The sequence below is a fragment of the Micromys minutus genome, assembly GCF_963924665.1.
Source record: "Micromys minutus genome assembly, chromosome: 2".
Classification (NCBI taxonomy): domain Eukaryota; kingdom Metazoa; phylum Chordata; class Mammalia; order Rodentia; family Muridae; genus Micromys; species Micromys minutus.
The window spans coordinates 26,506,108-26,567,055 of NC_137971.1; the positions used below are offsets into that span (position 1 = coordinate 26,506,108).

A 60,948-nucleotide genomic window follows, 5' to 3' on the forward strand; every position below is an offset into this window, starting at 1 on the left:
GGATTCTCTGGAGTAAAGCTCCAGGGATGACTACATTCCCCCCAAATAATAAGAGGAATCTGTGAAGAATCTTAGGGGGATGCCAATAGTATAGGAGCGCTGGGAAGATGAGTAGCTTATGTAAGTGTAGGGCAGGGGAAAGCCCAGAGTACCAGATTATAGAAGTTTAGGACAAGGGGAATGTTTCAAAGAGACACAAAGAACTTCAAAAGGTGATAATAGAAAAGTAAGTTTTCTAATTAAAAGCCACGAGTAACTGTAAGCTGAAAGTGAATAACAGAAAAAGCCCCCAAATAGATTTTTTCCCCCAAAAGTTAGGAAAGAGCTGAGGGGAAAATATGCCGTTTCTATTTCTGTCTTTAAAAACATTGGAATAAATAGCAACAGAATGAAGATTTCAAAACATTGATGAATTGAAGGGAGGTTGGCGAGTTTGCTTATATTTTCTCAAGGATGAAGGCTCTTATAAGGTAAAAACAGTGACTGGAACCAGAAGCACTTTATAGACTCAAAGCAACCCCAACAGAATTCTAATGGCTGTCCTTATGAAAATGCCATAAAACTGTTATGGAAACCAAGCAGCACATAAATAACCAAAACGATTCCAAGCAGAAAAACAATGTTTGAGATACCACAATTTCTGTATCTCAAATGTTAGAGTGGGACAATTTCCTTCCTACTGGGATGCCTCATCCGGCTTGGATATGGGCACACATGCTTAGTCTTACTATATCTTGTCATGCTGAGTTCACTGGATATCAATTGGAGTTCTTCTGTTTTCTGAAATAAAATGGAGGAGCAGTGGGCCTGAGGAAGAGGGAGGGGGATGGAGAGAGGAGGCTACGGTTGAAATGTACTGAATGAATAAAATAATATAAAAAACTTTAAAAAATAGTTCGTGCTAAATTTACAAAGGACCTGGGTTTACAGCACCCAGATGGGAACTTCCAAGTGTTTGTAATTCAGTTCCCAGGAATCAAATACCCTCTTTTGACCTCCACTGTTCACAGTTAGAAGTTACACTCATGGTATACATATCATGGTGGCAATATATATATTACATAAAATATATGATATGTGTGTGTGTGTCAAACAAAGATAAATAATTAAAACATCATGTAAGAGAATTATTTTGTCAATATTATTACACACTTATCAAGTACTAAGTATATGATTCTATATGTATATTTGATTGCATTTTTCTTGTTTGTTACAATAAAATATTTTAGAAAGTTAAGAAAGAAACATAGACATGAAGAGCATTTAATACAACAGAAGACCAAGAAATTAAAGACACAGTTAAAAGGGTGTAAAACCCATGCACTGGAGAAAAGACAAGCTTTGTAACAAATGGTGCTGTGGAAACTGGAGGCTGTGACATTTAAAAATGAAAGAAAAACTCAGTGGCTTAAACTGTAGAAAATGTCAATTCAAAATTTAAGTTCAATGTGATTATTTAACATTTAGAAGTCCAGTTCCAATCCAAAGAAGAGAAACTCGACTAAGGGCGCAGAAAAAGCCCGTGATAAACGAGTCTACAACTCTATGCTTGTTTCTGTCACAACTTCGTATTTATTTAACCAGGTGTGAGTAAAGATTGTAGTGAAACAATTACCATCATTATTCAACCTTCTTTTTAATTTCTTTTTAAAAACCTTTCTGTACCATTGGTTATTTCTTACTGTAATTTGAAATAAAGATGCAAGAGTAACAGTTATGTAAAGCTAATATAAGTGCTAAAAATTGAGACAAACAGAATGTTTATATATCTATCTAACACCTCTAGGTAGAGTGAATGCAAGTGATTTATCCTCCTTTGTGTCTGTTCCTTCATTTCTAAAATGTCTGCGAATTACAAAGATTCATAATCATAATAAAAAACTCTATCGGTACAAACGTCAGAAGTTGTCAGATAAGAATGTTTCCACTCAGCTAATTTCTCATCAAAACTCCTCCAAAGCCCACACTGCGGTTGATCTCTGAGTGTCTCACCTTGTTGTAGTGATTCATATTTTCAGCCTCACTCCCCCAGTCGTAAGCTGTGAATTCATCAGATTGGTAAAGCTGAAATCAATGTTTTAGAGAGAGAATGTTAGTGTAGGAATCGTGAGAATGACAGCAAGTCATAGAGGAAATATCAGGTGTGGAGGGAAAAGGGTGCTGGGTTCCTGGAAGGAAACCAATGTCTCATCAATGTGGGGAATGCTGTCCAACACAGAAAGATGAAGATTGTTTTTCTGGACTTGAAGGAAGAACCTCACAGACAAGTAAGCCTGGTTAGAAAGTCAAACACCTCTTCCTTGGAGGAAGCCTCACCGTACCCTTTACTTCACCTGAGGGCATATTTTACCAGCTCTCCCTTAAAATGGGACTGATTTGTGCCACACACTTGTCTACCTCAAAACTCTTTCTCTTGAAGTGCAGAAAAATCAAAGCCTGAAGAGGCAGTAAGGACAACTCGGAGATGATGCGCTCATCTTTCAGAAACAGGCTTGTTGAGAGGGTGGGTTATGACCTTTTGCATTCACTGAGACAAGTACAGGGCTGACTTTCTGTGACAAAGATGGTACCTGTTTTATGTGCAGAATGTTCTGGATTGACGATCCAGTGGGAGCATGCGACATGTACACATCCAGCCGACTCTGGGAAGATAAAAGCAGTCGTCTAAGAAAATGAACTACATCTCTCAGAAACAGAACAAGTAAAAGTCCATAACAAAGACCGGTGCTTTGCTAAGGGCATCAAAACCTGCTCTATGAATATGTGTGTATGTGAGGCATTCGATGTGAGTAGACTCAGGGCCATTCGGTGATGCGTTTCCTGAAGATAAAAATCTACACTAAGTCTGAATCTTGGTGCAGAGGAAAACAACCAGCAGAAGGGCTGTGTGCAAACACAGGGACTGTGTATTCAGGTACAGGGTTGGTGTGTGCGAAGCCGGCATGTAGGCTGCCAAAGAGAGACTTCAGGTCTTCGTGTTGCTATTTATCATCTTTAGACCTTTGCTCAATTTTTTTAAACAAATTTGAGGTTTACATTTTTTGATCTACAAAATAAACATATTAGCCTAGTAGATGTGGCAGGGCGCACCTCTAATCCTAGCACTAGGGTTAGGAACAAAAGCAAAGGAATCCTGAGTTCAAGGCCATCTACGCTACAGTGTGAGACTATGTTTCAGAAAACCACAAAAATAAGTAAGCAAGTAAGTAAGTAAATAAATTCACTATAACCCACTCTCTTAACCTGTTAGGTTCTTGTGGTAAGATAGCATACTGTAGGAGTGTAAGAATAAAATAGGAAATCAGTTTCTTTGAAAGACTATTTTAATCTTCATGGAGATCACAGGGGTAAAAATAATGGGGGTCAAGTAATACTCATACTTGTACTTTAGATTTTAATGGCTCATGTTTGGGGAACTCATTAAATGTCTTAACATCTGAACAAGTTAACTTCTTGATCAGTTCCTCATGGGTGTAACCTGTGAAAGCACAGGGGAAAAGATAGGGTGGTGAACGGCTCCTTTGGAATTGGGTTTCTGTTAACTGTGGTGTATTCTTTCTAATTTGTAATTGGCAATTTTTCAGGGGAATCTAGCAGGGGGAGCTATGCAGCCATTCTACTCCTCCAAATGCAACTTCCTTCTCCTTGTATTCTCAACAGGAAATGAGTTCCTAATAAAACAGAAGTGCAATTTCTTCCTAAGTGGGGGATTCCATTTCCTTCCCTTCTGTACTAATCTTTCCACATTAAGCAATGGATTTTATTCAAATTCAGATGCACATATTAATGTAGTAAATGTACCACTTACTCAAATGTCTCCTTTCCTAGAATTTTATTTTTTAATTAATATTCCAAAATGAAGTAAACTGAAATTTCTGTAAGTTGTGCTGCTGCTTGCAAACATGTGAGAATTAACACCCATTAGGGAGCATTCAGTCTCCTAACTTTGACAGAGGATGGAGCCTTTTCTTCTCCAGTCTGATGCTCATGGTCTGTTGAGATACCTCATCCTTCATGCACATCAAATACCTGCCTTTAAAGGCTTGCAACACCTATGCATTTGTATAGTACATATACTATATTTCTCTATATATTTATATAATATAAGAGATTTAACAGAAATCAAAGGAAACCTAGAAATTCTTCAAGAATAAAATGCACATATAGTTATTATACATACCATATTCATATTTTTTTTGTTGAACCCAGCCCACAAGGACATAAATTCACTACAGAGTGGTCGGAGAAGCTTTTTCTTGCAGACTGTGATATAAGATTTCTTTGCTTTCTTATCTTCTAAAAAGAAACCTTTGGTACCAAACATAAGCTGTGAAGAAAAAGGAAAAAAATATAACTTTTAAAGATGTCTCCTTAAGTACCGTGTATTTCCTTCACTTTAAGAGAGAACCAATTTAGGAGTTTATTTTAGTTTGCACGTATTTTCCTTAGCTGAGGAGCAGTAAGCATCTGTTTCCAAATACAGAAGGTCATACATTGTGACCCCAAGTTTACTTCTCCAAAGTACAGGGGGCTCCACTATGGAGAAGCAGTATGTCTGAACAGAGATTGCCACATTCTCCCTCTGTAGTAAAAAAGATGAAAGATGTTTTCCCTTTAAGATGAAATGCTACACTGAACAGAAAGGAAACCTGGGTTCTATCTGTATTTCTTATGTCCACAGTGGCTGTGTGCTTCTGTCCTAAACTAATCACTCTTCATGGCCCGAAGTAGAGAATAAAATACCAAAGAGAAGTTAGTCCTGGACATCAAATCCATGATGACATGGCAAGGACAGCATGTTAGAATATCTAGGGCTTGTGAGTGGGAGCTTGGGCAGATCGTTGGTGGAGTCCAGGAACTGTAAAGAAAGCCAGTGGTGAGTAAATCAAAGAGCTAGGTCTTAAGGAGGCAGGACACTTTCCACATAAAAGAATGCACACAGTGACGAGACAGAAGCGTTATTGGGTTAACATCCGATATTTGAAAAAAGAGCAACCCATTTTTACAAAGCTGATGTCTTTATAGATGGATGTGTCTATTCCAAATTTTGTTTAGGAAACTCATTTGATCTGCTGAATGCATGGCAGAGGAGTTAGAAACAGGATGATTACTGTAGGTTCAATGATTGTAGTGCTAATTTACTGGGGTTCTCAAAAGACCACAAGAGAAAGAAAAATAAAGAAGAATGAAAGAACAAAGGAAAGAAAGAAGGAAGGAGGGAAGGAAGGCAGGCAGATAAACAGACACAAGAAACAAATTAATACAATCAACCCTGCCCAGATGTAGATAGAAGTCAAAGCTAACCGATAACAACATATTTTGAAATAGATAGTTGTTACATTACCTCTGATCAAAGTAAACAAGGCAATGAGACCTGTGTGTAACCTGTCATTTGGCTATAGGAAAATATCTTCCTTGTGTGGCTCACTAATATTTCCTTTCATTCCCTCAACTCTTTCACAGAGCAGGGCCTTGTCTTCTTTTTATAAGAATTATTGTGATTGTCTGGGCTCATTTCTGTACAAAGTCATTCCATACTCACAGGAAAATAGTAATAAGTTATTCATGTTATGCTTCAAGATATGCTATTTGCTGCTACACAAAACTGAAACCAATGGAAGATAAAACCAAAAACAACTCTTGGGTAAAAAGAATTCTAAATCCACAATTGTTTAATGTACTTTAACAGAGTAAACTCTGATAGGGATAAGATGTAAATTAGTGAGGGTTTTCTAATGTGAAACCAAGAGCGTACTTATTCATGAATTCATGATCATATGTAATTTGAAGAATGCCTTGTGAGCTCATTGACTTGTCCAACTAAACAGACCATTAAAATGCATGAGTAAATAATATACTGGCAAAGAACTCACCTCAGCTCAAGTCTACACATGCCCCTCTGTAAGTGACTGAACTTAGTAAATTTCATATAATACCTCAAGTTGCTACGACACAGATATACACACATGTACACACATTCATGTACACCCTCATGGACTCTGATTTCTATGGATTTTATCTAAAATTCCTGTTTCTATCTTACACAGATTAAAAAATAATGAGGATTTATAACACAAGATGAGATCCTGAGATAAGATTTGGCAAAGCAAGGATCCTACCTTGATTATGGATTTTGGAAGTAGGAAAAAACTGCTAAAAATGCTTGTGGGATATCTGAACGAGATCACAGGTCCCAAGGCAAAATTCATTTTGATTCTTTGTGCCAGTTCAGGCATGGTAGAAAAGGCTACAAACCCTGGGAGAATAGGAGACAAGACAATCTCGTAAAAATTTGATATGCGTATGCAAAATTTTAATCAATGGGAGCAGATGAATTTCTGCATCATTGCACTTCAGTTTTCTACTGCAGAGATTGAGGGGAGGAATTGGAAAGATGTTCTCTGAGATGTTCTTCCAAGTCTATCATTTTCTCTATACCATTGCTGGACAACTTAACTCTTTAAGAGGAAATGGTAGAAGCTGACTGGTGAGGAATGATCTGGTAAAGCAGCTGCTGCTTGGTGAACTGTAGAAACCTTATTTCCTGAGCATGCAAGCATGCCGCTCACCCACAATTCCAAGATGCTTGGTGAGTCACCATCCTTCTAGAAGTAAACAGTCAGTTCACAAGACCCAAACAAAGCAGTTCTTTCTACGGCTGTTTTCAAGTATTCCACAAGTTTTCTTGTATATTATGGAGTAATATTTCATAGTTAGGGTCCTTGGTGCCTTCCTGGATATTCAGACCCTATCCACATGGTTTCTAGCTTCCCAAAGTGAAGCTGTTGTTCGTGGATCCACAGTAATACCAGAAAGGCTTAGGTGGTTCCATTTGTGCTCTCTTGCTCTAGCCCCCTCCCTCTTCCCTTCCCTTTACCCCTCCCCCTCCCCTTCCCCCCCTTTCTCTCCAGCAGCAGCATGGTTCCATTTATACCTAAGGATGGGGATCAGCATTGCACCTGAGGAAGATAGAGTGGGTATCTGGGTAGTTTACTTTCCCAAGATGCACTGTTTGGTCTCTGCTGGAGACACACTCACAAACATACATGGAAATACTTACTGAACTGTTAACACTGTTTAGATCATGCAAATTAACTGAGGAACTGATTCTACCAGGTAGACAACTCGTCTTCAGAGGATGTTGAGAAATGTGTGGGAATGAGTGTTTTGGTTGTCACGACAGTGTGTACACCTTATGGACATGGACATGCTAAAGTCAGGGTTAGTAAACAACCTCCAAACAATGAACCCTTCCCCCCATTTAAAAAAGTTCCTGCACCAAAAGCAAGAAGCCTTTAACTAAGCGTGTTCACAACAAGTTATAACAAGATGGTCTCATCTCTTCATTTCTCTTTGAATATCTGTAGGAACGTAAGTCCTGTCCACCTACCCAGACATAAGTCACGGCTCCTTCTCCCTTTGTTTTGCCTCCCCAGTGTCTCTGCTTCCCACTGCTGGGGTCTAACCAATCTGCTCTGAATCTATATTCTTCATCAGTGGGGCAGTTTGGGAGATCAAAGGAAAAGTACTGAACACAGACCCCCAAACATAGCAAATGTTCAGAAAGTACTGGATCTGATATAATTATGATGTAATTGGCTTCCTTTGGTTCTCTTTTGGGTATGTTGATAATCTTTTTATCTGTGTTCTCTTCTGCTTACTTTCTGTCCCAGGCTTGTAAAATGCCTATAAGCATACAGAATGGGCCAGCATCTCTTTTTGGGGATTCATAGCAATAGCAATAATTGATATACTAACGCAATATGAAACTATAAGACTCATATTTTCTTACTGGTTTACCTAACATAAAATATCACAGTGTAGCATGACTAGGTCTCCTAAAGACACTTCAGGAAGATAAGCAATGAATTCAAAAGTCTGTCTTTATTTATTCATCTGTATTTTTTTTTTAAAACTTCTACTTGGAACAAGAGCTTTGATTTCTTCTCAAAATGTCTGTGGAAAGCTAGGGGTGGGTGTGTGACTCAGTTACCGCTGAACCCTTGCCTGGGATGTCTGAGTCCCTGGATTCTGGGCCCAGTGTCACAGATAAGAAACAACCAGGAAATCATAGTATGGACACTTGAAAATAGAGAACAAGTTAAACTGTTTTTAATTTTTATTGATCTAAAAGCTACTTTGTAAATGTTAAGTCAGGCCATAAGACTGGTTGATTTATTAGAGCAGGCCTTGGTGTTTCAACTCACAAACAGATGTGACCAATGAGTTCCTATCTGCTCAGTTTACATTTGAGCCTCTCCCCTTTAATTTATTTAAGTTGCACCCTGGTTGTGGGGCAGGTGTGACGGACAGGACTTCTAATCTTTTTCTGATTTGTCCTTTTGCCTTAGGCTTTGTCCTCTCAGCTTAAAAGGGCACCTGGAAACCTTATCTTTAGAATTATCTCACTGAATGTTGGACATAAACTACTTCTGGAAACTTATGTCACCATGACATATGTGTCTGTGACCCAAAACAAGGGTTGGGTTGGTCCTTTATACTCATAGCCCCTGGACTACAGGTACCCAAATACACAGAATAGGAAGGTGTTTCTTAGCACAGGACAGAGAATGAAGGGCATTCATTATAAATAACTATCAATTACTTCTATCCAAATTTAAATGTCTGACAATGTTCACCCTTGTAAACATACCTATTGTAGTGCCGAGTGAATGTCCAATGAAGTATAACTTCTCTTGCCCTGTTTTATTCACAATAAAGTCTACTATCCCGGGGAGGTCGTATTTGGCCATTTCATCAAAGCTGCAAAATAAAACAATGTATGAATACATACAATTACATTTTTAAAGTGCATGCTGACAGGAGCCTCATATAGCTGTCTCCCGAGAGGCCCTTCCAGAGCCTGACAAATATAGAGGTGGATGCTCTCGGCCAACCATTGGACTGAGAACTGGGTCCCCAATGAAGGAGTTAGAGAAAGGACTGAAGGAGCTGAAGGGATTTGCAATCCCATAGGAAAAAACAATATCAACCATCCAGACCCTTCACAGCTCCCAGAGAGTAAACCAAACAGTACACATGGAGGGACCCATGGCTCCAGCTGCATATGTAGCTGACCGTATCAGCATCAGAGGGAAGAATGGCCGTTGGTCTTGTGAAAGCTTGATGCCCCAGTGTAGGAGAATGCCAGGGCAGGGAGAAGAGAGGGAGTGGGTGGGTGGGTGGGGGAACACCCCCATAAAGGCAGGGATAGGGGACATGGGATAGGGGAATGCAGTAGGGGGAACCAGGAAAGTGGCTAACATTTGAAATATAAGTAAAGAGCATATATATATATATATATATATATATATAAATTCAGGCACTTGCTTGATTCTTTTTCGTGTAGAAACTCTACACCATCCTCTTATTTGGAGTGTATATTATTAAACACCCAGTGAAGACAATTGCAACTTTGTATGCGTTTATTCTCTACTTCCTGACAGCAGCAAAGGCTGCAGGGCTAAGCATATCCTCTTGCCTTCTCCCTCCTCACACTCCCCTTTGTCCCTTTCTTGTTATCATTCTCCTTTGTACTTATGGTAGACCCGTGGCATTGATGACTGTAATTCAATACCCATATCTGTTGACATTTGCTAGCTGAGTAACAAAGAAGTTGTTTAGATGTCCACTTGAGGAAAAAACTGCAATGGGGCTTAGATTGTGTGGGAAAAAAAGATGACGCTTAGGTACTTAGCCTGATGTTCTCTCTCTTTCTCTTTCTGTCTGTCTTTGTCTCTGTCTCTCTGTCTCTGTCTCTGTCTCTGTCTCCGTCTGTCTGTCTGTCTGTCTGTCTGTCTGTCTGTCTCTCTCCCTCTCTCTCTCTCTCTCTCTCTGTGTGTGTGTGTATGTGTGTGTGTATTCTATATCCTATAATACCAATATTGAAATTAGAACAAAAAGTCCTTATTATATTCAGTAGGATTAAGTACCCTTAAAACTTATAAAATTCATATAGGAGGAGATCAAGAAACTCATTTGACAAAATGTGAGAGAATTGTGGTAGTACCTCGCAGGAAAATAGCTCCAAGCTTCTTCCCAAAGATTAGAGATACAGTATGTATCCCTAATTGTTCAGTCATTTCGTTTTAACAAAGACCTAACTATGACCAGTCTGGAATTCACAATATAACACAGGTTAGCCTCTAACTCATGGAAATCCATCTTCCTCCCCAGTACTAACATTGAAAGTATGGGTAACTACACTGAAACTAATAGAACAGAAAGTGGGGAAGATCTTAGAACACATAGGCTCCGGGAAAATTTTCCTGAACAGAACAACAGTGGCTTGTGCTCTAAGATCAAGAATCGACAAATGGGACCTCATAAAATTGCAAAGCTTCTGTAAGGCAAAGGACACTGTCAAAAATAAAAATCAGCAACCAACAGATTGGGAAAATATCTTTACCAATCCTACATCTGATAGAGGGCTAGTATCCAATATATACAAAGAACTCAAGAAATTAGACTCTAGAAAATCAAATAATCCTATTTAAAAATGGGGTGCAGAGCTAAACAAAGAATTCTCAAATGAAGAATATTGAATGGCTCAGAAGCACCTAAAAAATGTCAACATCCCTAGTTGTCAGCCAAATGCAACTCAAAACAACCCTGAGATTTCATCTCACACCAATTAGAATGGCTAAGATGAAAAACTCAGGTGACAGCAGATGTTGGTGTGGATGTGGAGAAGGAGGAACACTCCTCCACTGCTTGAGAGACTGTAAACTGGTACAACCACTCTGGAAATCAGTTCCTCAGAAAACTGAACATAGGACCCAGCTATACCACTCCTGGGCATATACCCAAAAGAAGCTCCAACATCTAACAAGGACACATGCACAAACATGTTCATAGTCTTATTTATAGTAGCCAGAAGTTGAAAAAAACTCAGATGTTCTTCAACAGAGTAATGGATACAGAAATTGTGGTACATATACACAATGGAGTACTATTCAGCTATCAAAAGCAATGACTTCATAAAATTTCTAGGCAAATGGATGGAACTTGAATCTATCATCTTGAGTGAAGTAACCCAGTCACAAAAGAACACTCATAGTGTTTACTCACTTATAAGTGGATACTAGCTCAAAAAGCTTGGAATACTCAAGGAATCTTCCACAGAACTTATGAAGCTCAAAGAGAAGGAAGGACAGAAAGTAGATGCCTTTCAGTCTTTCTTTGAAGGAAGAACAAAATGTTCATGTCAGGAAATAAAGAGAAAAATAGAGGAGCAGGGATTGCTGAAAGGGTCTGCAACTCCATAGGAAGAACAAAATGATCAACTATTCAAATCCACTACATCTCCTGGGGACTAAAACACCAACCAATGAATTTGCATAGAAAGACCCATGGTCTGAGGTACATATGCAACAGAGGATGGCATTTTCTGACATCAATGGGAGGAGAGGTCTTTGGTCCAGTGAAGACTTGTTTTTCCAGTGTAGGTGAACACCAAGGTGCTGAGGTGGGAGTGGGTGGTTGGGAGAAGGAGCACCTTCATGAAGGCAATGGGAGGGGGAGGGAGATAGGATTGAGAGAAAGGGATAACATCTAAAATGTAAACGCAGAGAGTTTTCAATAATTTTTTTTGGGGGGGGAAGGTGTGAGCTACTGCCAATATGGAATATAATCTCAGTTACAATTTTTAAAAAATAAATATAACATGTGTGCCATTTTTGCAAAATGGGTTGTCTAAGAGAAAAGATGTGAGAAAGATTCCAGTAGAATTAATTTTTCTTTCTGCTTTCTACTTCATTAAATACTAGAAATCATGGTGATTTTATGACCTGAAACATTATACATTAGCCACAAGTTAATATTTAAATAATTCCCCCTCTAATTTTCCAGAAAATTTACTTAGATGAAATGTACCTAAAAGCCCAGAATTTCTCTTCATTTACTGAGAGAGTTTTGTGTCTTCTTGACCAAGTGTTTCCCCGACTGTTTCCCATCCACACATCATAACCTGCATCTGCTAGAAGGAAGCCCAGACTTCCATTGGCGAAGTTCTCAACCCAGTAGGCGTTGTCTGCAAACAAGGCATGCTGCATATATACTACTGGCCGGGGACCTGGGTGTGAGGAAAGAAAGCAAGAGAAATGTTTATCCAGGAATATCATAAACACACACACACACACACACACACACACACACACACACAGAGCACTTCTTCCCCTCTTGTATCTTGTCACTGGTATTGTGCATGCATATGCTTCTTGACTTCTTAGGGAAATTTAAAATAGCTTGTATTTTGAGGAACATTTTACAGATTTTGAGCCAACCAAGCTCTTAAATAATTAACTTTTCTAAATGGTCTCCTTGGTAACAAGTTTCAGAGCAGAAACTTAAGCCTGATTGTGTCACAAGTCCAAGCACACACCTGTGACTGTTTTTCTCTATGTGTGCATTTACAATTGTCACTTGAGGATGGCTTGGCTTGCAGTTTCCCAGCTGTACTATAGGTCCAAATTAATATGTGTTCAATATAAGCCAGACTTCAAATTGTGATTGTAATTTTTTCTAGGGCTAGCTGGAGTGATACTTTTTCTACATGTCACACAGGGACAGGGAGACCTGACCCTTTCCTCTTAGACAGCCATGACATCACAAGTACAGAGCGCTACAGTGCACTGTGATTTTGAATTATATTTAGTTAATGAGGTGCACTAAACGTTTTTTTTCTCCTGGTATTTTCACTTTACATTGGATTTATTAGTACATAATCCCATTCTTTGCTGATTAGCATCTGCATACATATCTTGGAAGAGGCATAGACCTATGCAAACTTTTTGATGGCTAATACAGTTCTTCATTAGATTTATGGAGAAAGCGGAGGCTCATGTAAGCAGGCACAGATTAGGTCCTTGCTGTATTTTCACCCTGTTCCTCAGCTTTTGCTCATGGGAGCATTTGCAAACTCTGAAAGCAGAATAAACCCGCCATCCTTCTGCCCAGTCCCAAGTTTCTGAAGGAGAGACTGCTCTGCAGAACAGGAGGAAGCATGGCTGTTGATTAAAACACGACAAAATGACAACAGCAAAACTAGCAATCTAATGACGACAAGTACTGTCCAGGCTTCTCAGGCTGCCCACACTTAAATTCCGTTTTTGTCACCTGTTGTTTAAGTGACGCTGAGCCTGCTTCAGAAGCTGTATAGTCCCATCATCTTTAAATGGAGACTTTAAGATGATTAAAAATGTGCACAGTAACGCAGCTAGCTACCAAGTGGTTTTGAAGTTCGTATCTTCTCAAAATTTTCTCTCCTGAAAGCTACTTCTATAAAATTCTTCTCTCCATAGATTTTTCTCCCTCAAGTTTATTGCCTGAATTTAATAAAGACAAAACTAAAATCAGTCAATCAATCAATCAATCAATCAATCAATCAATCAAACAAAACAAGAAAGATCCAGGATGCTTTTTCAATTTGAAATGAAAGTAACAGTGCGTTATTTTTAGTATGATCATCGCTTAGAGTAGACATCCTGTTATTTCGTTCCAATGTGACTGTTGGTTACTTGACATTTAAATCTAACTTGAAAAGCTATATTTTGTCCACATACCACCCCGAGTTTTCAGTTGGGAGGCCTTGATTCAAGTATTTCTTTTCTAGAGGGGCAGAATGTAGCACACTATGATTCCGGTGGTTTGGGCTACCCTGCGAACGGTCGGGAGGAGGGAGGCTGCAGGACTAACATGGTGAGCAGAGGCCAATGGTAACGGGGTATCCAGGGTCCTTTGCAAATCTTTTGTTTACACTTGTTTCACCCTCAGCTTAGGCTGGGTGCACATAGCTTTCCCTTTTAGAGTGTAATTTCCATGCTTTTGCATGTTTGATTCTTCCTTCTAGAGTCTGGACCTTTTCAATAGCCACACTCTTTCATTTTACAAACAGTCCCTTTGATGATGGCTGCCTGAAATATGCTGTCATCCAACTCCTTGGTAAGATAAGAGACCCAGTGATTCTGAAGGAACAGAAGGGGCACCAGTTGGGCATTCTACTGGAGTCAACTTTATCCCATCTAGCAAGTCTTCTTCTAATAGTGAAGAGGGTTTTTTTTTTTTTTTTTTTTTTTTTTTTTTTTTTTTTTTTACCAAGAAGCCAGTAAAAGTAGACTCTACTTTGGCCTTCACACCTAAGAATCAAGCACAATTTTCCTCAGAAAAATCTTTCTTGTCCCTTGAGTCTTTAGAGAAGGGGGAGGGGATGAGCTTCCTCATTAGTCATTAAAAGGCTACTGAAGTAACTTAAATCGATTTGGACAACCTTGACTCCCGTCTGGTGAATAGGGAGCAATGCATTCAGTCATGTGTCTTCCTCCCCAAAGGACACATCTCCTGTACCTGTCTGCCCAGTCTGTGCTCTCCCATGGGGAATCCTGTTGATGGCGAGGATGTAGCCGTCTGCAGTGGTGACATCATACTCTTCACTGGGGTAGCCATTGTACATGATTATTTCACTCTGTAGTGGACATAGAGTTATGGGTAACTCCTCCTCTCAGGAGACACCAGAATGAAACTAGACAAAGTGACAAGTTAATGGGAGTAGATTATACAAAATATATAGCTGGGGGTAGTTTTAAAATTAAAATTTTTACATAAGTCATTCTAAAAATAAACAAGTGCTGGAAGGTATATACTAAAATCTTGGGGTGTGTATTTAGTGTTCATTTTTCTGACACGATTATATTTTCTTGCTACTTGTCTTCTGATTCTCCTCTAGGCTTTAGAGAAGAAAAACTCCGTGCCAATAGAATTCTCTTACGAAATATCCAAATGACTTTAAAAGTATGAGTTTAAAAGGTACAAACACACACACACACACACACACACACACACACACACACACACGACATAATACGTTTGCCTTTTATGGCTACAAAAAAATCACTTATTCATTCAAAAGAGCAGATTAACCAGCTTGACACAAAAATATTACAAACTGTCTCTCTTATCTAAGAGTTTGCCACGGCAGGGCTGGACCTTTTGGAATCTTACCACCCACTAAGTCATTTTCTCCCAAGTGCTTTGTAGGAGACTTACGGCATTCATCCACACTTCGGGATTCACTTCGTTCACTTTATTTTCAAACTCCAAGGATCCACCAGCGCTCAAAGTTCCACGTATCAAACAAGCTGTTGCTAAAAATAGCCACATCACAGGCAGGCCTGGTGTAAAACATTTAATGTTCCTGGGTTAATATTATCCATCTATGTTGATGACTCGAATTAAGATTGAGAAGGGGAGTGACAGCAGAGAAAGCTAATGCTTTGTGGAACAACCAAGTACAGGGGAAGTTACTTGGAGTCTTAGTCTTCTAACACAGAGAACTTGGCCCTTTCAAATCATGTTTTACTTGAGTTCTTTTCTGATGACCTTGCTTTGTTCAGCTGTTAGTTTAGAGAAGACAAGTTTTGACATCAAGGCAAATTAAACAGTATAGTTGTCTGTATCCTTGCCTTTCATCCCAGAGAGCAGGCAGAGACAATAAATAGTTTCTAGGGATGTGACCCTTTCCTGTGCACACTTCCCGAAGTATCCACATGCAGTCACACTCCATTGTTAAAGTTTCAAAGATCACATCTTTAAAGACACTGTCAGAAGAATCAAACTCATCTCCTGGCTGCTACTAAAGTCAGCCAGCCTGAATATTTCTGCTTCTCTGCAAACACACTTACTGACTGTGGGTAAGAATGCTAATTGCTTTATTAGTAGCAGTAAGATAACAACATTGTGACTTTTCTCACAGTGTGACCTTGAGGATGAAGGGACACAACATACACAATATTGCAGGGTAAATCCCTTAGAAAGGCATTGGTTATCTATCTATCTATCTATCATCTATCTATCTATCCATCTATCATCTATCTATCTATCCATCTATCATCTATCTATCTATCTATCATCTATCTATCTATCTATCTATCTATCTATCTATCTATCTATCTATCTATCTATCATCTATCTATCTATTGCTGTTAGAATAAGACACTGATACCAGCAATCCATTACTATATCCACTTAATCTCTACCTTTTAGAAGCATACTTTTCTTTTTATGCATATAGGTTCGCACATGGTGCTATGTCTACTCTAAAATTTTATCTGAGGATTTTATATATCATTTAAAAACTGGAACTAATAATAGTGTCTATTGGGAAAAAATACAAGACATACTTCAAAGTCTAAGTTACATTACTTAAACATAGAAAAGTTCCATCAATTTATTACTCATAGTATCCCCATTTACACGCAACAAAGCAAAGGCTTCAAGACACTTACGATTTGCCCAAGGTCACAGAACCAACAGGTGACAGGTCTAGGATGGGTGTGCAGACAGCCCCACTGCAGAACCCTTTCACCAAATGGCTGCTCTCACCTGTCTCCAGGTTGGGATGAATCTCCATTCTTAACTAGTTAGGTGAGCGTCGCCTGTCCAGAGGACTTCCGAACTTTTGCTTTTGACATCAGGCTGAAGAGTGAGCTATGGCTTCAGTGACAGTTAGAAGCTAGAGAAGTGACAAACAGGAAGCTTGTGGAAATGAGGAAACCTTGGAAAATGACACGCCCAAGGCGTCTCCCTAGCGCACCAAATGCATGATGCACTTGTAGGTTGGGAAACAGTGGTCTACACAGTGCCAAATAATCAGTTTGGCTGACTCACTAATGTTTGCAGCTCCCATCTGTCGTTGGGAGGAATCAGCAACATTTTCACATGAGAGCTTCAAGTGGGGAAGCAGAATGTGTGCAGAATCCCATTGGACAAAAGTTAGAGATAACATCATCTCCTTTCCTAACCTGACAGCATCACAATGAGAACCCGCAGACAATGTATGAAAGTGTTGGTGTGGGCCATGCAGTGTGCAGGAAAGCACGTGACTGTGAGTCAGCCCAGGTGCAATCCAATTCTTGACATTAGAGTGGGGGGGGGGGAATGTGATGGAGCAAATTCACCTACATGTCAAAAACTTTGACCTAGAGTACACTCTGGCAGCAATCAATCTGATTGTGACTCCAGATACCATTTAAGTTTGTCCTTAAAATAGGTAGAGATAGATGCCTCCAAAGCTGAGGACACTTTAGCAACATACAATGGAGGTATATGTACTGTACCCTTCTCTTTAGGGAAATCTACAGGAGCTAAGTGGCCAGCACCATACAGACATTTCTGATTTTTACCCCAAAATCCTTTCAGAAATGAAACTATTCTCTATATTTGTCCAACTCCTAGGATCCATTTCAGTTAATAGGACATTTCATGCCAATTGCACAAATGTGCAATGAAAGGTGAGTCTCAAGCTTGTTGGAACAAGAAGAACTTAATCACTACTCCATTTAGGCTTTGTTGAAAGATTCAGACGTGTTTTCTTCTGATTGACAGGCAGCATGATGGCAGACATGGGCACCTGTGTGTGAAATGGCTCATATTAACCAATCCTTTTGACAACTATTTATGGACTTTGTGGAAAGTTCTAGAGTGCACAATGTTGTTTTACTGTTCATTTGTGGTCATGACTTCGAACAACAAAGCAACACGAATAAGAACAACATGGACCTTCCCAAAACTTGCGAAAAAATTCCATGAAAAGTTTGAACTAGTCTCCCAGGTATTTTCCACTTTGACTTATATCTTAGAAATCTGAGGAATTCTTCTTCTTGTTTTGCTTGTAGAGAAACAGTGTTATGCCAAATGAATGCACATGATGTTTTTGGTTATAACTTATCACCCTTCTTATATATGCTTGCTATTTTAATAAGCATTCAATATATAATCAATTTAATAGTTTATATGCTTTGTAGTAGTGTTTATGGTATTTTTATAAGTATTTAATGGAATCGAGTACTGGGTAATATTAAATATAGTTATATAACTCAATCATCATATTGCTTTTGATTAAAATGAACTGCATTGAAACATCTTCTTTTCCTATAAAATATAATACAGTAGCTAGCCTCTTGTCTTTAGAAGTTTAATTATTTCTTTTGTTCTCCATAGCTAGATGATATTAGAGCTGAATGTGATTATGTATAAAAATGTAAATTAAGAGGAAATAATTAGGAAGAAATATTTCTGATATATCCATAAAAGAATCCTATCACAGATCAGAAAATTGTTTAGGAGCACTGCAAATTCACTGGTGCAAACATATACATCTTGGACCAAAAATGACATTCATCCTGAGTAGGTTTGACTCTTTTTTGTTTGATTGCTTTTTTGACAACAAAGCCTTTGTTTCTTTTTCCCTTTTTGAGTGGGGAATCCTGTTAGCCTCAAATTCATGTTGTCTTACTTTGGGCTCAAGCCTTTTTTTTTTTAATATATTACTTTCTGTTGAAGGGTCATAATGGTATCTTTATAATTATAATTCAAAGTTAAAGTCATTTGTCTCATTCACATAACACAATAGAAAGTAATGGGAATTTTGAAAAACTAAATATGAAATATGATAATTTTTGAGATAGTTTTTTTCTAACGTCAGAACTCACAAGATCATGTTCTGTTTTGGGAATTGGATTTGGTTAATATACATAACTTATTTTTATCCTTAAAAGTCAGATAGGGCTCAATGGTAGCATCAACATGTAGAAATGTGAATTTGTATGCACATTAAATGCTTACACTTAGGTTAGTGAAAAAATAGTATAAATTACATGCTAACATTTTATTTCTCCATTGTTCATATAAAGCAAAACCGGTAATGCTCGTGGTTTATAAAATAATTTTCTTGAGATATCCTAACAAAGTGACACTTTCAAAAATGCTAGTGACAATGAATCTGTTTTTTCACCACTAAATTATATACATCTTCAAAACTAGTACAGCTATGATAAAGAGAGAGAGAAGAAATAAATTCACAAGGATAGGTTAATCATAAATAATAAAATCATTAAGGCTTTTTGAAGAGGCTGTAGCATCAACTAGCAGAGCACATCTCCATCTCTATATGAAAGCTCCCAGGGAAAAACTCACATTCAAAGAGCAGTTAGGGCCAAAAGTTCGGTGACATACCTTGGTAGCAATCATGACCTAGTGCTATGGCAAAAGCCAGATATCCTCCTCCACCTCCCAGCAGGCTCACCTACCCACCTTGCTTAATGCACACATTTATGTATGCCATTCTCTACAGCTCATTTGCATTGGAATTCTTGTAGGTGGTGCTTTCAAATGGAGGTGCTCCCCCCAATCCAAGCACACAGAATACTTAGCCAAGAATTTTGTTCCTAGTGTCACCCTTTTCAAGTGCTGAATAAAATTGTAATGATATATACAGAGAGATGACACTAATTTCTTCCTTAGATGTTTCTCTCCTTTTTAAGTTCATATTTTATTCTGTAAAATCCTGAGAGGCCACCTTGAATGGTCTTTAGTGTTCCCAGAAATAAGCATTTTTGGGGTCAGATTACCTATTTTATTCCTTCCCACCCACCAGCACTGTCAAAACTCTGTTGAGTAAGGGAATGAATGACTGAGCCAGAAAAGGAGGCTTAATGGCTATCACTAAAAATAGATTTATTGAGTACTTACTATGAGTCAGGCATCTTACTTTGATACTCTACCAACTTGGCCACAAATGCCCCTGACTCATCTTGCTTTTAAACACTTCAGTGAAAAATTTTTTTAACATTATCTAGTATTTAACCAGAGAGGCGAGATTTGTAGTCTAAACAAGATGATCATATTCTATGCTTTAACAAAATAAATCTTATTTTAATAGAAAACATTGATTACTACTATAGTGAAAGATTACAACTTGATAACATCCATTTCTGCCTTTTGCCACCAAATTAATTATTCTTGTAACTAGTGACTACTAAGACACAGTCCATGGACTTTATGTTCATATGAGGAAAAGATTATTTTTTATAGTTTTATTTTCCCAAACAATAAAGGTGTCTTTTAGCCTATGCTCTTTAGCACTTATGAATGCAGCTGAATGACTCAGCACGGGTACACATATATCATTTTGGGGACATTAGCACAACTGGTATTAGGATGTGTTCCTTTGATAAGGATATATATCATAAGAGGAGCCTCCCTGTGATGATTTTGGTGCCTGACAAGCCAGCCTTCTCCTGCCAAGATCATATCTTATTTATGAGGACACATTTACAGATCCCTCATTTATGCCAAGAAATTCTTGATAAGTGAGTATTGGCCAAAGATGTATTAATTACATATCATAAAATCACCCAGCTCCCATGGAACTCAATCACTTTATAATAGTAGGACACACTCTACCTCAAACATTTATTGATCATTATTATTCATTGAGTCTGAACCTAGGGGATGGAGAATGTAATTGAGTTATAAGACATATCCAGTATTGTCAGTCAAGACATAGTGCTTCCATCCAAGTTCATTAGGAAGCAGAAAACCTTTACCTTCTCTGCTCTGTTTTTATTACATTTTCTTTTTCTTTGTGGACCCTGCAGTGCATGCTATACAACCAGATCACCTTTGCTTTCTCTGGAATATCTCCTTGGATCCTTCAGCCTCCCATGCTCCTTTCTCGCTTTGACTGAACGCAGCATTCACAATACTTGTATAGATACTCACATACAGTCTGTCTGTTTACTGTTAGTGTACATTGTAATCCTGTTACCTTTCTGTGAATATGGTGATGTCCAGACCTAGATGTTGACTGTAAGACAGATACAAACTCTCTAGGTAACTGGAATAATGGGCTTGTTATTTGTACCTTGATTTTGAATACCATATATAAATACTTTGGAATTTAGATTTCTCCTATGTCAGTTATACATAACTTGCCTAACCCATAAACTTTGGCAAGGACCTAATGTGGCAATGTGTGTCTTGTGTGGAATTTGTCACATAGCAGCAACTTTATAAATACTAATGGCTCATTTCTATTCGCATTCTCCATGCACCTTCCCTCCCTCTTCCTCCAACAGATCAAATACTAGAGAACATTGACTAGACAAGGAATAATTGTCTGACTTCAACTCCATGCACTTCAACCTCTTCATATGTAAAGAATGGGAAGTACTATGTCTTCAGGAGTACAAGAATCAAATGAGCTAATACATACATGTACTTCCCATGGTATCTGTTAAATGTTTTGTTGTTGTTACTTATTTAAAATTTTATTTAAAGATTCTGTGAATTTATGGTCTGACTTATGGTAGTCAAACTATTTTCTGCTAATGACACATTTTTAATGATTGGCTATATTAGAGATAAAGAAAAAACATGTCTAAGTCCCATGAAGTTGAGAGAACATATTTTATGATAATGGGTTTAAGATAGAAATCCTTTTTAAAAATGTAAATTAGAATGTTTAAATGATTTGTTTATGGATGTAAATATAGTGGTACCAGAACTCAACTGTATTTTACTATAGAGCTCACAGTTTTACGCTTTCCATATATGCTTCATTTTCATTTTGATCCTTACAAGAGCTCATGGGTGTCAGAAGTGTGTGTCTTTATTGTATAAAGAAGAACATTGTTTTTCTAGGGTCATGGTAATAAAACATGGAACTGATTCTGGGACTCCCGTTGTTTAGATACAAACGTGTGCATCTAATGACTTACTTACTTTGTAGTTAATAAAATTTAAAAAGTAATATTGCCTATGTAATAACTTTGAAAGGGTAGGAAGACAGAGCCTGGCTTTTGTCCCTTCCTCTATGCTATAAAACGAATGTCACAGGGATGTGAATACACATTGACATGGGTGCCTATGGCAGGGCTTTAGACTTCTAAAGTACAAGGGTAGATCAGAGAGACATTTACAAATGGAAAAGTAACCCCACAGAAGAGGAAGAGGGATGCTTGTAGAAGCCAGAGGGACTGAAGACACCAGAAGAACATGGCCCACAGAATCAACTAAGCAGGACTAACAGTACCTCTAAGGAGCAATCATGGAGTCTACATGAGTATGCACTAGGTGTTTTCGCATACATGATGTGGTGGTTTAGTTTGGGGGTTTTGTGGTACTCCTGACAGTGGGTGTGTAGGTGTCTCTGACCCCTGCTTGTTCTTGGAACCCTCTTCCTCCTATTGGATTGTTTTATACAGCCTTGATATGGGGTTTTGTCTTATTGCCTCTTGTTATGTTATGCTCCGTTAATATGCCCGATCCACTTCTTTCTGTGTCTCATTAGAAAACAAGCAGGCTTCTAAGGGACTTAATAGTTGTAGTTATTTAATATACTATGATAAAACAGAAGTTGAAATGTTGGATTTTTACAAAACAGGAATTAAACAAGCTTGAAATATTTAGGCACAGATGATATGAAGCATTAGGTGTGAGGATAAGGAAACAGCTTTATCACACAAGATATGACACTCTGCATACAAATGAGGAAGTTGTCCTTTGGTATCGAGTCTTTTCCAATGATGCTGAGCACAGCCTCATTGAGTGGACACACACTGGTTAGTGTGGCAAGCAGATGACTGCTTTTATCTTAGGTGCTGTGGCTACAGAAGAAATGATTTTCCTGCTGCCAGATCTGTCAGATGAATACCAACCAAGCTGGAAGACCTGGAACTGCTCTCAACCAACCTGGCTTGACTCAGAATTTAAGTATCTTGCTTTACATATGTATGTGTGTGTGTTTGTGTATGTCTGTCTTGGCATCTTGCTTGATGCTCTGTACCAGACCTAGGTTAAATTTCCAGCACCCCCAGGTTATTCCACTACTTATGTTTAACTCCAGTTTCATGGAAATTGGTGCTTTCTCCAGACCTCTGAGGATACAGGCACAGAAAATGCACAGACATATATGTAGACAAATGCAGGGTGATGCCATGCAGTGAGGTGGGTCCAGCTTATTATAGGAAGAGAAGGAAAGATAGGCAGAGAAAAGTCTAGGAAGGAGAAAGGAGGAGGAGGAGGAGGAGGAGAAGTGGGACAGAATCAAGATGGAACTGGAGAATGAGAATCTAGATGGATGTGGTCCTGATTGACAATAGGTAGATATGAATATTTTCAAGGGTTTCTATAGGTCAATTTGTCTTATCTAGGTGATCTGTTTATATCTTTGCCAACTGGTTGTACGCTTATTGCATAAATATATTGTGGACTGAGAATTTAACATATAAATCTGATTAATAAATTTTTGGTTATTGAGTCATGATTTTACGGGGCTGTGGGGAATGTGAGCAAAGTTCCCAGCTGGGAGAGAGACAACCAGGAGACGGTGACTAGTGGACCACGGGGAAGAGAAGCGCTGGGGCGAGCCCACGTGAATGCCGATCCTTTTTTAATATTTACCACAACAGACAAAATATTCATAAAATTACCAGAACAAAGAATAAAGGACCCTCTTCCAAATAGGGACTCCTAAATGCCAGCTACCACCCCATCTGTAATTCCTTAAATTGTTGTGTCCTGTTTCTCTTCAGGAAGTAACTCTTGGCTTAAATTTCATATCAAAACACAAAAAACTCAGGTTAGAGAGTAGGATTAATGGGAAACTATATAACAGAGTATTGGTATCTAGAAAATAAAAAAGAACTAAAACTCACAAGTTTTAAAAAGTGATTAAAAATTGAAATTAAACAGAGAGTTCTTTAAAACAAAGTCCAAATGGCTGTATTTAGCATCCTTAACCATTAGGGAAATGCAAATTAAATTACTTTGAGATTTCATTTTACTCTAGTCAGAATGACTAAGATTAAAAGGAAGACAATCCCCCAAAAAACAAAGAACCCAAACCACAAACAAAAAAACAAAAACAAACAAACAAACAAACAAACAAAAAACCCAGAAACCAAAAAACATAAAACAAAGCAAAAACAAAAGCCAAAACAAAACAAAGGTGTGGATGTTGGGAAAGAGAAATATTTATTCATCGTTGGTGGAAGTGAAAATTGGCTTAGTGACTATGAAAATAAGTTTAGAGGTGCTTCATACATCTATAAGTAGATCCATGATATCCAAGTATACCATTTTTGGACATGTTACCAAAGTTATCCATGTTTTATTTCAGAAACACTTGCTAATCTATGTTCATTTGTGCTCAATATACAGAAACAGAAAACTGCCTAGAGGACTACCAAACTTCTGAGTGAATAATGCAAATGTGGTACTCTTACACAAGAGAGTAGTATTCAACTGCTCAGAAAAAATGAATTATGAGAATTTCAGATATAGATGGATCTGGAAATCATCAATCCTGAGTGAGACATTCCAGATAAAGGTTGCATACTTTCTCTTACATGTAGATGCTAGCTCTGAGACTTTGGATCTGTGTATTTAGATTAGAACACCCATGGAGATCAGCAAACTGGCAGGGAGCAATGAGTGGGTGTATTTCACAGGAGGGGGATTATATGCAAGTAATATGAAAGAGGAAGAGGGACTGGAGAAACAGCGTTAACTGAGGAGGATGGGAGGAAGACAGGCAAGGTACAAGAACAAACATGGAGAGAGGTAATTACCTTAAAGGCCTTTGAGTATATCACATGGGAAACTGGTGCTATAAGAATTACCCATGTGCGTGTGTGTGTGTGTGTGTGTGTGTGTGTGTGTGTGTACATAAGTATATATGTGTGCATAAATTAAATTACCAAATAATAAGGAAATGATGTTTTTCCCAGACATCACAGAGCATGAAGTAAGAAGCTGAGTTCTAGGAGTGGGTTACTTATCTTGGAGTTGTTGGTCAGTGGGGTCTTGAAGACTTCCAAACATTACAGACTATTGCTATTGTTCTTGGTTACTATCCATGACTTGATGCTGAGACCCTACTACTAATGTTAGAACACACTGGGATATAGAATGTGGAGAGTTAGTGTTGATCTTGAAGCTTTGTCTCTATGGTGTAGTTTTCATGGTGCCAGAAGACGCTACATACACTAACAGAGGAAGAAAAACAATCTTGAGTCTTACCCATGCATAACGCCATAACAACTGGCAGAATATGCCAATTTGTTCAACAGTGGCACAGACATCACAGGGACAACCAAGAAGTATCTGATTTGATTTAAATCCTGCTTTGCAAGATGAAACCCATACCACATACCATTATTAGACAAAACATGTGGCTAGATAAATCATAGGCTCTAGGAGAAAGCCTATTATTATTACTCTGCTAAATGGATATGGTACTAAACTGTCTCTTAATGATTTATGATTACACCCATTGATTAGTGCAACTTTCAATATCTAACTAAGAAGCTTCTTTTTTTGCAGTAGTTGGCACTACTTATAAAATAAACAGAATTTGAACAAATGACAATATAGATGTTCATTGTGATTAAACTGGCTTCATGTCTGAGATCTAAGAAGCAACAATGGTTCTAAAAAATCAATAGATTTTATACATGGTATAAATAGGTTTATTACTGTTCATTTGATAATGAAAGAGACTTTGACAAAGTCTTACAACCTTTCTTGATAACAAGTTCAGATAAATTAAATGTATAAACAGTATAACTTATCATAATAAAGACTGGATACAACAAACCCATAGTCAACACTATTTTAAGTGAGAGAAACTGAAACGATTTCCACTAAAATTCACAATAAGGTGCAAGTGTTAAGTATTTGTACTCTTACTTAGAATAGGGGTTGAAGTTACTGATAGGAAAATAAAACAAGTGAAGGAATTTTAGGAACCAAAATAGAAAGGGAAGAAATCAGAATATTCTTGTGTTCGGTCAAAATGATCCTATTCATAAACAATTCTAAAGATGTTTCTAGAAAATTTAGAATTGATGAACACTTTTAGTAATAAAGAGAATATAAATTGACCATATAATAGTATCACCATATATTACAATATATACCATACATTGTATAATAATTAAGACCTTTCTAAAGTAGCAGTAATGATAAGTTCGATTAAGACATCAGGCCCTGAAAAGCTGTTTATGATAGTCCCCAGAACAGAAGAAAAATAAGCCCACCCCCCCCTGAAAAAAACAAAACCCAGACAAAAAGACTTCTGCAACAAAGCAACAAAGATTTTTTTAGTAAGATTTTTTAACAACTTTATTTTACAAAACAAAGATAAATGTACAGATTTTAAGCATTTTTTACATAAAATTATACAATACATTTTTGTCAGTACTTGTTTTTTTTTTTTAAGGCTTGATAGTGTGATAAAGATCCCACCAGTTACAATGAGCATAAATTACATGTAAAACAAGATGCAACCTGGAAATAGTCAAAGTTTTCTTGGTGTGTAAAATTTTTTTTTTTTTTTTTTTTTTTTTTTTTTTTTTTTTTTTTTTTTTTTACAATGAGCAGACAGTACATGTAATACAGGGACAACCCGGAATTTGTCAATGTGTTCTTGGTGGGTAAGGATTGAGCATGACTATTTTGTTTTGTTTTGTTTTGTTTTGTTTTTTTCTTGGACTTCATACAGTCTGTGAGTTGTTTCTGGGGCAGTGCAAGCCTCTGGGGCTAGCAACCCACTATCAGTGACTGCATATTATGTCTGTTCTTTTGTGACTGGGTTATCTCACTCAGAATGATATTCTCTAGATGCAGCCATTTTCTTAAGAATTTGGTTAAATCACTGTTTCTGATGGCTGAGTAGTATTCCATTGTGTAAATGTACCACAATTTTTGTATCCATTCATCTACTGAAGGACATCTGGGTTCTTTCCAGCTTCTGGCTATTATAAATAGAGCTGCTATGAACATTGTGGTGCATATATCTTTGTTGTGTATTGAAGTGTCTCTGGGGTATATGCCCAGAAGTGGAATAGCTGGGTCTTCAGGTAGTACACTATGTCCAATTTTCTGAGGTATCGCCAGACTAATTTCCAGAGTGGTTGTATTAGTTTACAACTCCACCAACAGTGGAGAAGTGTTCCTCTTTCTCCACAACCTTGCCAGCATCTGCTGTCATCTAAGTTTTGGATCTTGGCCAATCTGACTGGCGTGAGGTGGAATCTTAGGGTTGTTTTGATTTGCATTTCCCTGGTGGCTAAGGATGTGGAACACTTCCTCAGATGTTTCTCAGCCATCTGATATTCCTCAGCTGAGAACGTTTTGTTTAGTTCTGTACCCCATTTTTTAATAGGGTTATTTGATTCTCTGGTGTCTAGCTTTTTGAGTTCTTTGTATACCTTGGATATTAGGCCTCTATCTGATGTGGGGTTGGTAAAGATCTTTTCCCATTCTGTTGGCTGCCATTTTGTTTTCTTGACAATGTCCTTAGCCTTACAGAAACTTTGCAATCTCATTAAGACCCATTTGTTAATCTTTGACCTTAGAGCTTGAGCCATTGGTGTTTTGTTCAGGAAATTTTCTCCTGTGCCTATGTGTTCTAAGGTTTTCCCTACATTCTCATCTAATAGTTTCAGTGTATCTGGTTCAATGTGGAGATCTTAGCAGCAAAGATTTTATCCTGCAAAGGGAAACAGAAGAAGACACTGACAGATGGAAAGTCCTCCCATGGTCACTATGCTCACGGTTAAGCGAAACTTACATTCTAACAGTGTCATTGTTACCCAAGCGATCTTCAGAGTCACTGCAATCTTTCTCAAAATTCCAATAATATTTTCTACAGAAATGGAAAACTTCAAAATTCATATGGGAAATTAAAAATATTCAGAATATCCAATGCAATTCTGGGTGTGTGTGGGGGGGGGAAGTATTAATGCTGAAGTTTTCACCACACCTGATTTAAATTTATTCTACAGAGACATACTAACAAAAGCAGCCTGGTACTGGCACCAAAACAGATATGTTTAATTATTTCAAACATTAATTAAAAGGAATATAGGATCCAGTTGCAGCAGGTTGGTTTTGACAAAGATGAAAAAAATATCCGTTAGAGAAAAAAAGGCCCCTTAAACAAATGTTGTTGAGAAAACTGGGTATACATACATAGAAGAAAAAAGCTAGATCCCTATGTCTTATCCTGTACAAACATCAGTTTTGTGGAAGTCCTTCAGTAAGATATAAAACCTAAATGTTCAGAGGAAAACAGAGGAAAAAGATTTCAAATATAAACATATAAAAATATTCCTTGAAACGAACTTCAAGAATCAACAGTTTGATTGTGTGAAATTGAGTAAGCTTATGCATAACAGAAGAGACCATTAATGAAGAGACAGATAGACTAAAGAATGGAGAAGAAAACATTGCTAAACATGGAGTAAAACGTTAACTTCTAGATATGTGGAGAGCTCAAAATACTGAACACCGAGAAATCAAACAGCGCAATCAATAAAGGCAACAAAGAAATGAACAGAAAGTTTTCAAAAGATGAGTGGACTCAAAACCATATAAAGCAAACATGCACTCAAGAAATACAATCAAGGAACATAAAATAAAACTAAATCGAGATTTTATGTCACCTGAATCAGAATGGGACTCTACGGGGGATGAGTGCAATAATGCGACTTATATTCTTGTATCTTTCTATGTGAACCACCCGAGTCTGGACAATAAACCCATGCTGATAAAAGCATCTCTTTCCAAAAAGAACAAATGTAGAAAGGTGATAAGAATCAGAGACTAGAGAAAAGAAAGTGTTGGGGGGAGGGGGCTGGCAATAACAATCCATCCCCACAGTTAGAGGCATCCTTTCTTCTATAGAGAAATAAAGTTGAGAATCAAAACAAACTCTGTTGATACAGAATCTGGCAATGGTCCATGTTATATCTAAATAGGTAAGAGGTTTGAGATTAAGACTCTGAAATACTCATTTTCTCCTCCCAGTTCATTCCCAGGATGCAATGGCTGAGAGTTATATTGCAAAGGAACCTACTGTGTGCATTAAGATGTCACAGAGACTGAAGGAATGACCACCAATGACTGGCCCAACTTGAGTTTTATCCCATGATCAAAAGCCAGTCCCTGACACTATTAATGATATGCTGCTATGCTTTCAGACAAGAGCCTAGCTAGCATAAGTGTCCTATGAGAAGCTCCACCCAGCAGCTGACCCAAATAGGTATAGAGACCCAGAGCCAAACAATAATTGGAGCTCAGAAAGTTTTGTGGCAGTGTTGGGGAAGGATTGAGGGACCAGAATAGGATAGGGACTCCACAGAAGACCAACACAGTCAATTCACCTGGACCCTTCAGGTCTCCCAGAGACTGAGCCACTGGCTAAAGAGTGTACAAGGACTGGACCTAGGGACCCTGCACATATGTAGTAGATGTGCAGCTTGGTCTTCATGTAGGTCCCCCAACAACTGGAGTGCAGGCTGTCCCTGACTCTGTTGCCTGCCTGTGGATCCTGTCCCTCTACCTAGGTTACCTTGGGTAGCCTCAGTGGAAGAGGATGTACCTACTTCTTCTGTGACTTGAGGTGTCAGGGTGGGTTGGTACCCAGGGGCAAACCTTACCCTTCTCAGAGATGAAGTGAAGGGAGAAATGGGGGAGGGGCTGTGTGAGATAAGGACTGAGAGAAGGGTGTGTGTGATATGGATGTAAAGTAAATACATTATTCCAATAAATAATGAGAAAAAAATATTCTGGAGGTCTAGAAACCCCCGAGTAGCCCCATCTTTTGGGATCCTTCACTGAACTGTTTCAGTGAGATACCTCTTCATAAGACTGGCTTTGCTTATTTGTCTTGGTGGAGTTACTTTGACACAAACTTGGTGACAGTGCTACATGGTATATAGTAGCGAGTTCATATGTAAGGGAGAAGATGGCATCTCTATAGACTTAGGGAGCATGTTTGCAGTGGTAGAGGGTATAGCCAGTCACATTTGATCTTGCTTGACTGATAGGGCTAAGTGCTCCATGACTGATGTCCCTGGATCATGGAGTTCCGGTTATACTTTTCCAAGTGTAGAACTTTGTGGCTGTAGTAATTTCTCTGGGGTATTTTGTGAAGGCCTTGAACAAACCTCTTGAATAAGCTTTGCCCCACATCTGGGATGTTCAAACTGAGATTTTCTAGATAATAGGTCCATTGGTGCTGCCTGTGCTTTTCCAGCTTATTTCTTCTAGTAAGTTGTCCAGTTGGAAACAATTTAATAACATTCTGATGTGACTGATATTTTTCAAAACTCAGTGAGACCACAGAGAAGGAATGTCCAGACATCCCCCTGCCTCTGTCGTGCATAACAACATAACATACAAACAGTAACTGCGCTTGATTTAGACAACATAGGTATTTCAGTTGAAAGCAATTATCTTAGATTTTGTTTTTGGTTATTTTTGTTGTTTTGTTGCTTTGATTTTTTTCTGTTGTTAGTGATTTTTGTTACTGCTGTGTATGATTCTAGGATAGAGTGCAGGGTCTCACACATTTGAATGGGTATTTCTCACTGAGCTAACCCCCTACCCCTGCTATAGCAAAGCCAACTCAAAGCCTACACAGATCTTTAGGCTTAAATATTCAGAAAAGGAAAAACTCCAGCTATTGATCTAACATGGATGTTAACAGCAGGGCTCAGGGAATCTGAAGTCTTGCCTCTGGACAGATTGATTGATAAGAAGACAGAGAGACAACACACATACACACAAACACAGACACACATACGGCACATACACACATGTATGCACATACACATATACACAGGCACACACACATACACACATACACACGTATACACATATATTCACATGCACACACATACACATATACACATGAGCATGCATACACACATCTTCATCTTCATACATGCACACACACACACACACACACACACACACACACACACACACACATGCACTCTAGCAGCAGAGGAATAATACATTTCCTTTTCTGTCACCACCCCCTGTGTTAACATGCAGCACTGACAAGCCTGAGAGTGTAATCAGGGGATAGGCTAGGGTAGGTCTGTCATTTTGGCTGCCACCTCTGTCTGTGAACTACCTGAAACCATTGTCTAACCAGAGAGCAAACATTTCCAGCCTGTCCCATGACTGGAACAGTTGGTAACAGAAAGCTTCTTAAGTAACAGAGACAATCTCAGTCATGCCCGTGGAAACCCTCATTACTGGGCAGCAGCAACACTCTCATTTTATGAGTAAGCACAGAAGGTGTTCCTGAGCTCTGCTGTCTATGCCACACTGACTCATATGCTGGTGTCCCACTTCTGTGAGAACTGCAGAGTCAGAGTCAGTGGGTCTCACTAACAACTGAACCATAGTCATGATGTCCAAAGCCATTTATTACAACCAATAAAGTTCAAGGAGTATTAACACTGTGTTGCTGAAAATACTCAATGTTGCACAACAAATTGATTATCCAAGGCAGAGTAGCAGGAGGAAACCACTTTCCACAAAACAATAGAGAACTCCACCGTAACAGATATGCAAAGGTCAACATAGAAGTGTAAGAATAACTTTGACATATCTTAAAATTCATGCATTTGTAATAATAGATCCTATAGATATCAAAGTATGTGAACATCTCATAAAAGAATTCAAAGTGATGATTTATTAAAAACCTCAATGTAGTGTGGGTAAAAACCCAAAGAATCATGAGGAAACAATGAGAAATGAAAGATGAGAGGCAACAAATGATAATGCATGAGAACTTTAGTAAGAGGATAGAGATTTGAGGAAAGAGACAATGAGAATATGGAAAATCAAAACACCAAGTTTGAACAATAAAAAAATAAAAAGCATCAGTTGAGCTGGGTATAGTGGCTGATGCCTGTACTTCCAGCACTTGGGTTGCTAAAGCAGAAAGATTGCAAGTTTGAAGCCAAGCTGATCTATATAAACAGTGAGACTCTATCCTAATAGAAAATGACGACAACAGCATCAGTTGAAAGCGTGGATAATAGACATTATTAAGTAGAATAGATGTTAGAATGTGAAACAAGCCTCTTAAACTATGTCATTACAGATGATTGTGAGCCACCATGTGGTTGCTGGGATTTGAACTCAGGAATTCTGGTAGAGTAGTCAGTGCTCTTAACCATTGAGCCATATCTCCAGGATAAAGATATATTTTTTAGACTTATTTATTATATATACAGTGTTCTCCCTTCATGTATGCCTGATCTCATCATAGATGGTTATGAACCACCATGTGGTTGCTGGGAATTGAATGCAGAATTCCCAGCAATCAGTGTTCTTAACCTCTCCCATGCTTATGAATTGGAAGGATCAGCATTATAAAAATGGCCATCTTGCCGAAGGCATTCTATAAATTCAATGAAATCCCCATCAAAATCCCAACTCAATTCTTCATAGAGTTAGAAATAGCAATTTTCAAATTCATTTGGAATAATAATAATAAAAAATAAAGATAGCAAAAAACATTCTTAACAACAACAAAAAAAAAAAAAAAAAAAAAATCCATGGAAATCACTATCCCTGATCTCAAGCTGTATTACAGATAAGTTGTGATTAAAATTGCCTGGTATTGGTACAGAGACAGGCAGGTAGACCAGTGGAATAGAATCAAAGACCCAGAAATGAACCCACACACCTATGGTCACTTGATTTTTGACAAAGAAGCTAAAAACATTCAATGAAAAATGGAAAGCCTCTTCAACAAATGGTGCTGGTTCAACTGGCCGTCAGCATGCAGGAAGAATGAAAACTGATCCCTTTTTACCTCCTTGTAAAAAGTTCAGGTCCAAGTGGATCAAAGACCTCCACCCAAAACCAGGTACATTGAAACTAATAGAATAGAAAGTGGGGAAGAGCTTAGAGCACATAGGCACAGGGTAAAATTTCCTGAACAGAACACCAATGGATTATGCCCTAAGATCAAAAATTGACAAATGGAACCTCATGAAATTGCAAAGCTTCTGTAAGGCCAAGGACACTCTCAAAAGGCCAAAACGGCAATCAACAGATTGGGAAAAGATCTTTACCAACATACATCTGATAGAGGACTAGTATCCAATATATACAAAGAACTCAAGGAGTTAGACTCTAGAGAATCAAATAATCCTATTTAAAAATGGGAAACAGAGCTAAACAAAAAAAAAAAAATTATCAACTGAGGAATATGGAAGGACTGAGAAGCACCTAAAGAAATGCTCAACATCCCTAGTCATCAGGGAAATGCAAATCAAAATAACCCTAAGATTTTACCTCATACCAGTCAGAATGGCTAAGATAAAAAACTCAGGTGACAGCAGATGCTGACAAGAATGTGGAGAAAGAGGAATACTCCTCCACTGATGGTGCAGTTGTAAACTGGTACAACCACTCTGGAAATCAGTTTGGTGATACTTCAGAAAATTGGACATAGTACTGCCTGAGGACCCAGCTATACTACTCCTGGGCCAAAAGATTCTCCAACATCTAATAAGGATAATGTACAACCATGTTTATTACAGCCTTATTTATAAGTTGGAAATAACACAGATGTTCTTCAACAGAGGAATGGATACAAAAATTGTGGTACATATACACAATGGAGTACTACTCAGCTATTAAAAACAACGAGTTCATGAAATTTCTCGGCAAATGGATGGAACTTGACACTATCATCCTGAGTGATGTAATACGGTCACAAAAAAGCACTCATGGTATGTACTCACTTATAAGAGGATACTAGTTTCCCCTGCCCCCACAATAAAGTAGCTTGAGATACCCAAGATAACATCCACAGAACTTATAAAGCTAAAAAAGAAGAAAGACCAGAATGTGGATGCCTCAGTTCTTCTTAGACGGGAGAACAAAACAGGGGAGGAAATACAAATTCAAATAGAGGAGCAGAGATTGAAGAAAAAATCTACAGAGAGTGCTTCACCTGGAGAAACACCTCATATGAGCCACCAAACCTAAACACTATTGCTGATGCCAAGAAGTGTTTGCTGGCAGTAACCAGATATAGATGTCTCCTCAGAGGCTCTGCCTGTGTCATAAAGATACAGATAAGGATGTTTTCAGCTAAACATCAAACTGAACACGGGGGCCTCAATGAAAGAGTTAGAGAAAGAACTGAAAGAGCTGAAAGGTTTGTAACTTCATTGGAAGAACAACATCATCAACAAGCCAAGGCACTGAGGTTGAGAGGGTGATTGGGAGAGGGAGCACCTTCATGGAATCAAGTTGAGAGGGAGGAGAAAGGAGAATGAGGAGAAAGGGTCTAACATTTGAAATATAAATACAGAGAATATCCAATAAAATTGAAAAAAAAAAAACTATGTTATCTGGATAGAGATCCAGAAACGAAACAGGAATGAATGTAGAAATCTACATCTTTGAGACAACATTTAAAGATAAAAATTTTGTACTATCAGCCAACATAAAAGCAGAGAACACACAATGACTACCGAATTGGAAAAAAAAAAAAAAGAGCAGAAAATTCCTCAGATCTTCATTGAGAAAAATGATTACTCTCGAGTAAAAGCAATTTAGAGCCCCGAATAGACATATACATAATGAATTCTGGGATGAAATATAGTCAACCACGAAGAATACATGATACAGAAAAAATTAAATGTCTATGAGAGATAAGTGCCAACTCAAATTGAAGAGGAAACCCATCTGATTACCATCAGAAACCATAAAGTCATGAAGGTATGAGATGGTGTATATTAAAGTCCTTGAGAAAATAACTATCAGCCAACATTACCATGCCCAATAAGGTTATCTCTCTGAACTCAAGAAGTAAAGACACTCCAAGTAAAGCAAGCAAAAAAGTATTTTTCCTACTTGACTGACAATTAAAAAGCCATAAATCAAAAAAAAAAAAAAAAAAAAAAAAACAGAAGATAACAACTGTCACAAGAACAAGGGAAAGAAAAATATTAGAAGAGTGAATGTTCAAACGAAATACAGAAAATAAATACTATTAATATAGTTAACCATCAAACTATAAAGATTAATGTGACGGAACGAAAGGTAAAAGAAAAAAATATTAAAAACAATTAGAAAAATATCAACAAAATGACAGGGAAGAATCCATATTGTTCCATGAAGACTTTCAATGTAATCTTTTAATTAAAAGACATAGACTATATGAATGTATTGAAAAAAGAGGTAAAAATGTTGTGGGGCTGAAGATGAAGCTCAGTTAGTTGGGTACTTGCCTAGCATGCACAAAGCCCTGGGTTTTGATCACCACCTTTACATGACCCAAGCACATCAGAATGGTACACCTGTAATCCTAGAACGCAGAAGACAGAGGAAGGAACATGCCGTAACATAATAAATGTTATAGTCATCATAGTAATAAGGGGAAAAACTGAAAGTATTTCCTTTAAGGAATAAGACAAGGACAGCTGCTCTTCCTGTTCAAGCACAAAAGAGGAAAATAGCCATAAATTCATTGGCACCTGAGACTAATTCCTGAACAGATCTCAAACAATTCTCAACAGAGGAATCTCAAACAGCTGAGAAACACTTAAAGAAATGTTCAACATCCTTAGCCAATCAGGGAAATGCAAATCAAAGCTGAGATCAACAACAGAAGTGACAGCTCATGCTGGTAAAGATGTTGAGCAAGTGGAACACTCCTCCACTGCTGATGGAAGTACAGACTTGTACAGCTGCTATGGAAATCAATATGGCAGTACTTCCTTTGGGTACAAAGGAAGATCAATCCTACCAAAAGAACAGTTGCTTGGCTATGTTCATAGCCGCTTTATTTATAAGAGCTAAAAACTTGAAACAACTTTGATGTTCCTCAACTGAAAAATAAATATAGAAAATGTGACACATTTATACTACAGAGTATTCATCAGCTGTTAAATATTTCATGACCTCATAAAATTTGCAGGCCATCGAAGGAACTAGAAAAGATGATCCTGACTGAGGCAACCCAGATCCAGAAAGACAAGCATAGTGTGTAATCACTTATAAATGGATATTAGCTGTTAATTAAAGGACAATCATACTATAATCCACAGACCTAAAGAGGCTAAGTAACAAGGAATGCTCAAGGAGCACAAATGGATCTTCCTGGGAAGCGAGAATAAAATAGATCTTGCAAGCAATCAGGGGTAGGTGGGGAGGAATGCAAAAGGGATCAGTCAGGAGCTGGAAGAAATGGAAAGAGAATACTAGGAAAGACAAATGGAATTGGGGGGCATCTACAGCATAATGTAGAAATCTAAGGCACTGGAAACTCCATGGGCACTACATGAGTGGCCATAGCAAAGTCTCCTACACACAGGTGGTATGGAGCCTTTGCTAGTCATATTCTATCACCAGGCAGGGGCTCCTAGTTGTGAGATTGGTACATTGACCCAGCCACCAAACCTTTGACCTACCATCTGTCCTACTAACAAGAATTGCTGGAGCAATGGTGGCACAGAACTTGGTGGAGTGGCCAACCCTTGACTGGCCTAACTTGAGGCCCACACCACAAGAGGGAGCCTATGCCTGACACTGTGTGTAAGGTTAGCAACTAGAGGTAGTACAGCCTAGAGACCTAGGACTGAATCAAACATAACTGGCAAAAACAAAACAAACAAAGTCCCAAAACACAATTTAATGAATCTTTGTGATATTCTGCTATACTCATAGATTGATGCCTAGCCCAGCTGTCATCAGAGGGGTGTCATTCAATAACTGGTGGAGGAGATGTAGAGCATGGAAAAACAAATGCATGGGGACCCTGTAGAAATGGAGGGAAGGACTGCAGGAGCCAGAGGAGCTGAGGTCATCATAAGAACAGTGCCCACTACAAATAAGCAGGGCTCATAGGGTCTCACAAAAATTCAAAGTAAGAACATGACCTAGGTCTTCTGCATATACTTTATGATTGCTTAGCTAGTCATTCTTGCAGAACTCCCAATGAGTGGGGTTGGGGATGTCTCTGAATTGCTTGCTCCTGGGATCCTTTTCCTCCTACTGCTTTCCATATCCAGCCATGTTATAAGTGTTTGTGTCCAGTCTTACTGTATACTGTTATGCCATGTTTGGTGAATATCCGGAGGAAAACTTCTTTCTTTCTCTCTGTATATCTCTCTGTCTCTGTCTCTCCATCTCTCTGTCTCTCTGTCTCTCTCAACAGAGGGGGAGTTAATCTGGGGGACAGGAGAGGTGGGGGGGGGACTGGGAGGAGTGGAGGGGGAAAACTAGTGGGATGTAAGCCTGAAAGAAGAATAAAAGTAAAAATAAGACTGAAAAATAACAAAATAATTCAAATATGGAAATGTAAATTTCATTCTAAGGAAAAAAGCTCTTCTAGAAACAAAAGCAGAAAGACTTTTTCAACTAAATACATGCTGAAGAATTCAGTCAATAATAACCTACAACTGAATGGTCAAGAAAGAGAATTATACCAAAGGTTATCAGATGAAATCAAGATGAGGTTATATTAAGTTTTTAAGCAATTACATAACAACATATAATATACTGCAATAAATATATTGTTACATGGAATACAATATCACATAATTATAAGGTTGTAATGCTTTAAGTCATGGTATCAATATCACTATATAATTAATAGAATCAAATATTATATTTATTATATACTTGCCATATCTTAATGGTTGGGATCTTATTATTGATGACAACAGATTAAAACCATGTTGACAATTTAAAACTGAACATATTTATTATGGCAGTGTTTTGGATTTCAGGAATGTAGGCATGTTGTACCTGGAGGTCCCTGCCCTGGCTTTCACAGGTTGCAATCCAGGCTGATTTCACAATAGGAAGGTTGAGTACAAAATAATGGGCTTCCACACTCAAGCAGAGTTGTGGAAAATTTTTCTTGTGGCTGTAGAGTGGTTGAGGGTCCTGATTTTTGCTGGTTATTGGCCAGAGATCATCCTCAGATATGAGAAGCCATTCACTGTTTTTTGCTATGTGAGCCTACTCATTAAATCTGTTTGTTTCAATCCAATAAAAGTAGCTCCTTTTTTTTTTTTTTTTTTTTTTTAGAATTCTTAAACACAGCACCATGTCTTATAATGTAAGGAAGTAATCATATCCGATCACCTTTGCCACATAGAATAACTTAGCCAGGGGTATGGCATCTGTCAACTTTGCAAATGCTGTTGACTACAAAGAACACTTCCTCACAAGAAAGAAGGGACTATACAAATTGAGTATTTTAGAGGTATCACTGTAGGTCTGTCTCATTATTACCGCAAAACACCCACATCCTTACAAAAATGAAGTGCCTTTAATTTTGCAAAGATTCTTCCATCATTCTAATTAGGTCTTGGTAAACTTCCTGGGGTGCATCCTGTCCAAGGTAAAAATCCATATGATTGTAGTGTGGGATCTCCTTGTAGTAGATAAGGTTGGCAACTTTAGGGAGCAGATTCTTAGTGTCCTTAGCATCTGCCACAACATCATGTCCTCCGCTCCACATTGCTGTTGGGACTTGCATCTTAGTGATGTTATACACAGGAGGTGTAAGCTGAAGAAGGTGGGAGGGACAAGGAAAAGGGAGAACATTAGATACTGAGATGCTTTTTAGATCTTAAGCTGATAAATTGGGATTCAGTTAATTACGTATAAACACAGAACCATTGGACAGTCAGTTCTCTGCTGCTGTGAAAAAGTATCTTACAATAACTCTATCAATAAGAAAGGCATGTTCTTATACTTTCAGAGATTGCAATATTTGTTTGTATGTCTTGTTTTCTTTTAGGCCAGTTATGAGGCAACAACACATCATGACAGAGGCATCCAGCAGAGAAAAGCCACCCAACCATGACATAGCCAGGAATCAAGGAAAATTTGTCACTGCAATGATGCATTATGAAAATAAAGAACAGCCATTACACTTTGGGGCAGATACTCCCTGAGGAATGTTTCTCTAAATATCAGGGGTTTCTCTTTCTGATAGGACTTCACCTGGGAGTATGTACATTTCAAGATAAACATCTCTCTCAAATGTAGAAATCTAGGCTCAGTGACTTGTTTGACATTCATGCATCAGCAGGCTTTTCGGAGAGCATTTATAACAGCACATTAAAGCAAATACTTAAAGTATATTTGAAGGGATCAATCTGTACACAGAAATACTGTGGTGTATGACTAAGCATGCAGCAAGCTTTCTCTAACACATTCTTCATTTTAATGATCTAGTACACACCTTGGTCTAAATGACCAAGTACCCCAGTTGGTCCTTCTGTGGCGAGAAGACTCACATTAGTGACTCACTAGCATCTGGGCACTGCTATAAAACTGGGCCAGACAATTTTCTGACACGTTTTTTTTTTTTTTTTTTTAAGCTATGAAGAAGATATAGCTTTTCCTTTGGTTTTGAATGGCAAGAGCCATATTGATATAAAGTCAGCATATGAGCACTATTTTGAAAAGAGCTAATGAATCGAAATAGCCTCAGAACCAAGTAGAGTGAGCTGCAAAGACAGAGGATGGAGAAGATCTGATGATACTGTAGAAAACCAGAGGTTTTCTTTTTCCTGTAAAAGGGACTTAATTTCTGCTACTTGCAAATGAATAACTACTGTAAATAGTTTCTGATTATCCATGTTATAGAATGAAGTTTGTCTTCTTCAATTCAAAAGTTGAATCACTAATCTCTAATGTAAGCATAATTAATGTTAAATGGTGTTTCAAACATTTCTCTTTTTACTCTACAGAATAATTGGTTATAAAAATATCCCCCTTCTCCTTTCCTTCCCCCTACCCTCCCTTCTTTTCTCTTTCTCACTTTCCCCTTTTCTTCATTTCTAGGAATATACACCAAGTAAAGATCACATTAAGAAGACAGCTGTCTTCAAGTCATAAAAACAACCCACACTATAGTTCAGCTTTGGTAAAATCTTTATCATGAGCTTACTACTTCTAGTACTGAGGTAGTACAGACAAAAGCAAAGATCACAAGGACCTGCAGAAGCTCTTTTAGCATGATAGAATTCTGCTTGGGGAAGATCATGGCAAGGAGAATGTGTGTCTTAAGTTTTCTTCAAAAAGTGATACTCAAGGCAGAACTCACTGATATAGCCATGTAGATTGTTACTTTTGTTGATGGGAGGGAATTTGGGAGTCTCTTCTCTCAAATATTAAAAGTATATTATTCCTTTCATCTATTAGTGGGAGATCTTGTAAAGTGGTAAAAAAGAATTAGCAGTTCTGAGAGCACAATGCAGAAGGTAGAGAAGGAAGTGAGTGTAGATTTGCATGTCTACTGTGCAAGAGGAAGTGGGGAGGGGTGCAGGGATATCCAGAAAACCTGGCACACTGCCCCACATGTTAAGAGTAATTAGGGAAAGAATGGATCTGTTTTATTTCCTTGTGATTTTCTTAGTAGCAACATACAAAGGACAAATACTTAGCTGCCAAAATAGGGCTCAACAAAGACTGAAGAAAGCCAAAGCAACATGAAGGCACAAACAGAGGCAGGCAAGCTTTCAGGATCAAAGTTGGTCTAACATCTCTAAAGCTGGGATTCCAGTACTCCAATGACACTATTATTCTGCTAAGAACTTAGGCATTGAGAAGATGGCATTGTCTGGCACCAATAGGAGGAGAAGCCCTTGGTCCTGTGAAGGCTTGTTTTCCCAGTGTAGGGGAAGGCCAAGGTGGTGAGGTGGGAGAGGGTGGATGGGTGGGGGAGCATCCTCATAGAAGCAGGAAGAGGGGGATGGTAGAGGGGAGACCCTGGAAAGGGGGGAAACCGGGAAAGGGGATAAGATTTGAAATGTAAATACATAAAGTATCCAATAAAAGTGCAATGCCCCTAACAAAAACTGTCAAACAAAATGAGAAGATGGCAAATCAAAAATAAATATAAAATTCAGCTTTAGATGGTATCTGGTAACTCTTGCCAGGACTTCTTAATTTATATTTAGGTTGACAGTGAAACATCATATATTTAGACATCACACTTCTTTAGCAATGCAGAATCTCTAGTGATTTATGCTGGTAATTAAACCAATATAATTTATGGAGTCAATAAGTCTAGTTTTAACTAAGCTACTGCCTTGTAAAAATGCAGAGTTCATCTTTTGTTTGAGTCTCCACCAAAAGTTCCAAGCTAGGGACCATATCTGAACCTCACTCACTGCGTACTTATGATTTTCCTTCCATTTATAAATACAAAGATGAACTTGATAGCTATGACCCCACTTTCATCCAAGACTCCTAGCTCATAAGATGAGGTCAGCTTCTAAAATGCTCTTCCTAAAGAAGCTATAAACTTGGAACAAGGAAGGCAGTCAATAACAGAGAGAAACATCGTAGCCTGCCATAATGTGTGTTTGGTACCTTCTCCTGCACGTAACCCATGCACATTCCACTACAGCAGTTTGGGAAGACAGCCAGACTTTTCAAAATATTGAAAATATCAATTTCTATTTTGTACTATTTATTCTTTGCAGTTTTGAAAAGATGATAACGATGTTTATGCTTTAGCTCAGCTGCCCATCAGCCAGTCAGAACGAAGATTGTGTTGCCCAACATAGTTAGAAAAAACTAACAGTAACCAAGAGCAAGTACAGTTCTTAGTGTAAAGGTATTCACTAAATTAATTATTTTAATAGATGATACTGAGAAATGCTTTAATATTACACTGTTTGGTAGAGCCAGTGTACCTTAAAGATGGTATTTTCTGACTGATTCATCTTAAAATCCATATGTTGGGTTTTTAAGTGATGAAGGACATCATGAGGAATTGTTACGACAATGCTAATTCTATTAGATGAAGACATGTTTTAGAAATGGGGTTCATATTAAGTTCTATCTTTAAAACAGTGTTAATGAGGTATAAAGAGTACTTGTTTTGTTTTCCTGTAAAGGAATGAGTAATGAAAGAAAAATAGAGAAATGCATTTGAGATCCAGAAATCCATGGGCCATTGTCTAGTTATTTGGCAATGTACTTCCTTAAGCCACCAGGAAACTAGGGGCAATAAAGTTTACCTCCAGTGACCAGTGTGAGGATTAGCATCAATGATTCAGCTTAGAATGGAACCCAAGAAGCACCATGTGCTAGCAGCAGTGAACAATGCTCATCAAAGCAAATAGCACATGAATATTCCAATGGGAGCTATTCTCATGGGTTCATTGCAGAATGCCACTGGCTGTGATCAGTGTCAGCATTACTTACCTGGTTGAAGTGCATCATGTTCTGGTCAGGAGTGCCCCAGTCAAAAGCTTGCAGTTGACCAGAATTGACAGCCTAACATAAAACAAAAATTAAAAAAAAAAACACATTAGAATAACATAAGAAGACAGTGTACATTTATAATTAGTGAGCAAGAGATACCCAGAGAACATTGATATTATGCCCACTCACTAGAACATAAATCAAATAATAAAGGTGGATTCTGCTTCATGGAACTTCTAGAACCTTTTATGCCCTGTCCTACATATATCTTTTGAAAATCTGCAGAAAACAATGCTACATGACACATCGCATTTCAGAAATTTATATCTGCATATGTTTATAAAAATTTTAGCCATAATTTTCAACACCAAAAATTAGTTTGGCTGTTACTAAACAACTTGCTACTTTATAGTCTAACAGCAAGAGTTCTCATGCTATTACAAGTGTATTCCCTGTCATTAAATGTCTTTGTTATTATTAGAATATTCATCAAATGTGGACTCTTGACGCTTCTGACAGAACTATTCCATGTGTCATACTGTGAGTAAGTTCTGTGAGCTAAGCTTTGGAAACAGTGGGGATGACTACCTTTTTATCTTCATATTCATACTCCTAATATATGAGTAGAAGTATTCAGACACAGTTTTCTTGATTCTTTTGTTTGTCACCTGTCACCCCTGTTGAATTAAGGAGGTAGATAAATCCAGATTTATATGAAGCACTTAATTTAATTATCTTCCGAAGACTTTATCTTCCTTATATCATTTCCACTCCTAGTTTTAATCTTTTTACTTTATAATTTTACTCCCATAACATTATATATGTGTGTGTGTGTGTGTGTGTGTGTGTGTGTGTGTGTGTGTGTGTGTGTGGTTATATGTATACTAGTATAAGTACTATAGTATATTATAATTGTATTACATTGCTATAAATATAATATATGTGCATATATATATAACTTCTATAACTGTACATATATTATATGTGTGTGTTATAAAATCCTGTCTTGAAAAACAAAAAAACATTCCACACATTTTAAGCAGTTTGAAGCAACAGAGTGTCCTTTTAGAATCTTGAGTCTAGCCCCTGATAAAATGATTTTATCACCAGGCTTGAATGATGTCCCTGTCTCCCATGCAGGGCAGATACCTGTGCTGTGTGCAGGATGGCAGCATCTGCCTGGACTATAACATTAACTGGGAAGATGTGTGGAAGTCATTTAGTCCCTGGCAATGTGCAACAAAGTGCCTTTTACTGACTTACTACAAATCAAGTTACGTTTTGTTTGAAAAGCTTGAAACCAGCTGTGCTCTTGATTTCAGAGGGCTTAAAAATACATATTTTTAAGTTTGGGATATTTGCATGAAATTTATCAGTTGAGAATGACTGACTTGAAAATCCAAACATTTTCAGTGTAAGTGATGGGTTCAAGATATTCAACCCGTGCTACAGAGAGATGAACAACATCACCCTTGCTTTCTCTGTGTGGACACATTTGAAACAAATGTTGTATTTTCCTTCTTTCCTGATTTTTGCAAAAGGCAGGAGTCTCTGTAGATGCAAAAGGCATCGGCTGCAACAGTTGTAGAATGAGATATAACTGCCTCAATGGACACATTTTCATAAGGATCCAGCAAGATGAAGGAAATTATATAGGAAGAGCAAGACCATGTGGTAAGTTATTAAGAACTGTAAACTTGGATTTGCATTTCCTGGGAGAACAGGACCACTATAGATTGTACCTATGTCCTCTCCAGCAGCAGTTTTCATGCTTAGACCAGCCTTCACCCATAGAAACACAAAGTCTATCTCCAAACACTTTGCACTGATCTCCAGTGTTTTTCATATTATCTGTAACTAAGTCCCATTTTCTCCTTGAAAGTGAGTCACACGGTATTAGTATATATGTTAAAATGCAAATTATTCTCTTATAACCAGATAGATGGGATTATGCTAATTGTGTTCAATTCTTTAAAAGTATTAGACTGAAATTATTGATAAAGAATAAAAATTACTGACAAAGACAATATTACACAAAGAATTAATATATACTCATACACATCTGGGCTCAGAAAGTCATGCAATAACTTGAACCCAATTTATTTTGAGCTTACCTGATATTGAGTAATCTTATCAAACATAATTGTAACTGTGAGCAAACCCACAAACTATTCATTTATTTTAATCCCTCCCTAGAATTTTCTTTGTTGAAAAAAATCATTTTTTTTTCTGCACTCTGAAATGCCCCATGGGCTAACTGGAAGATGAACAGGTCTTTCTGGAAATGGCTGTATTGTTTTACATAAAGTTGTATCAAACCCAATGATTTCCCAGAAGAAATAAAAGCCTTTTTCAAACAGGCTAAGGGAGGAAAGTAAAGGATAGGAACTCTGCCAGAATATGTGGGAATCAGACTCTAAACCCAGGCACTGGAGACAAGAATAGATGGGAGCAAAGGCAATCACAAGGAGGAATTGGTGTTGATTCCAGAAGCATCATCATGCTAGGTAGGTGTATGCACAACCTGCATGGAGCTCTCTGGAATTACACCTCAAGGATCTTGTAGATATTTTCATATGCCAAAGGAGAAGGGGCAAGGGTGAGGGCAGAAGCAGGGAAGAGGGCAGGAAGAGAGAGAGAGAGAGAGAGAGAGAGAGAGAGAGAGAGAGAGAGAGAGAGAGAGAGAGAGAGAGGTGGGAGGGAGAGAGTGTCAGAGAGAGAGATGGAAAAAGAGAGGGAAAAAGAGAGGGAGAGGGTGAAGAGAGAGAAGGAGAGAGAGAAGAGGGAGAGGGAGAGGAGGAGAGAGATAGAGATAGAAAGAGAGAGGGGGGAGAAAGATAAAGAGAGAGAATGTGTACCTGGGCCCAGTGAAGCATGTTCTGAACAGATGTTCCTGCAGGACTCTGTGCCATATAAACATCCAAGCGACTCTGTAAAGAGATCATTTTTCATCTCTAGGCTACACATAATGCATGCATTGACATTTGAAAATCACTTCAGCTTCCTATTTATAATAATAATTGTTACCTTTAAGGTAATTATGTTTTGTATCTCCCTGGAAATATTGACAACTCTCTGCCCTTCTTGGTCTCTATTACCCTCTCAACACCTCTCCCCATGTCCCAAATAAACTCTATTCTATACTATACTGTCATGTGTCTGTTCCCTCAGGGGGAAGGGATGCCTCAGCATCGGAGGCACCCCCTTCTCATGTCTGAATACAATCCACTAAAACATATTCCTTCTCTTTTTATCTTTTTATAAATACAACAATTTGGAATATTTATTTTAAAAACAATATAAAATGTATATTCTAAAATCATTCCCCAAGAGTCTACTTTAGTTGGTCTGAAATAATTATAATTCAAATGAAAATAATAGAATTTTTATTGATGTAATTTTAGTCACAGCAAAAGTTTGAAGCTATGCAGCAAGCCATTTTCTCCAGTTTATTTATTTATTTATTTATTTATTTATTTATTTATTATAAATGATAGTCAACTTTCAACCCTGAGTGGAGTCATGAAGACATTAATTATATTTGAAAAGACAAAACGGACACCATCTAATGTGGGTTACATAAAATCCAAAGGGAACACTCAACCCCTTTGCAACAAAATCTTTGGTTTTCAGGAAGTAATTACTTATACATACCATGTTTAAATTTTGGGAATCAAATCCACTTAGAGAAAACAGAAAGTTGCTGCATATCTGACGGAATAACTTCCGATTGCACACTTTGGTAGCAATGAATTGTTCAAGCCACGTGTGACTAGAGAACATTTTGTCACCAAACAATACCTGCAAGATGGACGTAGAACATCACTAACTGTTTTAGATAATGGATGTCAGGAGGAGAGAATGTTTGTCCATGCAGGCAAGGACTTTAGGGGCAGTAACAGTACTGGTTCTGTGTAAAACCACAAAGCTTGTGAAAATTTATCTTTGTAATACTCCTAACTCCCCTTAAACGTTTCATAAGCCTCATTCATTGGGATGTTTTGAGCAAGTTCCCTTAGAGACCAGCCTAAAACTAGTCTACTTGGTTCTAGATGCTGCTTCTTATAACTTGAGAAGCACTTAGTTTCTATTTGTCTAAATCATTGTAATTGTAAAATGGAAAAGTTGGCACCCACCAAGCAGAATCACTGTGAAGGTTATAATTTATATTCGAAGACTATCTAATGAAGCTCTTAGAAGCTAGCCAATAGTTCTAGAACAGTAACTATTGTCCTACATGGTAACTAAAACAGGAAGCCAGGTTTTCCTTTCATGGTTATTTAGTGCTTTTCCAGAAACAAAAGCTTCAACCTAAGTATTAGCATTTTGTCTAAATTCCAACTCATGGTTACCTAGCAACAACAAAGTGTGCCTGACTCACTACTATAAAAGGGTCTTCGTGTCCCCTCCTTACTCTCTCTTGCCTTTTTGCTCTAGCTCTGTCCTGATTTCCTACTCCTCTTTTCTTCCCATTCTCCTTCCCCCACTCTCCAGTGCTTATAGCCAGCCTCCACTCCCCTCCCTTCTCTGCCTTTCTCTGTCTCTACTGGCCTCTCTCTTTAATACTATACCTTTGTGTGCATGGTTCCTTTGGGGAAAGGGATGCCTCAGCATGGGCCTACAAAGGCACCCCCTTTTCTTACACCTGACCACATGTCCACCAACATATCTCTTCCCTCTCCTTATACTTTTATAAAACACAACACTAAGCACTACATCTCTACTGATGACATTTCAGGCAGGGACACAAGTATGTTGACTATACCTTTTGAATTCTTAAAATCTATCATGACCTGCACCTGGAGCTGACCCTGTGCTACAGTTATCTATACCCAGACCTTGCTGGGACAGAGATGGTCTCCCAGTAGTGCTGACACACAGGCTTATAGGAGGGTCAAGCCACTGTCAGAATCAGGAAGACAAGCTAACACAAGAGATAAACAGATCGAGAGAGGCAAGTCCAAAAACTTCAGCAACATGGCCAATAGGCATCATCAGAACCCAGTACTCTCACCACAGCAAGTCCTGGGTACCCCAAATCACTGAAAAAGCAAGAATCTGATTTAAAATTACAACTTATTATGACATTAAGAAGGACATAAGTAACTCCATTGAAGAAATTCAGGACAACACAGGTAAATATAGGTAGAAGCCTTTAAAGAAAAGACACAAAAAGTCCCTTAGAGAATTACAGAAAAACATGACCAAACAAGTGAAGGAATTGAATAAAACCATCCAGGATCTGAAATTGAAATTAGAAACAATAAAGAAATCACAAAGTGAGACAAACCTGGAGATAGAAATCCCAGGAAAAAGATCAGGAGTCATAGATGTAAGCATCACCAACACAATTCAAGAGGTGAAAGAGAGAATCTCAGGGGCAGATGACACCGTAGAAAACATTGACACAACAGTCAAAGAAAATGCAAAATACAAAAAGCTTCTAATCCAAAACAACCAGGAAGTCTATGACATAATGAGAAGATCAAACCAGAGGATAATAGGTATAGAATAGAGCAAAGGTTATGAAATTAAAGAGCCAGTAATTATCTTCAACAAAATTATAGAAGAAAACTTTTCTAATCTAAAGAAAGAGAGTCCCATAAATATATAAGAAGCCTATAGAACTCCAAATAGATTGGACCAGAAAAGAAATTCCTCCTGTCACATAATAGTCAAAACACCAAGTGTACAAAACAAAGAAAGAATATTAAAATCAGTAATGGAAAAAGGTCAAGTAAAGGCAGACCTATCAGAATCATACCAGACTTTTCAACAAAGACTATGAAAGCTAGAAGATCCTGAGCAGATGTAATACAGATCCTAAGAGACCACAAATGCCATCCAGGGCTACTATATCCTGCAAAACTCTCAATTAACATAGATGGATAAACCAAGATATTCAATGACAAAACCAAGTTTATACAATATCTTCCCACAAATCCAGCCCTACAAAGGATAATAGATGGGAAACTCAAACACATTGAAGGAAACATAACTCTAGATAAAGCAAAAAAGTAATATTTTTTCAACTAACCCAAAAGAAGACAGCCACATAAACATAATCCTACCTCTAACAACAAAAATAACAGGAAACAACAATCCTTGGTCCCTAATATCTCTCAACATCAATGGACTCAATGCACCAACTATAAAAAAAAATACACATAGACTAACAGATTGGGATATGTAAAGAGCACCCAACATATTGCTGCGTACAGGAAACATACCTCAATGACAAAGACAGACACTACCTCAGAGTAAAAGGTTGGAAAATAATTTTCTAAGCAAATGGTCCCAAGAAAAAAGCTGGAGAAGTCATTCTGATATCAAATAAAATGGACTTTCATCCAAAAGTTATCAAAAATGATAAGGAAGGAAATTTTCTACTTGTAAAAGGAAAAATCCACCAAAATGGAATCTCAATTCTGAATATCTATGCTCTAAAGGCAAAGGCACCCACATTCATAAAAGAAACCTTACTAAAGTTAAAAACACACATTGCAACTTACACAATAATAGTGGAAGACTTCAACACCTCACTATCATCAATGGACAGATCATGGAAAGAGAAACTAAACAGAGACACAATGAAACTAAGAGAAGCTATGAACCAAGTGGATTTAACAGATTTCTATAGAATATTTTATTCTAAAACAAAAGAATATACGTTTTTCTCAGCACATCATGATTTTCTCCAAAATTGGACATATAATTGGTCACAAAACAGGCCTCAACAAATACAAGATAATTGAAATCATCCCATGCATCCTCTCAGATCACCATGGACCAAGACTGTTCTTCAATAACAACAAAAATGACATCAAGCCCACATACATGCACAAGGACATTGAACAATGTTCTACTCAATGATAACTTAGTCAAAGAAAATTAAAAAAAATAAATTAAAGACATTTTACAATTTAATGAAAATGAAAGCACAACATACCCAAACTTATAGGAAACAATTATAGCAGTGCTAAGAGAGAGAGAGAGAAAAAAAAAAAAAAGCTCATAGCTCTGAAAGCCTCCAAAAAGAAACTAGTGAAGTGAAGCCCTTGGTCCTGCCAAGGGCCGATGCCCCATTGTAGGGGAATGCCAGGGCAGGAAGGCAGGAGGGGTTGGGGGGCCATTCTCAGAGAAGCAGGGGAGGGTGGATGGGATAGGGGTTTTATGGAGGGGAACCTGGGATAAGGGTTCCCTTTATATTTGAAATGTAAATATAATATATCCAATAAAAAACTATCATATCACAATATAAGAAAATATTGAATCCCCATGTATATTGTCAAATCTTGCTTTTATTTTATCATAGTGAATTTCAAATTATTAGAGTAATAAGTTATAGGTGAGATAAAAGATTAATTTTATTTCTTAAAAGTTTTAGAAACAAACATTTACTATAAAAACTGTTACAGATTTCTTCTGAAATCCTTTATTAATTGTCTTTTACAACAATAACTGAATAAAATAATGCATGTTTATTTTTATTGCAGCAATGCATTATAATTTTTTATCCTTTCTTTGGTTAAAAAATGCCAATAAAATCCTACATAGAATAACCTACTTTAATTCTGAGTTTGAAAATATTTTATACTATATAATAGAATGGAATTCCTGTTTAGTAAAACATTTAGTAGTCTAGAAAACTTTGATAGAATATATACATATATGTATGTATATGTATATTTAGCATATATGACACCATGCTTAAACTAATATTGTTTTTCTATGAAAGATAAAGAAAACAGAAAAGGAAAAAGAGAAGAAGGGGGAGGGGGGAAATGAAGAGAGAATGTAACAAGATGAGGGAAGGAGTAGGTAGAAGACAAAGAAGGGAATGAATGGGAAGAATAACATTCAATTAAGTTCAAGCTTCTCAATTCCATAGGCCAGAAGGCAGTAAGAAGCCATTGCAAATGTCATCTAATTCATTCTGTTGTTCTGTTCTTTCTTTTGTGCTAATTACTACACAGTCCTAGCAAATACTCTACTCCCCAAACTAACTCTGGGTAACTGTCCTCATCGTAATTCAATAATCATGACTACATGTACTCACACTGTGATTTTATGTTTTAGAAAAATACTGACACCTATTCAATGTTCTATGTGTGAAAACTTGAATTCCCATGGGAAACAGTAACTAAACTAAAAAGCATATGTAGTCTGATAAGCTACATGCTTTTATTTTTCTTTTTATCAATATTTCCATCCATACATGGGGAAAATACACATGGCATTAAACAGCCAGTATCTTCATGTATTCAGCTACATATACATGAAGAAAGAGGCCCTATTTATCTCATAGGCCCTTGTTCTCTGTTCAGTTTTTCCAAATGCAGGGAGAAACAGTGTGGGAGTTTCATTTTTACTCCAGTCTTATAGCCTTCACAATGAATTACCCAAAGATAAAGAATTACCCCTCCATTATGACCTAAAGGAGAGTGTAGTATAGTATTGCAGAAGTCCAGGGCTCATTTAAAGAGGGACACATTACTGTGCACAAGCAATCAGCTTGATGCTGGAGAAGCCATGTCTGGTAATGAGCACACAGGTTTCTGTAAGAATGTTTGCACCTTTGTGAGAATTGAGCCAGTTTTGTTTGTTGAGGAAAACATCAACAACAACAAAACCTAACTACACTCTATATTTTGGCTATAGGCAAAACAGATATGATGCTTCTATGTGTCATTTCAATGACTATATTGCCTTGGTACATGCTACATATTGTATTAATGTGAACATATGGCTTGCCAAACAGAACATCAGTTGCATTACTTCAATGGTCTATGTGGCTGGGCACGTCTCTAGGCCTGGGCTTTTCTGACCGGCATTAAAAACATTATGAAGCTACATTTGATAAAGTTTGATCCTATGATCCCTGCACCTGGGAGGCGGAGACAGGATGATTGCCACAAATCAGACACCTGATTTGTATAACAAGTTTCAAGCTAGACAAGCTCAAACAAAACCCCACTACTATCCACACAGCGGAGAAACCATGGCATAGAATCAAAACCATCACTCATTTTTAGTTACCCAATAAAATAATATTGAGATGTAGCTCTAGCACCCATTCACAGAATGGGGTGAGAAAAGTTGCTCTGCTTATCTGGGTCCCAAGCTTTTATTTTCCAGAAACAAAATAACAACAATTGAGTAAAGCAGAGAAAGTTGAAGGAGAGAAGGTTCAGTGTAAACTGCAGATTAAAAATAGAGAGACAACAATATGAAGTAAGAAATGCCCAGAGGCAGGGGAGGAAGTGGAAGGGAGCAACAGTAAATAAACACCAAGTGTTCTGCATTGAACTCTAAAATAAGCATAATTAATATGTTAACAGTCTTATGAAATGTGTGTTGTACATGTCATTGACTGGGGATGATGCTTACCCATAGTATCTCAATGAATATTGCTGTGTGGCAAATTGTATATAAATCTGAAACGCACAATTTAGGAGGAGTGAATAGATTACCCACAGCTGTAAATGCATGAGACAGATGTACAACCAATGCCTAAGTCTATGTGACTCTAGTTCTTAGACCTGTCCTCAAGTGGTCTGAACTAAATTTAATGAAAATGATGGAGCAATACCAAGAAGAAGTGCTGACAATGAGAAGTCAGTACATGGAACATTTTTCCAGAGCAGATCATATGTTAAGTACAACTAAAACCTCTATGAGTCTTTAAAATTTAAAAATCAGGGGCTAAAGAGATGGCTCAGTGTTTATGAGCACATACTGCTCCTGTAAAGCACCTAAGTTTGTTTCCCAATGCCAACAACCACAAATAACTAGATGCCCAACCTAAAAGAAATGAGTGAGTGAATGGGTTAATAAAAGGTAGTCATAATAAACTGATAAAGAACAGTCTGTCATCAAAAAAAAAAGCTCATGGCCAGCGTTATCATTGTTGAATCCTTCCAAGCATCTATAGAAGAGTTAATACCAAGACTTCTAAAAACATCAAAGTTGAAAAGAAAGAGGTCTTCCAGATTCATTCTATGAATCCAGTATTATCATGATACCCAGGCAAAAACAAAACAAAACAAAACAAAACAAAACCCCCAAAATCAGAAAATTACAGATAAATATCCCTGATGAAAAGATGGAAATACACCTAATGCAAAACCTAGTAAACCAAGTACAACATATGGAAAAGATAAATTATTCCAGTCAATTGGAATTTATCAAAAATTAGCAGGAGCCAAATGTGCAAATGGAAAAGCATGGTATGGAAGACAAATAGGATGAAAGACAGCAACAGTGGCAACAACAACAACAGGAAAAACACAGCAAACAAACAAACAGTTGGTCTGGTGAGATGTCTCAGCAGGTAAGGACACTTGTTTAAACCTGGTGATCGGAATTTGATCCCTGGAACACAGGTCATATTGGAAGAAGAGTACCAACTCCACAAAGCTGTCCACAAACAAACCAATACAATTCATATCCTATATCTTCTTCCAATAATAAATTACAAAAGCATGCTATCACCTCAATAGATTCAGTCATTTTTCTGGATACACTTGTACATTCTTTCATGATGAAAACTATGAACAAATTAGCATGCTAAGGATATATCTCCAACATAATCAAATCCATACATACTAATACCAAAGGTAGCATCATCACAGATGAGGAAACCTGCAAGTTCTTTAGGATCTGAAACAAGATGGTTGTCCACTGTCATCACGGTATACAAACAAGGAGTGAATCTACTTACAATCCATCTCAATTAAGAAAAGTCTTCGATAAATAGATCAACCTGAACCCATATTCATTCTGTAGCCAAGATTGGCCTTAAACTTACCATCCCCCTGCCTCAGACTCCTGACTTCTGGGGCTATAGACATGCACTATCACACCTGATCTTTTCTACAACTTTGAAAGAGTAAATTAAATTTGTCATCATTTAAATATGGTATGATCATACATGTAGAAAACCATGCAGAATACACCATAACTATTAGAACTAATAAATGAATTTGACAAGGTTGTAAGACTTAAAATCAATATGCAGACATCAGTAGCTTTTCTACATTCCAATAGAAATTTATTCTAAAAAGAAAATAGAGAAAGGATTCTCATTTAAGATAACTATAAAAATAAAAAAGAAATAGAATAAACTAGCAGGAGAAACTTTCTACAGTGAGAAATGTAAAATGGGTATAAACAATCAAAGAGGACATAAAAACTAGATATGCTATTTGCAACTCTAAAGGACCCCATAAAATAATTAAAATGCAATTCCAATTAAATTAACCATCACATTTCCATAGGAAAAGAAAAACATCTTAAAATTCATATGGAAACCTGAACAATTAAACAGCTAGAAAAATATTGAGAGAGAAAAACACTGAAGACATTCTATCTGATTTTCTGATGTAATACAAAGCTACTATGATAGTGATGTCATGGCATTGACATAGCACATACATGGAAGAGAATCTGGAGAGACTAGTAATAATGTCACATGTGACAGCCTTGTGGCCTAGGAACACTCACTGGGAAATAACAGTCTCTTCAATATGTCATGCTGCAAATAATGGATGTGCATGTGCAGAAAACTGAAGCTAGTCCTCTTACTGTACAGAAAAATAAACTGAAAACATAAAGTTTGCATGCAAAACCTGAAACTCGCAGAAGAACTTATAGGAAAAGTGTTTTGGGAAGTTGGAATTATCAAGGGATTTAAAACTAAGGTCCTACATCATTGAAAACTGTGGTAGTTTGATTATTGGCCCATGGAGTGACACTATTTGGAGGTATGGCCTTGTTGGAGTAGGTGCATCCTTGTTGGAGGAAGTGTGTCACTGTGGGCATGGGCTTTAAGACGGTTGTCCTAGCTGCCTAGATGTCAATCTTCTGTCTGCTTTTGGATGGAGATATAGAACTCTCAGCTCCTCTAGCCCCACATTTGCCTGGATACTGCGATGCTCCTGCCTTGATGATAATGGACTGAACCTCCAAACCTGTAAGTCAGAGTTGTCTTGGTCATGGTGTCCACAGCAGTAAAACCCTGAATAATACAAAAACCAACACCAAACCAAAGTAGTCAAATAGGACTTTAAAAAATTAAGAGGCAAAATAGCAAAAGAAACAGCAAATAGCCACATGGAAAGAGAAAAATATTTGAAAATTACATATCTGATGTGGTTGACATTCAAAAATATTCCAGTGACATAAAAATGTGACTTAAATGGGAAGCAGAATTAAATAGATGTTTCTCAAAAGAAACTGTAGAAGGAATCTTAAGTGTGTGTAAAAGAAATAAATACCCAGCCATCAGCATCAAAACACACCTCAAAACCATGAGGAGTTACTTCACTCCAGTTAGAAAACCTCTTTATCAGAAGTACTGCAGATGACAGGCAATGCCAATGTGGGCAAAGGGAACTGAATTTGGGACAGGAATAGGATCCCTCAGAAACATCAACTTGGGCCTCAGTTTAGCTGTGACCGAGAGGCGATGCTGGAGAGATGTTCTAAAGACAGAGATAAAGACCTTAAAGCAGGATGCATCAGGACAAGTTCCCTGAGCTCACTGATAAGACTGGTCACCAGCAAACCTCCATGAAACCCCGATCACCGTTTATATCACTAACAGTTTTAAAGATGCCCCAAGTCGTCCCTTGGTATCTGTGGAACAGGGAGATTCACAGTTCCTCCCACCCTAGAAGAATTCACATACCTTGACAGCTTTTCTGGAAAGGGTGGTTAGTTTTTTCAGTGGGCTTTGAGTGTATTTTACTGTGACCACTGGAGCTAGTGCGAAAAACAGCCTAATCTTTTTAGCCAGCTCTGGATTTGTAGAGAATGCTATGAATGCTGCAGGGAAAGAAGACATTAGCTCACACAAACTTCCAATTATCACTTCATTGCTAATGCTTACAAAGGTAGCTCTATCAAAAACAGACTGTGAGGACTACTTACGGGGAGTGATTTTTAAATTTCTCAAGGGTACATCTGGATCTTTCTTGCGTTCTTGGGGGAAGGTTCAGGGTCATTCTGAGGAGCATATATATTAAACGCAAGAGACCATACTGGCTTTAACGTTGGTGTAATAGAAAGCCAAGCTATCATCTTAACTTCTAACTCAATAGCTTTAGGCATTACCTCCTTTTAAAAATCAGGGTTTCTTAAATATGTGATGATAGAAATCTACAGATAATGACTGTTCTATATGCATATAAGATTATATAAGCATATATATATATATATATATATATATATATATTCATATACATTAAAATATTAGGTGGGTGGGTAGGGGAGCACTCTCATAGAAGCAGGGGGTAGTGGTATCGGGGTTTCTGGAGGGGAAGCTGAGGAAATGGATAACATCTGAAATGTGAATTAAGAATCCAGTGAAAGAAAAAATATTATACAAAAATATGTAAAAATGAATCTTAAAGTGCTACTTGGTATTTTTACTCTATGGGGGAAAATCCTGATTATGATAGTCGAAGAACTATGGATATTGTAGTCTTAAATATTCGCATTTTTCAGTGGGAAGAAAGCAGTGAGAGGCCCAAGATGGCTTGTGGCTCTGCCATCATGTTCTCTAGCTTGACTCGTGTGGCCTTGCGATGCCTTGTGGCTCTGCCATCATGTTCTCTAGCTTGACTCATGGCCTTGCTAGCAAGAATATTCTCACTGACTGTAGCAAATAATCAGCTTCACAAGTCCCTGTTTTTGCTTCAGTGTCCTCTTTTGTTTAAAGATTTATTTATTAGTATATAGTATTCTACATGCATGTATGCCTGCATGCCAGAAGAGGGCACCAGATTTCATTATAGCTGAGTTTGAGCCACCATGTGGTTTCTGGGAATTGAATTCAAGACTTCTGGAAAAGCAACCAGGGCTCTTAACCTCTCAGACATCGCTCCAGCTCCAGTGCCCTTCTCTTGACTCTGAGAAATGCAAGGGGAGAATGTTTATTGTTGTTTCCTCAGAATATAACCTGGGGTCTTCATGTTTGCTGAGACCACAAACTGAGTTCTATCAACTTCCGAATTTAGTGTTGGGAACAAATTTCTCACGGTCATTCTTGCTTTATTTATTCTTCAGAACCTACCTAGAGGAAACGGTTTTTCAAAATCATGAAACTAAAAACTATACAGAAAACCAACTAACCAATCAAACAGCCACCTGACCCTTTCCACAAACCCAGAAGAAGATACCCGACATTGTCCAATTTCATCCAGCCCAAACACACCTATGGTGGTGCCCTGAGAGTGGCCCACATAGAAGAGTTGCTTCTGTCCACTTTTCTCTAAGATCAGATTGATTGTAGCTGGAAGATCATATTTAGCCATCTCATCTAAGCTGCCAAAAGAGAGAGAGAGAGAGAGAGAGAGAGAGAGAGAGAGAGAGAGAGAGAGAGAGAGAGAGAGATTAAAAATGAGGATTGTGGTTGTTAGATCTGCAGTGTTTTGCAAACAGTCCTTGCAGATATTGATAGTCAGGTTTGGCTCTACTTGAGGGAGAGTAACAATATTGTGTGTCCCACAGCTTCCTCTGTTACCATCTTCACTGTCAGGAAGCTGGAATAAAAAGGATATGATAGAAAGCTAATTGTTAATTTTTCCTCGAGGGTCAGTCATGTTCCATTTATCCCAGAGATTTTGGAAATATTACTTGAGTTCCAGAAAGAACACAGAAACAAAGCCGTGAAGCTTATTCATTAGTGATCTCTGTGGTGTGGTTTTTAGTTCTGAGGAAGTGTAAGCCTCACCCCTGTGACTAAGCATGTCAGGATTCATGAACCACTCTCTGCTACTTAGACACATTTTGACCACGACAGACAGATACAACCTCTGACTCCACCCCATCTCACCCGAGTCAGTCACACCAGGAAGGAAGCACAGCTTTAAAACCAAGCAGCTTACTAGAGAGTTTCTTCTGAGATGGAGAAAAGCCTGGATGGGGGAGGGAATTCTAGTTTCCTTCTTGCAGATTCTATCGGGTGCATCTGGACAGAGAAGGGTGACCAGGAAGAATTTGTGCTTGCAAGTGAGTCAGGAACAGGCTTCTCTTACCTGAAGGCCCAATATTGCGGTGAATTGGATGACAGTCTCAGGTGTTTTCTGGACCAGGTGTTCCCTCGGCTATTCCCCAACCACACGTCATAACCACTATCAGCCAGAAGAAAAGCCAAGCTGTTGTTGGGCAGGTTGCAGATCCAGTTATGGGCGGATGCAATTAAGCCATGTTGCAGATACACAACCGCCTTGGGGACTGAAAGACACAGACAACAAGGGTTTTCTCCCTAATCCGCTCAGCCTTCTTGTAAACTCTGCTTTCTGACATATTCCCACATAAGCCAAGTGAAGAGATGAGAATTTTGTGTCTTTTAGACATTCAATCTTTTGGAGACTCTTTACCTGAGACACATAATTATGCTCCATTTTCTTCATGTATAAGGTGAAGATTATGTGTAGTGTATTATGTCATGTAGGGTTAGGGTTAGGGGTATAGGTGATTCCTGATATTTATATAGTGGTAAATGAGAGCAAATGTTCTCATGGGAAGTTTTAAGAATTCAACTAAAAAAACATGTCAAAGACATTACAGCAAAATAAATGCTAACTCTACTACTATTTTCATTCACATTATTTTATTTCTTAAGAAGCATCTTGCTGGAAATGCTTCAGATTTAGAGCACTGGTTGCTATCACACAGGACCCAGGGTTTCATTCCCAGCATATGCAAATGCAGATCACAGACGTGTAACACTAGACCCAGGGACCTGACACCATCTATGCCCTCTAGAAGAAGCAGATACACACATGGTACATGGACATATATGTAGGTAAAATATTCATATATAAAATTATTAAGATAAGTAAATCTCATTTATTTAAATTTAAATATCATTAAAGCTAAGAAAATTTTTTTAGGATTGACAGATTTGGAAAGCAAACTGAAAAGATTTTGAGGACCAACCACATTTGAGATGCCAGCGAGAGGACCATGACAAACATGACACTTGGGTTTCTAAGCTATGGTGGTACCATCGCGGGGAGGACATTGCTGCTTTTATTTTAGTATGTTGTTTTTGTTGGAGGGACAATAACATGGAGAAAAGAAAAGTCTAAATAGTCAATATATATAAAACTGGAAAATGATCTTTTAAGAGCTGTGTAAGTTAGAGGTGGAGATGCATTTTCTCCTCTGATGAAAGGACCATGACCTAACTGGAGCTATGGCGTCCTGCTGCTGCCAGGATGCCTAGACATTTCCATTTCAAGCATTTTGAGTGCAAAGCAAAGTAAACCATACCTGCTTTCCGTGAGCATCCTTTCCCATGAGGAATCCGGTATGTTCCGAGGACATAACCATCCTCTGTTACAACGTCATACATTTCACAAGGATAGCCCCAGTAAGAAATAATTTCACTCTGAAAAATATATACCTGTAATTCAGTTTGCTTTTCTGTGTGTACGATGCAATATAGTCCTTTTACTAATGTATGTGTTAGGCAACAGCATATAGCAGAAATAATTATAACAATTTGAGAAACACATGAGAAACATGTGGATGCAAAGGGGGTAACATATGGTTGGGCTGACTTCACATTCAGCATCTTCAGGCTAGTGTTTAAATATGCCTGTGGGCTTAGTGTTACCCACCACAGTAGTCCATTTTTTAGATGTTTGGCAACAAGAAATAGAAATATTTGTCTAATGAGGGAAACCACAAGAGATTGGAAAGTAAATTGTGGCTAATGATGAGTGAACTCCTACCAATTTGACTCCAAAGAGAGATAAAAGGAAGTGGTCATTAGAATACAGGAAGGGAAAAAGAAAAGGACCATATCAAGAAAAATTGTAAAACCTAAGCACACAAACAAGAACCCCTTTATCCTTCTCTCTCTCTCTCCATATATACATATATTCACATTTATGAGAAATTAATTTATATATATTCATAAGAAATTATTAATTGGTCACATTTTAGGTAGAATTTTTGTATCAAGAATTTCTCTAATGACTATATATATTTTTCATTATTCATTCATACACATAAACACATACATATATATTTATTTATTTGTGAAATATCTGACAGAACTTTAGATCTAGTCCTTATAGACCAGCCTTTTGGATGGAAAGAAAATCATGAAAGAATACAAGATGAGTTAGAAGGCCATCAGAGACTTCCCTAACCACAGACATGCATGAAAGCAGAGACAATTATTTCAGGATATAAGCTTGCTCTATTTCATCAATCCTGTCAAGAAATCTTTGTGATAGAACTGTAAATATTTTAGAATTGAGAATACTGAAGGTCAGCAAAATTAGTAATTTATCTAAGACAACGCATTAGGAAGAGGTAAATGATTTATTGATGAGACAATAAGGTTAACTGCACAGTCTATACCATTACCACAAGTTCACATGTTTGTTCATGTGAGACACACAGTGAATGCCTGAGTTATGCTGTTACTCAGAATAGTGTTTAGGGCCTGGACTCTAAAGACAGGCTGCACGACATGGTGCATCTGGTGTTCTATATATTTATCCACTATCACAAATGCACAGAGTGGACACATGCCATCTGCCTTATCTACATAGCAAGAAGTCCACTGATGGTATGAAATTATTTTGACATAAACTAAACCTGGTTTATTAAGCCCTCAAAGTACACTGTTATAGCTCACAAAGCCATGAAGGTGGATTACACAAAGCCTCAGAAAGAATTCAAGGCTATGCAGCAGGAAATTGTCAAAATAAATTTTGACTCTCCTCTTTAAAAAGCCCCAGCGAGATCTGAGTTCCGACAGTCAGGATTGTTGTTCCAGTGTGAGTCCAAGCTTTCAATTCTAAGATTAGTTAGCTTTGGGAAGAACCAAAAGAGAATGTCTAGAGTTAGCCATAAGTGAAAGTTTTAATACAAACATTATACCTAAAATGTGACCAGTTAATAATTTATTATCTTATTTTTTCCTTCAATGAATGACTTACAATGTTCATATTGGCTTCGGGATTTGTGACGGTCACTTTATTGTAGCCATATATGGGTCCAGGAAGAAGTATACAACATGCTGTTGCTAAAAGCCACCACATTTGGAGTCTGCCTGGGAAAGGAAATATTAATGCAACGTCATCGAGGAGAAATCATGCAAAAGCAAAATAGTCGTGGTGTTTTTATAACACTGCTGAGGAAGCAAGCAGAAACATAAACTTCCAGGCTGTGATTTTACAAGAAATACACAAAGTTATTAAGGATTCATTCCATGAAAATCCTTAAGTGATGACATTAGATAAGAAAAGGACTAAGTAGGGGACAAGGGTTGGAAGGAAGGAAAAAGGTATACAAAAAACAAATTGAGTCCTCAGTAGGTAATTAGATAAGATAAATGATGAATAGTTTCTGGAAAAAAATGTATTGACTAATATGTTACTCACTGAACGTTGACTATTTCTAAAAATTATATAAATTGTTTTTGTTTTATCTTTTTATGAAGCCACGTGACATGCATCTTTACCAGTGAGCTATAACTCTAGCTCTGACTAGATTGTATTCTTTTTCCATTTTTTTCTGAATGTATTAGTAAGCCTGAACAAAAATCTTAAAAAAATAAGGTGGTCAGCACATTTTAAACTTTTAAAAACATTTTAATTTTTCACTTCATAATTTTATTTACAAAAAAATGTAGAACTAAAAAGAGGCAAGGCATATGTGTTCCATGCATATAATATTCTTTATGATATATCCAATATGGTATAATTTTACAAAATATAAGATTAGCAAAATCAACTATTAATGAAGAAGAATCAAATTATTTAGCCATAAATATATGTTTAAAAGTCAATTTCAAGACAACTGAAGACCTTAATGTAAGTTCTGAACTTTGAAACTGCTAGAAGCAAACACTTAAAGTTGTATTATTTGGCAAAAACTTTCTGAAAAAAGAGAAGCTTCAATTCCCAAGAAATATGGAGAAATGAGGTTACATGCAGTTAAAAAGCTTCTAAACCATCAAGGATATAGAGGAAAAGGGAAGCCCCAGAATTAAAGAAAATCTCTGTCTGCTGTGCATCCAACAAGGAACCAGCATCCAGAATACACAAGGAACTAAAAAACTAAACACAA

General features: G+C 37.6%; 2 protein-coding genes across 4 annotated transcripts in view; both read right to left on the bottom strand.

The window, feature by feature from the left end:
* The window catches only part of LOC308417502 (uncharacterized protein), a gene marked incomplete at both ends in the record, with an annotated part of 46,449 nt that extends 31,293 nt beyond the window's left edge, over positions 1–15,156 (bottom strand). Inside the window, 8 exons of the mRNA XM_080912896.1 lie at positions 1,993–2,064; positions 2,571–2,642; positions 4,181–4,327; positions 6,120–6,256; positions 8,654–8,763; positions 11,875–12,073; positions 14,344–14,461; positions 15,043–15,156. Of these exons, the coding sequence (XP_080769022.1) occupies positions 1,993–2,064; positions 2,571–2,642; positions 4,181–4,327; positions 6,120–6,256; positions 8,654–8,763; positions 11,875–12,073; positions 14,344–14,461; positions 15,043–15,156 (969 nt within the window). The remainder of the gene's footprint in view (positions 1–1,992; positions 2,065–2,570; positions 2,643–4,180; positions 4,328–6,119; positions 6,257–8,653; positions 8,764–11,874; positions 12,074–14,343; positions 14,462–15,042) is intronic.
* A 22,792-nt stretch (positions 15,157–37,948) lies between these two features.
* Positions 37,949–59,918, bottom strand: LIPK (lipase family member K; the record flags this gene model as incomplete). 3 transcript variants are annotated; one of them, XM_080913097.1, is made up of 9 exons in its annotated part: positions 37,949–38,188; positions 41,848–41,919; positions 44,706–44,777; positions 45,502–45,648; positions 54,539–54,675; positions 56,066–56,175; positions 56,889–56,988; positions 58,132–58,249; positions 59,817–59,918. In XM_080913097.1, the coding sequence occupies 9 exons, from the start codon at positions 59,916–59,918 to the stop codon at positions 37,949–37,951; spliced, it is 1,098 nt and encodes a 365-aa protein (XP_080769223.1). The 3 variants fall into 3 exon arrangements, with proteins under 3 accessions (XP_080769223.1, XP_080769222.1, XP_080769221.1); XM_080913096.1 differs by having other exon boundaries at positions 56,889–57,087; XM_080913095.1 differs by having other exon boundaries at positions 56,889–57,087; positions 58,132–58,264.
* Between the last annotated feature and the right edge of the window lie 1,030 nt (positions 59,919–60,948).